The sequence below is a fragment of the Vigna angularis genome, chromosome 7 (genome assembly GCF_016808095.1).
Source record: "Vigna angularis cultivar LongXiaoDou No.4 chromosome 7, ASM1680809v1, whole genome shotgun sequence".
NCBI classification, from domain to species: domain Eukaryota; kingdom Viridiplantae; phylum Streptophyta; class Magnoliopsida; order Fabales; family Fabaceae; genus Vigna; species Vigna angularis.
This window is the reverse complement of record NC_068976.1, coordinates 25,973,192-26,034,139: the sequence shown is the minus strand read 5'-3', so window position 1 is coordinate 26,034,139 and position 60,948 is coordinate 25,973,192. Positions and strand designations below refer to the sequence as shown.

Below are 60,948 nucleotides of genomic sequence, written 5' to 3'. Positions count from 1 at the left end.
TACACATTCTTTTACCATTACTATTATGCATAATTAATTTTATTAGTGACAGTAATAAAAAAAAATATAATATTGCAAAAAATTATGAAACTATTAAAATACATGAAATATTTGTGATTCTGCAATTAATCATTAATGTTTATATAATCCATTTACAAATATAATATAAAATATAATGTATAGTGATATTTTCCATGTTTCATCTCATCTGAGTTCCCTCCCAGTGACTCTTAGTTACCAGGACAACTGAGGTTTTCTGTCCAGGACTTCAAGGGCAATGACAGTTGTTCATAGCACGCCCTACACACCTCCCAGTGCAAAACCCTAGCTTGTGATTATCACATTTTTTCTCCCTCCCTCCAATATCATCACTTTTCCTCTTGAATTTTGTCCTTGTTGATCTTTATTTGTGTCAATTTGGTGAATGTGAAGAAGAAGAACAATAACAGTCTTCTCTGAGCTTCTATTAATTCATCTGGTCTCCAATCAATCGGTATTTATTCAAATCCCGCATTTTTCATTTAGAATTCAGAAATGATCGCATGCGCTTGAAACCTTTCCTTTTTACTTTTATCTTCTTTTGTACCGCATGTTGTCAGCGGGAAGTTCATATCTGTGCAGTAAATTTTTTATCATTTTTATTTTTATGGTGTGATTGCTTCCTTTATGTTGTCTCCTTTGAAAAAATCATTATTTTAATATTTTTTGATAATTTATCTCTCGAAATTTGTTTTGGCTGTGTTTTGTTGTGTGATCATTTCTCTTTTATTTATTTGCTATCTGAATTGTGGAATGTCCCTTGAAGACCACTTTAAAGTTTAGACAATGAGACATAGTTTCTTGTTGTTTAGGTCATGATACCACTTTAAATGATTAAAAACTTCTCACTAGATATAAAAAAAAATGGAAAAGTAAAAGAAAAGAAGAGATTTCCTTCTGCTTCCATATTTGATGGTTGTTGAATTCATAATATGTATGCAGACTGTTAGAATGTTTATGTTATTATGTTTTTCTTTATCTCATTTTGACAGAACTTAGAAGCTGCTTAACTAGTGACTTAGGTTCTTAGATGCACTATATTTTTATAAAAAAAATGTATTTTAAGTTCTTGTATTTTCCATCAAACATGGTTATATCCCTATACTTTCTTAGGGTTAAATTTGGTCATCAAACTTTGTGAATTTAGTCTTTCCTTATCATTTTTGTGAACTCTGAGGATCAAAGATCAAAGTTATCAATAAGAAAATATGAAGATTTTGAACATGTTTTACTGAAATTATAATGATTAAAAGCGACATGAAAGTTTCTTTTTCCCTTTTGTAAATAATTTGATTTCATAATTAAAGACAAAATATAATTTGAGTAATCAATTACTTGCTTCAAATGTTTTAAACTACAGCCCTTGTTGTGGTTTTGTCATGCCCCTTGATATTACAGACAAATACAGACACATGCAGTCAGTATGGTCATAATTGAGATTTTATCATGGTGTGGTTGCCATCATCCCAAAACCTTGACAATACAGTCAAAATTGCAACAGCTGACAGTTTTGAAAACCTGTGTGCTAGTTCAAAACCACAAAACAACTGATAGCATTAACAATCTAACATAATTTTAATTTTTCAGCTGGCATAGTATTTAAGCCTTGGTGAAACCATAATGGTTCAATGCTCTAACAAGGATATTGACACAAGTGCATCTCAACTAAGTTGGTGGTATGTAGATATATCTTATCAAGAACTCAAGAAGGGAACATACAAAGTGAAAAACTCAGATGAAACTTTCATTTGTCCATACTGTCCTGAGAGGAAACAGGATTATAAGTACAGGGAACTCCTTAATCATGCTTCTGGGGTTGGTCGGAGTAGTTCAGAAAAGAGAACAGCAAAAGAGAAGGCAAATCATCTGGCTTTAGTGAAATATTTGGAAAAGGACCTAGCTTATCTGGATGGCACCTCAAAACCTGCAGACAAAGGTCTCCCTGTTAATGAAGTTACTGAATAAAATTTTCATTTTAAATATTTTCCTTGTTATCTAAGCCGAAACTTGCCAATTTACAATAATATTCAATGGCATAACGAAGATATTGAATAAAATAACATGACAACAGTCAGTACTAACATTATTTTTTTAACTTTCAGGTGTCAAATTATTCAGCACAGGAGAAACAGTAATGTCTCAGTGCTCTAACAAGGATACTGATACATCTCAAATAAGTTGGTGGTATGTAGATACATCTTACGAAGAACTCAAGAAGGGAAGTTACAATGTAAAAACCTCAGATGTGACTTTCATCTGTCCATACTGCCCTAGGAGAAAACAGGATTATTTGTACAGGGAACTCCTAGAACATGCATATATGGTGGGTCGAAGTAGTTCTGAAAAGAAAAGTGCAAGAGAGAGAGCCAATCATCTTGCATTAGTGAAATATTTGGAAAATGATCTTATTATTGTGGATTGCTTGTCAGAGCCTGTTGATAAAGGTGAGTCTCCAGTTGATGGAAATGACTGTAACAAATTTTTTGGTTCTATACTTTCTTTACTCCAAGTTACGGAATATACAGAAATGTGCCAATTCACAAATATAGTTAATGGAATAATGAAGATATATGTAAAGCAACATGACAGTAGCCAGTACTAACACTGTTTCTTTTGTTTCTCAGGTACCAACTTAGGACAACCTGAAATAGCTCAATGCTCTAACAAGGAGACTGGTGTGAGTGCATCTCCAGCATCTCCAGCATCTCCTACAATAAACTGGTGGTATGTGGATAAGTTTTACAAAGAACTCAAAAAGGGAAATCATATTGTGCAATCCTCAGATGAGACTTTTTCTTGTCCATACTGCCCTAAAAAGAGAAAACAGGATTATGTGTATAGGGAACTTCTTGACCACGCTTCTGGGGTGGGTCAGAGTATTTCACAAAAGAGAAATGTTCGAGAGAAGGCTACTCATCTGGCCTTGATGAAATATTTGAAAAATGATCTCATGCACATGAGTGATCCATCAAAATCTGCAAATGAAGGTAATCACCCAGTTACTAGAGTGGATCAGAGTAGTTTTCAAGAAAGAAGTGTCAAAGAAGATGCTACTCTTATGGCTTTAGCAAAAGACTTGAAAAAGGATGTCATGAATGTGAGTGGTTCATCATCAAAACCTGTAAATGAAGGTGATCCCCCTGTTGTTAATGAAGAGATCATATGGAGATTCTGTTCAAGTTTTTCTAGTTATTGATTATGGATTGACTAATTCAATTCACTATGGTGCATAATGGAAGTAGCATGTGAAGTGATAATTTTTATCAAAATTAAAAATCAATGTAGTTACTCGAGGAAGCCAGTACTAATACTGTTTTTTATCTTTCAGGAACCATAATAATAAGTCCAGGAGAAGCTCCAATTGGTTGCTGCTCTGACAAAGATAGCAATATGAGTTCATCTCAGATTGGGCGGTATGTAGATAAATTTTATGAAGAACTCAAAATGGGAAGACACTGTGTGAAAACCTCGGATGAGACTTTCACATGCCCATACTGCCCTAATAAAAAGATAAACCGGGATTATGTGTACAGGGAAATCCTTGAACATGCTTCTGGGGTGGGTCAGAGTAGATCACAAAAAAGAAGTTTCATTGAAAGGGCCAATCATCTGGCTTTAGAAAAATATTTGAAAAAGGATGTTATGAATGTGGGTGCTTCATTTCCATCAAAACCTATGGATCAAGGTGATCCCCTGTTAATGAAACAATTGTAACAATATTTATGTTTCTTCTCTGTTACTGATTATGTCATATTGGTAAATTCACAATACTCAGTTGAACTAATCTGTAAAGCAACATGACACGTTTGTTAGTTAAGCTACTTTTTGTCTTTCAGGCACAGTAACAGCAACCCCAGGAGAAACCATGATGGGTGACTACTCTCATAAAGATAATAATATAAAGGCAACTCAAATAAGTGGGTGGTATGTGCATAAATCCTATGAAGCACTCAAAAAGGGAAGTCACATTGTGAAAACCTCTGAAATGACTTTCTCATGTCCATACTGCCCTAATAAAAAGAGAAAGCGGGATTATGTGTATAGGGAAATCTTTGAACATGCTTCTGGGGTGGGTCAGAGTAGCTCACAAAAGAGAAGTGCCACTGAAAAGGCTAATCATTTGGCTTTAATGAAATATTTGGAAAAGGATCTTATGAATGTGGATGGTACACCAAAAACTGCAGATGAAGGCAATATCCATTTTGAGGAGCAGTTTGTGTGGCCATGGACTGGGATATTGGTTAATATTCCTACTGCACAGACAGAAGATGGACGTTGTGTTGGGGAAACTGGTTCCAAGTTGAGGGATGCTCACCGAATCAGGGGATTTAATCCTTGTAGAGTCCGGACTCTTTCGGATATCCGGGGTCACTCTGGAACTGCAGTTATGGAATTCAATAAAGATTGGACGGGTTTAGCTAATGCTTTGGCATTTGAAAGAGCATATGAATTAGATCATCGAGGGAAAAAGGACTGGTTTGCTAATACTGAGCAAAAGTCTGGTATTTATGCATGGATTGCTCGAGCTGATGACTACGAGATGAACAATATCATTGGGGAACAACTGCAGAAGATGGGGGATATCCAAACAATATCTGAGCTCGTGAAAGAAGAAGCTCGTATACATGCTAAACTTGTTTCCTGCTTGAACAATACTCTTCAGGTCAAGAAGAAGCGGTTATTGGAGATGGAAGTAAAATACAATGAGACTTCACGTCGCTTGGAAATTGTAATGGAGGAAATAGATAAGCTCACTCAAGACCACAATCAAGGTATATATATTAATCTAAGTTGCTTTTTTCTGTAATTTGGACCATGACTTGTTTGATGTTGTTGTTGTTATTGTTATTATTTTTTGTTTCCAATTTATTTTCAAGTCACAAAGGTCAAATTCTACAATGAAATTACTAATTGTGTACATTGACATAATTGCCGCTGTGTTAGATTATATATCATTGGATTGAATCTGGTTTTAACAATTTTTATTGGTAGAATCAAAGTCCAGACACTGCAAACTTCTGGTTGCATCACCATCGTGGTTACACTGTAGAATTTATTATCTATGTAATAATAATGGTTTCCAAATGTCCTACTGGATCTTCTACAATACACTTCTGACATTTGATTGTTTGTAAAGGATGCTGAACTATTTTAATGACATCTTATTATTATACCATGATTGATTGTATTCAGAGATGAAGAAAATACAATCAAGTGCAACTCAGCACTTCCAGAACATTTTTAGTGGTCATGAAAGGCTTAAGTTGCAGCTGGAATCTCAGAAAAGAGAGCTCGAGTTGCGGAGAATTGAACTGGAAAAACGTGAAGCACATAATGAAAGTGAAAGAACGAAGTTGGAAGAAGAGATTATGGAGGTGTAGTGTTATTATTATTATTGTTGTTGCATCTTTTCTATCATGATGAGGTTGAGATTCCTGTTAAATAGAAATTGAAGGAAAAAATCATTGTTTAAGGATACTTAATTAAGATGATCAATATTCATTTGTTTTAGTGATTTTAATGGAAGAGTTGGCAAACAAAGTTAATTACTTTTCCATTTTTACTTATCAAGTTTGATTATCACCTTATGATTTGAATACGTTTCCAGTTGATTTGTGTGAGAACTAGGCCCAAGGATATTGGGAATGTAATTTAATCGGTTTGTATTATAGTAGTATGCAATTGAAGGCAACACATTTTCTTCTATGAAAATTCTTTTTGTTTTTTTGTTCAGTCAAAAATGGACTACATGAGATTGTTTCTGTCAATGAATATTTAAATTTTTTTTAATGTAATGTATGCTAAAATGGATGTCAATAATAATGATAATAAGATGTACTCCATTTAGTTATTATTTGCTAAGGAGTTTATATGATGAAATTTAGGGAAAGGAGGGTTAAAATAAAAGCTAGCTGTTTAGAGTTTTATGTCGAAGAATGTCTCATTGGGAATTTTTCTTCTTCTATTTTTGACATTATTTTGTCCCTCCTGGTAAGAACATTGCTATGGAACCTATAAACAAAAGGTTTGGTATTATGTTTTATTTGTGTTTTTGAAATCCTTTAATAATGACGATGTGGTTAAGAATTTGCTAGAATGTTATGTACAATGCTGATGTCTATTATCTTTTTAGAATGCATTGAAAAATAGCTCTTTGGAAATGGCTGTTCTGGAGCAACAAAAAGCTGGTGAAAATATTTGGAAACTGGCTGCAGATCAAAAGGTTTGTGTATCCTATTTTTGAGCTTTTCTAATAACTGAGTGTCATTGTCCACATCAGAATAGCTGGTTGTTAATGCTACTTGACAATATATTTATCCAGCGGCAAAAAGAACATCTTCGTCATAAAATCGTCAGGCTTGAAAAACAACTGGAAGTGAAACAAAAACTAGAATTGGAGATTCAACAACTAAAAGGAAAATTAAATGTCATGCAATACATTGAGGAAGATGAAGACTCAGAAGTTCTGTATAAGGTGGATGCCTTACACACAGATTTAAGAGAGAAGGAACAATCACTACGAGACCTAGATGCTCTGAACCAGACACTAATTATTAAAGAGCGTCAGAGCAATGATGAGCTACAAGAAGCTCGAAAAGTATTGATTAATGTAAGTGTTTTTTAAAGTCTTCTATTTCCTTAGTTTTTTAATGTGTTTTTTTAATGTAAGTGGAACATCAATGACATTGGAATTCCAACTTACTGGGTTGAGAGTCTGTTGTACAAAAACCACTCTTATCTCCTACACCACCCAAGCCTCCAGACCTGAATTTGTAGGAAGTAGCCAGTGAGTTCCCTTCCTTTGATAAGACAGTATTGCAATGCTATCAGGAAGGGTAGATAACACGTTGATGAAGATGAGCCATGGGATCAAGCTTCCATTGTTCCAACTTGAAGGATGTTGGGAATAAAAGAAGTTAGTTGTTAGTAGAGAGTGGGTATAAATAATAACAGAATAGGTGGAGAGAGGATTATCATATATTTTACTTTTGGAATAGACTGGACATTTTCCAGTGGAGGAAGGGAGGCTTCCTTGGGACACTTACTGTAATTTTGTTTTTCCATACTTTACAGAATTAATGAAATACGTATACATTCATCTCTTTTCTACTGTTTGAGTGTTGTGAGAGAGGAGAGTCATCCGTTACAGTTCCCTGCATAAAGGAACCTAACAGATTTGGTCCGACCTACCGGATCAATATCGGGGGGAGAGAAGAGCTAGCGAGGAGAAACGGTAGTGAAGAAGAATGGAGGGAAAATTAAACGCGCTAGTAGGAACAGAAAGTTGTATATCTCATGGTCAATACTTGCACTAGTAGGGACTACACATATTCTGTTGTCGGGGTATGCTTTGTAGGTCAAGACATCACTTATGAGAAAATGGTTCAAGATAAATTCATCAAGTTGGGAGGTGATTACAAAGCAATCGTGCAGAGTCTCAGTCCATTGATTCCACCCATATTTTCTTCTGATGAGAGTGCCTGCTATTCTGAATGGAATGCAGCCATGGAAAGGCTAACTGGTTGGAAAAAAGATGAAGTCATAGGAAAATTGCTTCTTGGTGAAATATTTGGAAGTTTTTGTCGACTAAAAGGTCAAGATACCCTGACTAATTTTATGATTTTAATATACCGTGAATAAGTGGCCAAGATTCTGAGAAGTTACCATTTGGATTTTTTGATAGAAATGGAGAATTTGTTGAGAGTTCTATAACAACAAACAAGAGAATTGATGCTGGTGGGAATATACTTGGCTGTTTTTTCTTCTTGCAGGTTGTAACGCCAGATCTAAATCAGTCCTCTGAAGAACACAAGCCAATAGGCAGAGAAAACATTTCTGAATCCAAAGAGTTAGCTTATATACTACAAGAGATTACCATGACTCTGGCTTGGAGCTTGAGCCAAGCGGAATTTGTGGAGGGGGAGACAAAAGAGAGTGACTTAACTCCCAAAAAAGAGGGACCTCCAGAGGGGAGCGAGTTGCTGGAAGCATTGAAAGACATCAAAGATCATCTCCGGGCTTATAGTTTTGGAAAAGAGGTGACCAAAATGTGGGAAGTCAATAGAATGGAAGAAGAATGGAAGACATTGGAGGAGGATGTGCCACCACCCAAGCCTCCAGACCAGAATTTGGAGGGCGCTACCTGGAAAGAGGAGCATTACCTCAAATAACAGTTCCCTAACTTCAACCTTGAGGACAAGGTTGATTTTGAGGGGTAGAGTAATGTTAGGAATAAAAGAAGTTAGTTGTTAGTAGAAAGAGGGTATAAATAATAACATAATAGGTGGAGAGAGGATTATCAGATATTTTACTTTTGGAATAGACTGGACATTTTCCAGTGGAGGAAGGGAGGCTTCCTTGGGACACTTACTGTAATTCTGTTTTTCCATACTTCACAGAATTAATGAAATACGTATAAATTCATCTCTTTTCTACTGTTTGAGTGTTGTGAGAGAGGAGAGTCATATGTTACGGTTCCCTGCATAAAGGAACCTAACAAAGGACAAGGTTGATTTTTGGAGGAGTGTATTGTTAGGACACATGGAAAAGAGAAATTAGTTAAGATAGTTATAGTATTCATGAGTTAATTACTTGAGGTGTTAGATATAAATAGGAAAGAAGGAGTGGAGAGGAGGAAAGAGGTGAATTTTGTTGATTAAGCTTCAGCACTTTGTGAAGAGAAACCTTTGAAGGAGAGAGTGCTCTCCTGTTTTTTGTTCTTTTCAGTCTATTCAATAAAAAACCCTTCTTTTCTTTCTTTTTTAAATTCTTGGTTCCTAACACAAACATACTATTTCTTTGGTATTCCATTATTTCTAATATGGGACATAAGGTGTGCAACCATAGGGAGAAGGAACAAGGGAGGTAAAGCGATGGGGTTCTCTTTATTTTGTTCAATTCACAAGACAGAAAAGGAGTATCGGAGGAGAAAAAGCATTGAATCTTGTGAAAAGGAAGGAGAGACATTTGAAGTCCAAACACATTTGGAAGAGAAAAAAATTGCATTTGTGAAAAATAGTTGGGAAAGTGAATCTTTAAATTGAAAAATATGAGAACATAAAAGAGGAAAAAGTGATGTGTTTGTTTAAATTTAAACCCTACCCTACCTGCTCATATTCCTTAACTTTCGAATATACACGGATTATTTTAAATGCTATAGAAAAAAATATTATATTGATAGCACATTAACTGATAGTTCAGAAGTATTACAAACTCAAACAGTATATCAACTGTGTATATGATAGGAAATGGATAGTTTATGAAAGAAAGAGAAAAGGGAATAAAGCGGGGGAGATGTGTTAGGTAGTTATAACTGTATTAGTATTTGGGCGGGAAATAAAGCTCCTATAAAAGAGCTATTGTATTCTGATATTGGACACTTTTGAATTGTTTACTGCAAAGACAGGATCACGATTATCCATTGGAGGGAAGAGTATTTGGCTCTCTTGGAGGTTGTTGGGTGGGTAATTACGATACTGAATATAGAAATATACAATTTACAGAAATATACAATTTATACTTTCTTTTCTGGTTGTTTAGTGTGAGTGAGTGCAAATTAAATAGGTTTCCAATCCAGAAACCTATCAGTATACGTCTCCTCCCGCATACCGTTTTTGATGTAGTAACATACCTTGAATCACCTACACTACCATATTGAAGTGTATTGCAAACCAGTTAACAATGTTTAAACTATGACGCTGTTGGGGGTTTCAGTACTCATTTGGTACTTTTGTGTTTTGAATTTTTCCAACTTTTTCTAAACTTTCTTGAAATGTTATATGTTGCAGGGCATTAAAGAGATATCTTGCCGTGCTGGTGTTGGTGTGAAGAGAATGGGGGAACTTGATATTAGACCATTCCTTGAAGCTATGAAGAAAAAATACAACGATGAGGATGCAGAAGAAAGAGCTTCAGAACTGTGTTCATTGTGGGACGAGTATATAAAGGACCCAGGGTGGCATCCATTTAAAATTACCATAATTGAAGGGAAAGATCAGGTGTGCCTTACCTAAGCTTATAGATATATCACTATTTTAGTCTTAATCAAATCTTGCGTTTGCTGTTGTAAGCACCTTGAAGTCTACTTAATTAGAAACAATGGATATTTCCAATGTAGCTTTGATACCTAAATACTTGGTTAGAATATTAAGCCTCTGGAGCATGTGTTTCTTCGATCTTGTTTTCAAAGGGTTGATTTTACTTGCCTTCTTCCCCATAGATGAACTTTTCATGGTCACAAAATTAGAAGAAAAATAATGCTGGATGACATTGCTATATGAACTATTCTGATTAGTATGTAGGTAGTATAATGATGTCAGATGATTAATTTTAGAACTAACATGGTGCCTATATTCAGGAAAGTCAATCATGATGTTTTTCTAACTTGTCTGGTTTCATGATTTTTTCCATGGCAGGAAATCATAGACAATGAAGATGAAAAGTTGAAAGCACTGAAAAATGAGTTGGGTGAAGGAGTCTACAAAGCTGTGGTGACAGCTTTGACCGAGATCAATACATATAATCCGAGTGGGAGGTATACAACCTCCGAATTATGGAATTACGAAGAGGGAAAGAGAGCTACCTTGCAAGAAGGAGTAAAATTGTTATTGATGCAATATAAACTATCTAAACAGAAAAGAGGGACGGTGTAAAGGCTGGTATGTATGTATGTATGTAATTATAAAATAAGACAACTATAATTTTCAATTTTCTTTTGACCTACACATTTAGAAAGAAATTTTTCTTACTGATATGCAATCTGGTTGCGGACAAAGAAGTTAAGACTACCTGCAGACTGCATCTTTTCTTAGAATATTGTTAGATAATTTACAGTGTTCAGAAAATTGATTTTTCCTCCTATCTATTTGATTGCTGTTTCAAAAAAACCATGGAATATAATGCTGAAGAGTATGGATTGGTCACGGGAATATAAGCATGTTGCTTTACAACATTATATCTTAATCTGTTGTGTTCAGAAAATGGTTTTAGATTATACATAGTTTTATGCATATTGGTTAGCCAGACATGTTAGGCCATAGGATGGCCACTTTCTTAAAAAAAATAAATGAATTATCAACTCTGTTATTCTAAAGGTGTGTTATTATGAGTTTGTTCTAATTATCAAATAATAAATTACTTCACTTATTATGTGGCCCTCAGAATGAAATATTTAACCAGTTATGTATTTACTTAAAAGGAAGAAAGTACATGCCTCCTATGGAGAGAAACCCAATGAAGAAAATGTCAATTAGTGAATCATTGTAACAAAAACTTCCATGCTTTTTGTCTCTGTTCCTTGACCAAACAATTTGAACGTGGAACTGCAATTTGAAAACCTTATTAACTCAAGACAGATGATGAAAAGTGTGCGCGAGCCTCAGGCTTCAAAATCAGCACATACTTCTCATCATTTTCATACTCACTAATTTTAGCCCTCTCTTTACTACATATTTAGGAGTTATTCAAGGATAAAATTTATATTTAACAAATGTTCCTTAGTTCAGTAAATCTTTAAACACTAAAGAAATAAAATAATAGACTGCACTCAATGTTTTAATTTGTTGTTTATACTTAATATTATACATCTTTAATTTAAAAATAATGTTCATGTTGCTCTGCCTCTTTAAATCATAGTTGTTTCATTGGACGCGTAACAAGTTTCTTAAAAGCCAAACTCTACACTATTCCAACAATCTCTAAAGTCCACTGTTGGTAAAACAGAATAAAATTGCATTCTATAAAGAAAACATATTTTAACATACCGCGGGAACACAGTTTTTTAATCCATGCTACCTTTTTATTTTGGCATCGAAGTTAAGAGAAACAACACGGAAGGTATAGAATCTACTTTGCAAACAGTTTATGAAGAGACAAATACGGTGAATTAGCACTCATTTCCACAATTTTCTTTTTCTCCTTTTGCTTTTCAGCGCAGTTAAGCGTGCTCATCAGCTTTCGAACATCTCATGCATGAATCAAACACTTGTCAAATTTCAGTAAATCATAGTTGGAAAATTAAGGTTCAAGCAGTCATAAAACCCAGCTTAAAAAAGTTAAAAAGAAAGATTATAAAGATAAACACACTTGATCTTTTCATTAATATATATATAAATATGTCTAAGAAATATAGCTGCGGGCTCATACATTTGAAGCCACTTCAGCACCTTACAAGTTTCACATGATGTTTCCCTCCATTTTTTCAAATCCTATAACACTTCAAACCCGTATACCAAGACAACCCTAACTTCTTATCCCTCCACTTTCACGATCAAGACAAAGAAAGAAAAAAAAAAGTCAAAAAGTTCACTGATCACTACCACCACTTACTTTACTTCCCTCCATTTTTTTCACCCTATATCCACATCCCAAGGCAACTTCAAAACTACATAGAGGTAAAGCTTTTTCCTTTTTTTAATAAGAAAATAACCCAGAAAACACGATCAGACCCTGAAATTTTTGCCGGTGAAGGTTTGGCCAAATTGCCAATTGGCGGGTACGATGTTCCAGGAGGTGGAGGTGCGCCGGTCACTGGCTGTGACCCTGAAGGAGAGTGACTGACCAACAAGAACAGCGTTTGATTGCCAATTCTGACCCCAGTTACGGCTCATACTCATCCACCCAGTCTTAGACCCTTTCACGCTCGTCTTCACCACGTCCCCTGCACCCGCCACGTTGGAGATCAAAACCAGGTTGAAGTAACGGAAGCCGTTGATCGTGAACCTCATCCCTCCCTGTTTTCTACAAGGCACCCTGCACATTCACACACCCAATCACAATCGTCAGTGGCATCATTCGTAATAAAATGCATCCACGAGGTCAGACAAATAAAATTACATATTTACAATGAAACCATCTTATTTTTGGTTGGTTTCGAGAATCGCGCAATTACGCGGCAAAAGTGCACGTTTGTCAAAATCCTGAACCGGTTTCAGATAAACGGTTCAAGTTCTCTCCAGACAGGGACCCACCAAATAATAATCAACGCTTCTGATCAGTTTTCACTTTTACGAATTACGAATCACCTATTGTCGACTGTCTAGTCCCCTCCACTCAGTACACTCTGTCGGTTTAAACGACGTCGCACTTCTGATTGTGCGCTTTGCACCCTCAGAAGGCCAAAAGCCAAACAAGCGCGTTCAGTCTGTTTTTCTCTTATTCTCAGTTTATTATAAAATAATAAAACATCAAAACATCCCTTTCTTCATTATAAATTATTAATTTTTAGTTCATAGTGTCTGTACAACTGTCTGAAAAGAAAAACCACACCTTTACCAAATGCGGGAAATTCCGTCATATATTTTTTTTAACTTGTGTTTTAAATTACGAATTTAACTGAAATACATAAATACTATAACCGAAATTTGAAAAAGGAAAGTAAAAACAGTAACTTTTATACGAGGGTGTAGGTTAATAGTAAATAACAGAAAACATATTTAAAATAAACGTAAGAGAGAGTGTGTTATGTTATGAACATTTAATAAAAATGTAATGAAAAAGTAAAAAGCGAAAATGGGTGAAGGTAAGGTTACCTGCGGTAAGAGACAGGGACGATGCCGGCGCGGTACTCTGCGATTTTGAGGAACATGGGCATGGCGAGGTCGAAGTGTGGTCTGGGAGGGTTGCACCATCCTCCATTGTCGCTGGGTAGAGCGTAGTTCGGAGGGCAGAAGTTCGTGGCCGTCACCAAGATCGAGGGACTGCCAGCGTGGCACCAGCTCGGGTCGTTGGCGCACTTTATCTCGAAGCACGCTCCGCAGCTCAGCCCGCTGTTGAACAGCGCCGTGCTAAGCGCAGCAGTGTTGACGCCATAGCCCTGGCTGTACAGGTTTCCGTACCCGCACGCGCCGCCCATTGTGCCCGACGCGTCGCTTCCTCCATAGAACGTGGCGTGCGCGCTCTCCCACGCGCCGCCGCCGTACACGCCCGGGATTCGGGCCTCGGCGGAAGTTAGAAGAACCGTTATGAGGGAAACAATGGCAATGATTCTTTGGAGCGAAGCCATTGCGAGTGGGAAACACTGAGCAGGGTTTAGTTAGGAGTTATGAGAAGAGGAACGGTTTCAGAAACTAACTCTGTGTTGTGTTTGAGTTCTGAGGAGCAAAGTAGAAAGGTTCGTGGGTATTTATGGAGAAAACTGGGCCCCACTGCGATCCCTTTTGGACCGTTGATTTTCACTCTCCGTCACTGTTGCTTATTTTGTTTTCTTCTTTTCTTTTGCCGATTAAAGTGGTACGTTGATCCAATAAGTAAGAAAAGAAAAAATAATGAACAATAAGGTAAAAAATAAATGTTTTTTTTTACTTTTACTTTTTACCATACATCTATATTTACCAAATAGAAGCTAAACGAGAAAAGTGAGTGGGTTAGTATACCATGGTGGTGATGAGTGTAGGGGACAAAAGAAGTTAGGGACCTTAGGACCTGAAAATTGATATCAAATCACCTTGCTTCATTTGCAAGTTGTGCCATAAAACCAAACCATTTTTTCTATTTTGGAATTTGAGGTTGTTCTTTATGTTACTAACTTACTATGTTTGTGTTCCTTCTTTCCCTCAATGTTTCAACTCGAGTCAAAAAGTCAACAGGAACCAATACCGAAACATTTCACACTATGAATATAGTCCTATGGATGTGATTTGTTTTCCATATCAATATATATTGCTCGGGGATAACACTCTTTCATTAGTATTAATATACAATTATTTTCTTCCAAACATTATATGTATACATTTTTAGTGTTGATAAAATGACAATGACATTTAACATACCATATGATTATAATTAATACTGGTTTTAGTTTTTTATCAGAATTAAAAAACATAAAACATGTATTAAAAAAATGATTGTGATGGAATGCTAAAGGATATTTCTTTGAGTGGATATTAGAGTGGTGTTTAAGGAATATCCCGATCAAGTTTATGTTCATGCGATAATCATAATAGTAATAATAATAAAGTTGGTTCTGCATGAGTGCGTGTGATGGTAACAAAATCATATTAGTAAACGAAAAAAAGAAGCTAACATGAAAGGTTGTGAGTAAGTTTTTGTGATTTTTAATAAAAATTTGAAGTTACCATAAAAACAATGATAAACGGAAGTCAGAGTGAAGTCACCTTTCACGGCTACTGCGCCCGCCTGCATATTCAGATACTTTCCCTTTTTCTTAATCACTGAGATAAAATGGGAAAATATGCATTCGTTTTCGTTGATTTTTCAATATTTTGAGGTGCAGAGTCAGAGACGCTGTAGCGAAAACAGCAAAAGTCGGAGAAAAATGATAAAGTAAAACCTAATTTCATATTTTTATCAAAAAGAAGGAGTTGAAATTATGAATCTAAAAAAAAGTAAGTACTTATTTTACATAAAATATTGCGTTAATCATTTTATATTATAGAGTTGCTAAATTTGTTAGTCTTCTTCTTCACATGGCATTCCATGTCGGATTTGTCGAGTTCACACATTAAAGTAGTAACTAACTCGTACATGTTTCCTATTTCACTTTCAAATCTCGTTCATATTAATCTCTTTGTAACACACTTATTTAAGCATTCTTTTTAACAGATTAGAATTGCATTTTAATTAATATAGTTATAATTTTTAATCTAATAAATAACATTCAATCCAATAATTAATATCATAAAAAGAGTTGCATTCTGATTAATATAGTTATAATTTTTAATCTGGTGAATAACATTTCATCCAATAATTATTATCATAACATTGATTTAATAATACATCGGTTATATTTTCTTTTAATAAAATGAGGTATTAGGTTTCGAAAATCTGTTTAAAGCAAAATATTAAATTTATAGATTTTTTCCTATGTCTTAAAAATTGACATGAAAATATTTTAAAACTAATTAAAATAATTTTAAATTCATTTTTGTCAATTATTTTTTTTGGTTTATTTTATGAATAAAACAAGAAGTACGTGTGTTATTTTTTTAAGTAACATATGTAAATTATGTATATATGTCTATTTTAAAATTAGAAAACACATGGATGTCATTTAAAAAACCGTAAGAGAAGTGAATAGTTGAATGGTTTAATTTTTAATAAAAAATATTATCTTTTATACATTAAATCTTTTAGGTTTTATTTTCATAATATTTAGTTAAGTTTTAGTCAATTTGATCTTTTGAATTAGATGTGAATGTAATTTTAAAATTATTACGGACAGTGTCATCCAACAAACCTGAGTAAATGCAATTTTTTCTTTATTTTTCATACTATGACATTGGATAAGAATTTTTAGTGTCAACGCTATGATCGGATAATCTTTAGAAGGGTGTTCATTTTTTTTATAGAGAAATTAAAATGATTTTGTAATAATATGTGTTTCTTTTATAGGAAATTTTTTAAAATTATAAGAATCATTTAATGGTTTAAAATTTAAAAAAATTAATTTTTATTTAAAAAAACATAAGAATTTGAAAATACTTATACTTTTTCCGGCAACTCACAGGGACCATCGACTGCCCCCACAGATCACTACCAGTCTTTCCAGTGTGCTTTGTCCTCACTCGCACACCTTCTGAGAAAACTTCCCAGAAGGTCACCCATCCCAGAATTACTCCAGGCTAAGCACGCTTAACCATGGAGTTCTTATGAGTTAGGCTACCGAAAAGCAAAATGCATTTTGGTGATATGAGTAGTCAAATCAATTCCTTTAAGCTATCCTTCAACTGTATAGTCCCATACCTATACAGTCTCCAGATCCCTCTCATTCCGGTGTATGTTCGATTCGTCCATGTACCCCTTCCACCCGAAGCTGCCAGGAGCCGCTCCTTGTCTGTGCCCCCTGCACCATGCTTCTTGCACCGGCGTCACTCTCCGCCCTCGTCTCCGTGCCCGGGTGTCACACTTAGACTTTTACTTCTTATTTTAATTCACTCAACTTTAATCGCAACATTATTAGTCCATGCGATGTCTTTAACAAAAATAAGTATAAAATTAAAGCATTATTAAGATTATACAGTACATTCTACTCATGCAAATGCAATCCATTTCTTAAAAAAAAAAAACAAAACAAAACTCAGAAACGATAGCGAATGTGTTAAGTATGATACATGAAATTACATTGTGCTTTTACTTAAGATGGTAATTAATATTTATTTGCAACAAATCAAAACACATAAAGGTGTGCTCAAATTAACCAATGTTTGTAAATATATTTTTCAGTAAATGTGAGTTATTATTATTTTTAATTATTATTTATAATCTGAGGTAATAAAGTTTGTACTTAATATTTTTTTTATATTAACAGTAATAGAAATGCTCTATTAAGAAAAATAAAATTTAATAAATTTAAATTATTGCAAAACAAACATTTAAGAATTAAATAATTTAAGAATAAAGAATTTCAAATTCAACTTATCACTAAAAATTATTATATAATAATTATTTTTATAGACAAAAATAATTAGTTACAGTAAACTAGAAATTATTGATATTCAAAAATTATTATTAATTTATGAATTATATTTTAAATTGGTTTCTAACATTTTTGTTATGAAAGTTTTAGCTATTTTAAAATTAATAAAAACTATGTTAAACCATTATATTTCTTTTTTCGAATTGAATTAAAAAAGGAATATCTTAAAATAATAAATATTTTGAAATAATAATATATTTGTTATATATAATACTTTCTGATCTCATTAAAAATTAAGTACTTTTATAGTGTCATACTTTATTTATCAATAACTTATCTTTTCACCTTTCCTATAATACGAAAGTTGTATATTTAGCTTAATTTATCTTTAATAAATTTCTAAAAGTAAACAAATATAAACATGGTTACTCTTTCCTTTTTATATTTAAAAAGTAGTATTTTTCAATAACTCCATATACTTTTATCAAGTATTTTTATTTAATTATCATTTATTACTTTTTTTTCTTTCTCTTTATTCTTCAAATTGTTAGGAATGTGAAATTTTGTTATAAATTCTTAAAATTACATTGTATATTTTGTATAATTTTTAGGAGTGTTTCAATCCATTCAATAGTCTCATATCATTTAAAAATAAAAAATTAATAACACTTTAAATACTTCTTTCTTCTTCTATTATTTGATTTTAACAATATCATTCATCCTAATTATGTGGCTCAATAAACTTAGAATTAAAAAAGAAAGTAGAAATCAAATCAATTTTTAATTTAACGGTTCCTTTCTAACTATTAAGTAATTTTTTTTTCCTAAGAAATGAGGGAAAACAATTCATATTTGTGAAATATAAATGTTTTTATGCAAAATAAGAGAAAAATGATTAAATCCTTGTCTTTAAAAAATTGCTAATGTTTTTGGAACACAATAATATGCATGTTCGTAGGTTGAGTTAAATACCATTATCAAAACATTTAGTGAAAAATACTTAAATACCATTATCAAATCATTGTTGTAATTTTTGTTCTTATGAAAAGTGAAACAAAAGAAGAGTTTGAAAGTTTAGAAATTGGTAAGGTGTGCGAAGAAGGAAGGAGATGCAAAACGAGTGGAAGAAATTCAACGAATATAGATTAAGTATGTGGGTCCCACAGCTGCAATCTAAGCGTCCACCGCATTCAACGCTCCACGTATTACGCCGTGCATTTGACCGTACATTTGGGGACGGCGTTGAGTCTTCCCACATTCTAACGACTAACAACGTCGCACCCACGTACTTCTGAACGCAACGGAACGGATAATCATTCAATTACCAAAAAGTAACCATGTTTAGACTTTAGTTTAGATCCCACCAAATAATATAGTATAATACACATTTTTTATGATTTTCCTTTTAATATAGTAGTGAAATATTTTTATTGAAACAACAGTTGTAATTAAATTTTTATTTTCTTTTATATTTTGATTCAAAAACAAAACCAAATTGATTTTGCTTGAATTGTAAAATAAAGGTTGAATTTTTGTGATGATGGGAATATTGAAATGTGATGAGTCTTGTGACGAATGAGTATGGAGTGGTGAGTATGGTTCTTTTGAGAGCTTGAGAGCGTGATTTGGTTAAATTATTGGATGGTATTATCTACCAAATCAATGAGATCTGCCACGTAGTGTGCATAATTAAACCTTGTAGTTCAACAACTACGTACCATTTGCCTATGAAAAACGTTATCCAGTGTTATCAGTAATTGACTTCAACATAACAACATCTCAGATTCTAAATCATGTTAATTGGTTCCTTTCTTTCTTTTTCCTACTACTACCTACCAAAGTAACAACAACACATCTTAGTCACATTCGTTTTCTTCTCTGCCACGATGCTAACATTGTGCACCTGTGAAACTCTTTATTATTCCACCTAATATTATTAAAGTTATTTCATACTCAAACATTGTTTCCAATCATAACTCATGCACCACCACAACCTCTGTTACAACTGGTCTGAATTTTAATGTAGTATGATAAATGGTTTAGCGGTTCATGTATTGAAAAACATGATGATGCATATTATCTTTCCTTTAGTGAAAAGTCTCAATCATATGATGGTAGGTAATTCAGTTGGCACTGACAATTAACAGATGCCAAAGTAATCAATGATTAATTAAAAGCCATTCTCTGCTCAATTCAATACAGAGACCAGATCAGTTCCTTGAAAGTTAGATGTTGCCAATTGCATAAATTTTTGTAATTTTATTGGTGTTTGAATTGATTACATGTAATTTCTTGACATTCTGCAATGTGCTAGGTAATAAAGCAATGGATTGAAGTTTGGTTTCTAAGTCACCATGTAATATTTTATGGGCACAACCAAATAAGTTTACTTTGATCTCATCCAACTAAGTCAATTATTAGTGAAATATTTGCTTCCAACTCCTGATAATTAGATATCATTATACCATGTTGTGAAATGTGCAGTCTCTGCTGTTAAATCAATAGACTAATACCACTTGTGTTTATAATCATAAAGAGTAATTATAAATCTGCGTGGAAAGAATGGTTGTAGTTAACTCTTTGAAATAACAACAGAAACAATACGCTCGAGGTAGATTTGAGTATGAACAATTTGTAGAAAACAGGGATATTCTGTAGGATGTGCTAAGAAGTGTTATTTACAAGGTGAAAAATGCTTCACCCATGGAAATTCCTCTATTGTTAAGAGAGTATCACACTGTCATGTACTTGTATAGGAGAGAGAAGTTTTCAAATCTTGTTGGTAATAAAATGGACTATTGAAGAAGCAGTCTTACTGTTCCAGAAGTGTGTAATGATTCCACCATAAGCATTTAGTATTACATCATTAATCTAGAAAGGTATCATTGTAAAAACATGATCATGGCCACAGTGGAGAGACACTTGCTGAGGTGAAAATAAAGTAAGGAACTAATTAACATCCTATGACGACAAAAGCAACAATTAGGAGTAAAAAAATTGAATGACTAATAAAAAAAATGTCATGGTAACAACTATTTAGTATGATATAATGCATCCCATTTGCTGATATATGCATGGTGTAATTGAAAACGTGCCCAATCTTTGTGGGACAATGGTGGACCATTAGGCCCATTTGGAATGGCATGTCTGTTCTTTAAGTGAAATCCGTTGCTAAAAATCAGCAGGCTCTATTGAGCTTTACGCAATCCCCATAAAAAAAACCCTAGTTTCCCCTATAAGCAAGCAAGTAACTGCGAATCATATCTTCAACTTTTGTACTTGTTCTTCTCCCATGCATTCCACTCCCACAGCACAACCACTAACTTTTTCTTTCTCTGTGTTCTTTTTGAACTCAAGCTTCCTTTTAATCATTCATGGGTCCCAACCTAGCCCTCCCACACTCACCTAAGTAAGTCACCAAAGCTTGATCAAGACAAACTACCTGTTTAACTACCCATGCAGCACACATAATGGCCCAAGCATTTTTCACAAAATCAACTACCTATTTTGCTTTTCTTGTTTAACATTTTTAAGAACCTTTAGAAGTTGGACCCATAAGATCTTGATTTGATTTGGAGTTGGTGTTCACGAACATATACAAACCCATGCTTAATCTCTAATTTAGTTTTTACTTAAAAATATTACTTTATTATAAATAGTTAATTTGTTTCAAAATATAATTTGTTTTCCTTATTTATAGTTACGTATGAACCAATTATGATTAACGTTAAGATAGTGTTTGGATTGAGGGATGATTTGAGAGAGAGTCAATTGAAAGGTGATAAGGAATTGTAATATTTTTTGGATTAAAAGATTTGAATGGATGAATGAAGGGATTTTTGAAAGTAAAATTTATAAAACTCGCATATGATGCGATGAATATGATAGATTAATTTAAAAAAAAAAAGATTAGATCATTATCATTTTATCCTAAAAGATAAATGTAATATAAAGTTAAATATAAATAGTAAAAATTATATTAAAATAAAATTAACATTTTTATTTAAAATTATAAAAATATTATTCTTATAATTATTATTATGTATAATAAAAAATAAAAAATAATTATATATATATATATATGAAAAAAAATCACTTTTATTATTATTAGTAATATTTTATTATTGTTATTATTATTATATTAATAATAATATTATTATAACAATTTTAATAATGTGATTATGAAGAAAAGAAGAATCGATTATTCTTCCCCGCATATATATACAACTAGTTAAGTAGAAACGATTCTACAATCGATATAATCAATTTCAGACTATTATAAACACATACATAATCAATTCCATAATCAATTCCAGTACTATCATAATCGATTATATTACCTAAAAAATACATCTAGAATTGATTCTATTGCCTAAAAGACACATTCAAGAATCAATTCCAATTTCTTTTATTTGCCCAAAATTGATTTTAGTGACACATAATTGATTTCAGTTTTTGAAAATACATTCAAAATCGATTCTAATCTTTTTTAATTATTTAGAATCGATTATCCTCACCTCCAAAATTTGTTTCTTCTCTTTCTCTCTTCTTTTTCAATAGCCATTTTTGTCTTTTTTTCCTTTAATCAATAGTATATTCTTTCGTATATAAACACTCATGTGCGAATGATATTTACCTTCCTCCAACAAATTTGTTCCTTCAAATCAGGGAAACCAAATGTTAAACATACTCATATATCTTGTTAGTTGTTAGCACTGCTAGATATTTGTGAGAAAGCAGCAGTGATAAGAGAGTGTAGTAGAAAATGTAATACAGAAAGAGAGAAAAACGAGTGTTATTCTCATTAAACAAAAGTAAGGTATATAGTATACCAGATACAAGAATGGCTGACTGTCATTTAACAGTTAAAGTCGTTAGACGGTTTAGTTTTTACATTTAACACTCAGGGATTTAACTCCAAGAGAATCCCTCAGCTTCTCAAACCTGTTTTGTCTTAAACCCTTGGTGAAGATGTCCGCAGTCTGTTCTTCTGTGGTATAGTACTTCTTCTGTGGTATAGTACACCAAATCCAACTTCCCTTTACTAACTTGATCTCTTAGATAGTGAAATTTGATCTCTATATGCTTGCTTCTGCTATGAGAGACTGGGTTTCTGGATAAAATGATAGCTCATCTGTTATCCACCATTAATTGTATTGGCTTACTGTGTTCAATCTTCAATTCTCGTAGAATAGTTTCTAGCCATGCGCATTGGTAGGCAGTCTCTGCAGAGGATATGTACTCCGCTTCACAGGAAGAAAGTGCAACAACATTTTGCTTCTTTAAGCACCAAGAGATTGAAGCTCCCACACACTTAAACAAGTACCCATAGGTGCTCTTCCTATTCATCTGATCACCACTCCAATTTGAGTCACACCATGCCTCCAAAAATCCACTCGTACTACCAAGCTTCTTGGGGAAAAGAAGATCGTAATCTGTTGTTCCCTTCAAGTAGCGCAGGATGTGCTTGGCTGCAGCGAGATGAGAGTGTCTTGGATCATGCATGAATCTGTAGACTAACCCAACTCCAAAACTGATGTTAGGTATGCTATTACACATATATCTAAGAGATCCTACTATTTGCTTGAACAAGGTTGCATCCACCTTGCTCTCTTTCTCCTGACTCGAAAGTTTCAAGTTCGCCATGATTGAAATTGACGTGCAATTGTAGTCTTTCATATTAAGTCTCTTCAGAATCTCATTGACATACTTTCTTTGATGAAGGAAAACTCCATCTACTGTCTGCACAAACTCTAGCCCAAGAAAGTAGCTCAAGCTCCCGATATCTGTCATTTCAAATTCGTTTTTCATTTTCAACTTAAATCCTTCAATTTTGTCTGCAGAGTTCCCAGTAACAAGCAAATCATCAACGTACAAGCACACAAGTAAAATACCCTGTTGCTTAGCAAATTTCATATAGACTCCAAATTCAACAGTGCATTTTTGAAAGCCAAGTCTAATGAGCAGCACGTCAATGTGTTTATTCCAGGCTCGAGGTGCCTAACGAAGGCCATATAAAGCCTTCTTCAATTTGTACACCTTCAACTCTTGACCTTACTTTACAAATCCAAGTGGTTGTCTAACGAAAACTTCTTCTTCAAGAGGGCCATTCAGAAACGCAGATTTGACATCCATCTGGAAAATGTTCCAACTATTGAAATTCGCCATAGCAACAACAAGTCTTATCGTTTCAAGTCTTGCAACAGGTGCAAAAACATCGATGAAGTCTATTCCAGGTTTCTGCAAAAAGCCTTTTGCTACCAGCCTAGCCTTCAATTTTGTAATGCTTCCATCTGGTTTATACTTTGTTTTGAACACCCATTTAACCCCAATAGCTTGTTTATGCTAAGGAAGCTCTACCATCTCCCACGTTCTATTCTTTTCAATTGCTTTCAGCTCCTCCAACATAGCCTCCTTCCATTCTTTAATATCAACAGCTTGTTTTAATGAAAGTGTTTCAGCATCGACAAGAAAAGCATAATGAACAATGTCACCTGAATCTGCAATTTCATTGTTTGTGAACACCTCATGACCTGCAAGCCTTGTTGAGGGGAACCAAGCTCTTTGTTATCTTCTATTGTTAACTTCTTCATTAGCAACTATTTGTTCAGCCTCTTCAGGCCTTTTCTCATCCAACTAGCTAGATACGACAGTAGATGGATTTAAATCACCTTTTGCTTCCAGCCAATTGAATATAGCAAACTCGTCTATCAGTACATCTCTGCTAATCAACCATGATGAAAACCTCACTCTTATCTCCTAACTTTTTCCTCCTCTCATCTGGAACGTGTTTGTAACACACAGATCCAAATATCCTCAGGTGATCTGCTAATGGCTTGATTTCAGACCACGCCTCTTCTGGATTGTAGTTTGCCAATGCTTTTTTTGAACTTCTGTTCAACAAATAGACTATTGTTGAGACAACCTCTCCCCATAAGCTGTGTGGCAGATTCTTCCCTTTAATCAAGCATATGGTCATTTCAAGTAGCGTTCTATTCCTCCTCTTGGCCAAGCCATTGTTCTGAGGTGTGTATGGAGCAACAACCTCGTATACAATTCCCTTCTCATCATAGAATTTGCTCATCTCCCCATAATTAAACTCTTCACCTCCATTGGTTATGAAAATCTTCATTTGTAGGGCTGATTGCCTCTCCACCATGTCACAAAATTTAACAAACCATGAGAAAACTTCTTTCTTTTCTTTCAACAGAAAAACCCATATCTTCCTAGTCCATTCATCTACAAAAATTAGAAAATATCTATTACCTCCAAGTGTTGGTACTTCGAAGGGGCCCACACATCTGAATGGACTACACCGAGTGGTTGTTTAGCTCTTTTAGGCGCAAACTTCTTGAGTTTTCTTCTGGCTTGTTTTCCCATAGCACAACCTTCACAAATCTTCTTTGGAGTGTTTATCAAAGGCACAACTTTTATCAACTCTTTGCTGTTTAGCAAACTCAGGCTTTTGAAATTCAAGTGCTCGAATCTATAATGCCATACCCAACTTTCCTCTTCAACATTCAACGAGGATAGACACTGTATTGCTGCTGCGTTCAGATTTACCTTGAACGTCCTGTTCTTGGCTAGTGGAGCTTTGATCACAAGACGTTGTCTTTTGTCAAACACTTCGATGAGGTTCTGATGCATTGACATGGTATAGCCTTTCTCCAGGAGCTGTCCAAGGCTTAACAAGTTGTTTTTCATTACACGTCATCCATATATGTGACTCCACCATTCTTGCACGCGATCAAAACTCTACCAACTCCTTCCGCTGTCACCGTGCTATCATCAGCGAACCTCACATTGCTTTTTATTCTTGAATCAAGATTTACTAACCACTCTCTTCTTCCTGTCATGTGGTTAGAACATCCAGTATCTAAGTACCAGCATGAATCGTCTTCAGCACGATGATAATGCTAATTCTTACCATTATCTAAGCATCATTTTAGTAGCAAAATCAACTCTTCTTTAGCTTATTACTTGCTTAAATCCTCTCTTTTATTTAGTTTTAGTATTTATCTATATTTTGGGCTACATTACGTAAATAATACTCTAATCCCTTGTTTTTTGATCTATTTCGATGTTAGGAAGATCCTGCATTACATTGAAGAGCCTCGGTGATCCAGGAAGTCATTGCTGAAAAAGTCATTTTCGCTTAAGCGAGAATAATTTAGCTTAAGCGAGAATGACTATCTTCTCCAACAAGTTCATTTTCGCTTAAGCGAGAATAATTTAGCTTAAGCGAGAATTCGGGCAGTATATATATTCACGAGGCAGAAAGAAAACGGGTCGTTGGTTCTTTGGAGGTGCGATTTCACGTCTGGAGCTCATGGAGGGCGCGAGGAGCTTGTGGGAACATCTCCTCCTCTTCCTTTGGGTCTCCTTCTTCTTCCATCTTCCATGTTTGTAAGCTTTAGGGTTCTCCATGGAAATGGAGAACCAGATTCATCTTGTTAGGGTTAGATGTAGCCTATGAACTCTTGTGTAATGAATGATTGTTTCGTATTTATAAATGCCTTTTCTATCTATTACTAGTATTCTTGTTTCCGATCTTAAAGCTTGCGTGTAATGGGAACGTTCATGACTTGATTTTGGGGTTTCATTGAGCCAGGGATGGGATATGAAATCTTGAACTGAAACAAGAGTCCTTGTGGGTCATTGAGCCAGGGATGGGATATGATTCACATGTTGTCTTAGATCCTAGTTCTTAATGCGGGTTTGCTTGTTAGATTGTCCAAGGGATTGGAGTTTGATAAGGAAAATCTAGGCTTTTTCACCTAAGGGATTAGGGCTAGAGTGTTTTAGTGGATTGACTTTAGTAAATTGATAGAGAGGAGATGAAATTGGTTATACACAAGAGTGCATTGGTGAAAACTAACCTTAGCAATGTCATTTCATACCATTTCTAGTCCTTTTCCATTTCCAAGTGCCTTCAATACCAAAGTCCAACCTTGTAATTACTTGTGAATTTATCTTTTTGCACATATTCTTAAATGATGAGTTGTTCTTGAGTCTAGATGAGTTGTTAATCGCACAATTTTCTAGTATTACGAGTCTCTTGGGAAAACGATACCTGGTCTTACCACGGTTTATTACTTGAACGATTTGGTGCACTTGCCAAAGAGTTTAACACACGATCGTGTTCGCTCGACAGCAACACACTTTTAATTTCTTTAACATTCGCTACATGACTCACCTCCTCCAAGTGCGACATGTGGTTAATGTCAGTGTAACAACGACACGCACCCGCAACATGACGTGTTGTTTTTGGCTACAACACATTCTCTCCCACATAGTCACACCTGTCCCGCACTATTTCTCTACACTGCTCCTCTTCTACTCGTTCTAGAGTGGTCATAAGAACAACACGATCAGACTCTGAATCACAATCATCCTGAGCAAGATTTCTGCTTCATCATTCTTGGACTTCTTCACAGCTTCATTGTGTCAGCACTCTGCAGAGTAGTGCCCGAATTTGTTACAGGTGTAGCATTGAACACTTCTTTTGTCATACCCTTTTCTTCCTCTGCCTCTAAATTGTTTGCCTCCTCTATTGTTTCTCTCCTTCTACTCACCTCCATTGTCTTCATTGATTTGATCAGAGGGTTTCGTGCTTCTACCGCCATTGCGTCCACCACGTGACCTCTCTCTGCCTCTCCCACGACCTTTGAAACTTTGATTATTCCTGGCCTGCAAGCTTGATTTGTGCCCTGCGTCACACCCTTTTCTGCATTCTTTCTCTCAGTCAATCTCTGTTCACGCGCTTCAAGGAAATTCTACAGCTTTTCAAGCTTCACCGTCTCAAGATCCTTGCATTCCTCTATGGCAACCACGATGTGATCGTACTGTGGTGTTAAGGTTCAAAGTATTTTCTCGACAATCTTCTTGTCCTTCACAACCTTATCGCATGCTCTCATAGCATTCACCACGATTTGAATTCTGCCAATGTACTCCACCACCTTTTCCTGCTCCCCCATGCATAAAAGCTCATATTGCCTCTGTAGGGACTCCAAACGAACCTTCTTTACCTTACAAGAATTTCCATAACCATCTTGCAGAATGTCCCAGACTTCTTTGGCCGTGGTAGCTTTCGATACCTTTTGAAAGATTGAGGCAGAAATGCATTGATGCAATAACATCCTTGCCTTGCAGTCAAGCCTTATGTTTTCTTTATACAACCTTTTCACTTCTTCTGAGTCACCTTTCAAAGGTTCTTGGAGTCCTTTCTTCACTATTTCATCGACTTCTTGAAACCCAAGAATAGCTTCCATTTTCACGCACCAATCATCATAACATTTACCGTCAAATATCAGTAGGTTGAGGTGAATTAATCCGGTCATCACTCCTTTCTTCTTGAATCGTGTTCTTGGACGTCGCAGAATTTCACCAGATTTCGCAACCTTTAGCTCTGGATACCATTGTTAGCTTCTAGCACTGCTAGATGTTTGTGAGAAAGCAACAGTGATAAGAGAGTTTGGCAAAGAATGTAATACAGAAAGAGAGAAAAATGAGTGTTATTCTCATTAAACAAAAGTAAGGTATATATGTATACCAGATACAAGAGTGACTAACTGTCATTTGACAGTTAAAGTCATTAGACGGTTTAGTTTTTACATTTAACATATTTGTTCTCACAATTTGAATTATATATTATTATTATATATTATTATTATTATTATATATTATTATTATCATTATTGTTAATAATAATATTATTATTTTTATATTATTATTATTATTTTGTTATATATTATGTTTTAATCTCATAATAATAATAATAATAATAATTCATATTTATATTATTATTATCATTATAATAACTATAATCTATTACTATTATTAGTATTGATATTATTAGTTGTATTTTCTATACTCTATCACTTTAGTTATCATAGTATCAAAGTCTACATCAATTTCATGTTAAATTTATTTGTGTACAGGTTTGCACAATCTGTATATATCCGTATATATGGTTATCAAATTTGTGAGTTAATTCAGTCAAGTTTATGTGCTAACTTAGTGTTTATGAGTTAATTTGGAAACAAACTCGGATTTGGTGTAGAATCGATAGACTTGGTAATAAAATCAATAGACTTAACTAAAATTGTGAGTTTGCTTTCGATTTGATGAGTTTGTGAAGATTTAGAGCTTACCAGATTAGAGTTTTCTGATTAAGGTTAGTGACAAAGCTTTTTATTAGTCTTTTACGATTCACTCAACAATGTGCTTCGTCGTTGTCGCTTACGTTTCGTCTTCACTCGCGTTTTGCCTTTATTCGCGATCACCGTTAGCCACGACTAGGGATGACAAAAAAATCTGTACCCATGGGTATTCGCGGGTAAAATTCGCTTCGGATATTTAATACCCGCGGGTAAGAGGTACCCGCGGGTAGCGGGTATTTTAATACCCGCTTGTTAACGGGTCGGGTTCGGGTATCACACTATCCATACCTGCGGGTACCCGTTACCTGTTTGAAAAATAAAATTACAATTTTGTCTCGATTTTCTTACTTATTCTCTCTCTGCCGTCAAAGAAAAAACAAACCCTAAATTTCACTATTTTTCTCATTCACTCCCTCTGCTGTCACAGAACTAGGGTTTTCTCATTCACATCTCATACACACACACACACACACTCACATACTTAAACTTTGAAAAAAAGAAGAGAAGATAGAAGAGACATCTGATCTGCACACCCCAACACTTTGACGTAGAGATCCGAAACGAACCATCAACAACAAAATGCCTTTTCCACTTCCCAAAAAACCACCCTCGCTGTCATCTTCTCGCTCCTCAAAGAAGAAAACTCCCGAAACTCCTCCCAACCTGGTTCTCTCCGATGCCTCTCTCGACATCGAGGACTAGCCGAAGAACCAACTTTGTCGGCTTGACGATCTAGAACAGCTGGTGAATTGGGAGATGCAAGTCGCTCTTGTAAGAATCGAAGTCGAGGTTAGGGTTTTGCTTGTTGAGACAATCAAATGATTTGCAGATGTAGTGGTCCCAAGCGTTGTCGGGGAGGGAGGAGGGGAGGGGGTTTTGGGAGAATGGGTTTCTGTGGCGCAAATTTTTCCAAAAAATTCTCCTGCTCCGGATAAAATTAGGAACAAAAAAATGGAAAAAAAAAAGGTGCAATCAGTAAGCAGCAACCAATCCTCAAACAATTGAATCGCTGTTTTCTTGGAACGAAAGAATGAGGGAGCGAGAAGGGTGTTTGGTGGGAAGGAAAAGATTAAGAGAAAAAAACAAAAGAGGAAAAAGAAAGAGGGAATTTATTATTTTTTCAAAAACCCTAGATATTTTAATTGGGGTTTTTGGGATTTGTTTTATCTGGGTTATCTGATTTTTTTTGTGTGGGGGAAATTGTGGCTGATTGATCTCAGAGAGAAATAAAGAGAGAAATAAAGAGAGAAAGAAAGAGAGAAAGAAAGAAAAGTTGTAAATCATAAAAAAAAAAGTTTAAATATTTCGGGATTGAAAACGAGTATCCAACGGGTATCCGCGGGTTTGAAAAAAATCCGTGAATTTTTTTTATGCGGATACCCAGCGAATAACGAAACGAGTAACAAATACGTTTTTTGCACATGGATCGGGTTCAAATATCACACCATCTGTGTCCGATCCGACCCGATCTGTTGTCATCCCTAGCCACGACCTTGCCATCGGCGATGGTCACATCTTGCTTCCTTCGGTGGTAACACTATTTCGCCTCTAATCGTGCGGCTAATATAAATGAAGTATTTTCTTTTTCTTAAAAGTACAAACACTTCGTGTCTTTTATTTTTTCACTCAACTGCTACACTTTTTTTTTTCTTTATGTTTTTTTATGATGATATCATTAAAGGATTACATAATTAAAAATAGAAATTTGATATTTTTTTATAATACTTTTATGAATAATATTTCTATAATTTTGTTTGTTTAAAACTATATAATTTTGTAAACTTATTTAAATTTTTGATGTTATCTATATAATTTTGTTTAAAACTAATTGAGTTTACTTGAGTCTTAATCTTTTATATAAACTTTCGAGTTTAATAAATTATACATACACATTTCATTTTAGTATAATATACAATTCAAAAAATTAATTATTCATTTTAATCATACCGAATACTACATTCAAATATATAATAACTATTAAATATAAAAAACATATAAAATCTAATTAGAACAAATATGTATCTAACCATTTATTTAAACCTCACAAAAAAAATATAATCATATAGCTTTTATGAATACATCAATTTAATTATTATCATAAATTTTAGTATGCACAAGTTTATTTATAATTAAATTTTTTAATATATGTTACAATAGAATTGATTGATTATTTTTTTATATTATAAAATTTTTATTTGAATATTATATTTATAACTATATAAAATTATAATATTTAAACATAATTTTATAAATAAATTATTTCTTTAAATATAATAATAATTTTATTAATTTTTAATACAAGTTTTTTTTTAAATAACCACAACCCTTGCGTACGCATGGGTCTCAAAATAGTATACATTATATAAAAATTAACATAATTTATGGGTATAATTACTCTACACAATTTCATAATGAAAAAAATTTAACTCCAAGCAATACCTTTAACAACACATGTCAACAAACTAAATAGATTTAAAATAGACTAATAATGAAATCAGATGTATCTTTATACAAAGTAATACGTCGAAAATTATTTTAAAAATTGTAATACCAAAATTTATGCAACTTTAATATACTCTTTAGTGTTTGGATAAATTTAATTTTACATCATATTCATATCGTACAAATAGTCAAGATGGGCAATTTCCTAATCATAATCCCATACATCCATTGTGATCTTCGTCTCCTAAAACCTAAGTTAAATAATATTGAATTGATATATCTTTAGAAGCATTTGTACTTAATTCATAAGCTTAAATTTGTTTAATAGAAAACCTGTAACTAAAAGAAATTAAAGCATAGTACTTGATTTCTATAATTATTTCTTAAAAAAAACACGTTTGTTTGTAACTATCCATATTTCTCCTTTACTATCATCCAAACAAAGATAGAGCTTAATGATGTAGAAAATTGCTAAATAACCTATAAACCATTTTGCTAATTGGTAATTCATCAGTTTATTTGGCTATCGAAAATCTAATTCTATTTTTCATTCTAACTTTCCACGTGACATTAGTTTCAAATCAATTATTTTGATCACTTGATAACATTAGTATCAAAATAATTTGAGTTTGTTTTGGTTATATCACATTAGGGAGATATGTCATAATGAGATTTAAATCACTTGAATATTTTTCTCTTCTTATATAAAAAATTTACATATGATTTTATATATATATAAAAAAAACATCTTTCAAATTGTAATATCTCTTAGAAATTAGTTGTAAGTTTGACTTATTTCTAGTGGACGTGAGATCTCTAACAAACCTTCTCACTATAAGAAATATACATCTTGAATATAAGACTATATATTAAGGAGTGATCTAATAGACGGTTATATAATAGGCCAACAAATAACAAATGTTATTAAGATAAGTTTTAGATAACTTTGATATCATCTTAAGAAGTGAATTTTATGTCTAACTCAATAGTACAAAATCAGTTTGTAAGATGATGTTTACACCAACTTATATATTATAAATTCATCTTATCTCTAGTTCATGTGATATTTCCAACACACTCATGCTGAAATATATACATTTAGAGTGAGACTAAACGTTACTAAATGATCTGATAGTCGCCTAATAATGATGGTATAATAGGTTTATGAAACAACAAATCTCACTAGAATATGCTTCATATATAGCTATGATATCATCCATCTCTATTTATAATACTCAATTACTTAATTTATAAAAATTAAAACAATGATCAATTTTGCTTATAATAAAAAATTTATTTATAAGGTTTATTTCTTTAAAATTACTTATTTCTCTTCTAACTAATTTCATTACAACACCTTATTTTTAATCATTCTAGTCTAAATTGTAATTTGAGTCTTATAAAAAAAAATTCTAAGTAATAAATTTGTAAATGTCACATATTTAATTTAATTTAATTTAAATTCTAAGTAATATTAACATTAATTTAATTTAAAATGTCACATATTTTATTTTACAAAAAACTTAATTAAATCAATTTAAAAAAAAATAAAAATTAAATTAACTAAAAAAATATAAAAATTAAAGCCGTCGAAAAGTAAAAATATAGAAATCAAATTATTAATTAAACATAAAATTTATGTTTTATACCAAAGTATTTTGAAGAGTATATTATTACCATTTTTCTGATTAATGTCTCTGCACATAAGTTAATTATTCAAAAAGTAATTTAATTGAGTAAATTATGTGAATTAAACTTTAAAGAGTTAATTGAATAATTTAGAAGCATTGGGGAGATGGCTGTGGGTGGAACTGCGGATTTTTTCTACAAGGAGGCTCAACGGCTAGGCTTCGTGGCTCGCTCCGCCTTCAAACTTCTTCAGATTCAGAAGCAACACAACATAATCAACCGTGGCGCCACCGTTCTCGACCTCGGTTGCGCTCCCGGAGGGTGGCTCCAGGTGGCTTGTCAGAGCTTGGGACCCTTCCACGGCGGAGGCTCCGTCCTCGGCGTCGACACCAAAAAAGTCAAGGTTCCCCCTCTTCACTGCGATTCTAGGGTTCAGACCATCTCTGCTGACGTCACCACCCTCTCTCACCACCGGCTCAGAGCCCTTTCTCCCAAGGATAAAGGGTTTTCGGTGGTACTCTCCGATATGTGTCCCTTAATCTCCGGAATCACTACCAAAGACGCGGCCTTGTCGTTTGAGCTTGGGATGCGTGCCTTGGATTTGGCTCTCGGCAACAAAATTCACCTGGAGCCAATTGACGATGACCCTTCTTGTTCAGACGACGGTAAAGGAGTGTTGAAGATTGGTGGGCATCTTGTTATCAAGCTTCTCGAGAGTGAAGATGCCAAAGGTGCTTCCTTGCTTACTTCTCTGAATAATGTCATTGATATGTGCCCTACAATTTGGTTTGTTCAGTTTAAAAAGTTTGACATTTCAGTTTAATCCCTTAAAGTTTAATTGATAGACTTAATTGGTGACTGTATTAATCGATCACACTAATTTCTTCAACTTATTTGTATCAAAATCTGAGAAAGATGAATTTGGTTTATTCGAAAGTGAAACTTTTCAAATCTAACGGATAGGACTGAAACTTAAAATGTAGATAACTCGAAACTCTGTTGTAGTGTAGTGTTCGATTCGATTGCTTTGATTGTATTTCTTATGTGTTGTTGATTTCTTTGAATGGTTATTCGCTGCAGAAATTAACCAGCTTTCTAAACCGTTCTTTAAGAAGACATCATGGCTGAGACCTAAAGCTACAAGGCCTTCGTCAAGAGAGATTTATTTGATATGTCAGGGTTTAAAGCCAGATGCTAAGATATAGATTAGATTAGATGTTAAGTATGTCAAGAGAGTTTTGCTTCCGTTTGATGATGACAACTGTTGTGTTTGTGAAATTCATTATTTTGCTGGCTGGCTTTTGATGGTCATTATTAGTATCTGAATATTGATTCCTGATATGTAAGGAAGGTGGTGAATTCAATGAGGGATGATCACTCATTTTCTAAGGCATAATACTGACCTTATTTCACTTCATCCTGACAATTCAAGCTGTCTTTGTAGACCTCTTATTCTGGCTTCTACTAGGAACTTTTTCTTCAAATGGAATATGGCTTTGTTAAACTGTAACGAAGCGCACTTAGCTGCTACAAGCTTATAAATAAAGCTAATACGACCTATTGTTTTAGTAACTACATTGCTAGAAATGGGAATGTGAAACCCAGGCAACTACGGAATTCAAAGGACCTCAAAAAGCTGTGTTCTTCAACATATGAAAAGGATGCACCACTGAACAGAACGTCATTAGGCCTTTATGTGAGACCTTGATTCAGCAATAGTACTTCTACCAACTTTACAAGGTTTCAAAACTTTGTTTAGCCACCAGTAATCCTGTGCGCACCTCCATTTAACGATTGATTAGTAATTGCACGAATGTTCGAAGGAGCGACCGCAAATCTGTAATCAATAAGGATGGCAACGGGATGAATTTTATTATTCTATATTAATTCTCAAACAAAATATTTATTCTATCTCTATATTCATATTTAATAGACATAAAATTTGTTTCATTTCTATCTCTATCAAATAATTATACTTCTATTTATGTCCAAATGTTTTTACTGTTTTAATATTAATTAAGTAATTTTTATAAAAAAACTAAAAAATCGTATTAAAAGAAACCTAATATTATTGAATATTTAATATTAAAACGAAATATTCTCAATTCTTTAATATTAAATATATAGAAAGAAATTATAATTATACATATTTTAAATTAGACAACTTAATTTATGACAATCAAAATATTTATTAATTTTACAATGAAAGTTGTACGAGCCGATAGGTTTAAAGAAATTTTGACTTTGGAGCAGACAGGTGTAGGTAAAGGATGAGATCGAACGGTTTATATTAAAATAAAAGTGATATATAAATTAAAGTTTCAAAAGTTTCGTCCCATTTTTTTGAATACAACTTTCTCTCTCCAAAAACTTCTACTCTCTTCTTTTCTCCTCCTTCTCTCTAGATTTCCTCAATCTCACTTCATCTGGTTAACAATCAGACCGTGCCTAAGCAATCATGGTGTCAAGAGCTTTCCATTCCACCGATCGATTTAGTGTTTAGAGTTGGTAAGTTTCGTTGCTTTAATTCTTGTAAATTTCTGGAATTTCTGGCACAAGCAAGTAAGCCTTGCTGTTTGCATGTGTTCATCAGCCTTCTCTTCCCCTTTCTAACTTCATTTTTGGTACTTTGGTTGGTCTCTTCTCACAAATCGGTGAGTTATAGGTGTTCAGGATTTTATGGAGGTGTGAGCAAATTTCTGGAAGGGTAGAAGTTGTCGGTTCAGTTAAGAGGTAAGGGAAACTAGTTAATTTAATTGATGAGTCTATGGTGTATGTGAATGTTGTTTGATGGTTTTGCATGTGTATGAAATTGAATTTTTGTGTGATCAGTATTGTCTATATGAACTGTCAAAATTCTGTGATCATGTTGATTTCACTGCAAAGTTCTTTGTTACTGTGCCGAGTGAATTGTGAGGAAGTAGAGTAATGAAATGGGAATTTGGGATCAGATGTTAAATTGGTCGGTTGGGAGAGCTTAGAGGAGTTATTTAAGATTTGTTAGAGTCCCCAAGTCATTCAAAATGTGCTAAAACCAGTAGAATCGAATTTGAGTTATTGCTTATGCAAAAAGTTGGGCACGCGCTGTTGACCGCTCGATCATATTCAAGTGCTCGGTCATTAACTAAGTTTGGTCTCTTTAGAGTCTTCCCAGTTCATGACCGTTCGGTCTTAGTAGTGCTCGGTTTTGTCCTAGCGTTCGGTCTTAGTAGTGCTCGGTTTTGTACTAGCGTTCGGTCTTAGTAGTGCTCGGTTTTGTAATAGCGTTCGGTCTTAGTAGTGCTTGGTCTTAGTAGAGCTCAGTTTTGTACTAGCGTTCAGTCTTAGTAGTGTTACGTCTTGTACTAGTATTCGATTTAATATAGCGTTCGGTCTAGTTATAACTTTCGGTCTTGACCTAACATTCGGTCTAGATAAAGTATCCGGTATAGTCTAGGTTCTCGGTCTTACACTAGTACTCTGTTTGTATTGGTGTTCGGTCTTAACTATGTTCGGTTTCTTATGGGCCTTACCTGTTAATGACCGTTCGGTCATGCTTTAGTGATCAGTTCTACTTGAGCATCCGGTCTAAGTCATAAGTGTTCCATCTAAGTTATTAGTTTTCGGTCTAAGTTAAGAGTATTTTATTTACTATAGTATTCGGTCGAGCTAGTGTTCGGCCTCATACTGTATTCGGCTCACGTTTGAGTCTTGCTCTTTATATGACCGTTCGGTCATGTTTACATGTTATGAGTGTTTTTTGTTCGGTCATGTTCAGGGGTGGTGGTGGTTTTTACCGTTTGGTTTGATTTTACTATGAAGCATTCGGTTTTTCAAAGGGTTGTGGTTATGTTGTACTCTGAGTGTTTACTTCAGTTGTTTAAACGTATTATGTATGAGAAATAATGTTGATATTAAAGTATGATATTAGATTTGTACTGCGGATATGAAAGAGAATTCCAAGGAGGAATATCTCAGTGGTTAATTATCAAAGTGGTAAAGTATGAATTTGGACAGCGAAATCCACGACGTTCATCTTGAGATTCTAATGATTACCAATTCTCAAGTAAAGATGGGTAAGTCATGTCGTGAGAATAGTAGGAGGTCCTAGCCTAAAGGTATTTAGGTGAGTTATAACGGATTAACCCCGGGCGGCAGTTGAGGGTATTCCAGTTACTACACCCCCGGACGCATGAACGACCTCAAGCTACATATTCATACTAGTCCGTACGGTCAAGTTAAAGCGGTCGGTCAATATGTGTTTATATGTTTTATACATGTGTATGAGTATCTTATCTGTTTGTTTGAATTGTATGCTCACATGACTATTAAATTCCACTAGCTTACCCTTCTTTTTTGTATTGTCATGTTTATCCGCTCAGTTTATCCTTTGCAATAATCATCCGATGGGTGTGAGCAAAGGGAGAAGATGTCTCTCTAGAGCAAGCACTGGAAGGAGAGGATCCCCTGTTTAGTATAAGACCAATCGATCTTATATATAGTTTTGCATCAGTTTAGGCCTTTGTATAAAGTTTTTAATTTTATGGTTATTTTTAGATAACTGTACTGTTAACACTTTATTACATAGTAGATGACTGTTCTATTTTATCATCTTATGTGATGACTCTGCTATATAGTTTATACTATATTTTGGGATGTTACAAAAACAAATTTATAAAATAAAAAATATATATATTTTGAAAAACTTATAAAAAAATATTAAAGTTTACAAGTATTTTAAATATATTTTTACTTCTTTTCTTTAAAATTTTAATGAAATATTTTATTTTTAAATTGATAAAAATTATAATACACCGCTTAAATTTGATACCCAAAAATAACAATTAAACTAATAATAATTAAAATTTAGCATAAATTTTCAACTTATCCGATAATAAATAAGATTCATCACAATTATATTAAATTATTATATTACAATAAATTAAACATTTTCATATAATTACAGTAACAAACTTATATGATAATGAGTTAAAAAATAAAAATAATTATATAAAAGTAATAAAAAATCATATTCGTACATATAAAAATAAACAAAAAAGAATATTAAAAGAAAGTAAAAATGGTTAATTATGTGTCTTAAAACAATTTGATACATTATCTAATAAGAGAAAAAAGAAAATAAATTTTTAAATTGCTTAATGAAAAAATTTATGCGATTAAATATTTAAAATTAAGAATCAAACATTCTTATGACAAAAATAAACAATAAACAAAAATATTAGAAAAATAAAAATATTTAAATTTCAATGTAATTAATAATATATATATATATATATATATATATATATATATATATATATATATATATATATATATATATATATATATATATATATATATATATATATATATATATATATATTGCTGATCGAAGTTTAATTCTAATTCCGTATGAAAAAAGCCTTTTTAAAAATAGTACTTAATTTAATGAATTCCAATCTTTAAATGAAAAATCTCCAAGGGCCATTAGGAAAATATCATTGGTACAAAATAGCAAAAACTGCGTATATGTTTGTAAAATAATTGAGAAGGTTACTTCTGCAACTTCCATCGGTGGTAGTGAAAGAAAAAATTACTTATCATTTCCAGAAGTTGAGTATTTAATTGAAGATTAAAAAGTTAAGTCGATCTGTCTTCTTCAATATTAACATCTTTCTTAAACAAGAAATAAAAAGGTGATGGCTATGCGGAGATTTGAGTTATATGAAGCATATTCCAACGTAAAAGAGCAAACAGCAATGAATATGCTATTCACTGGATTAAAAATATTAGCTATTGCTGTGTAACACTGTGCTTTTGTTGATGTTCTGATTCAACAAGAAGCAAGACAACATATCATACTACATGAGAATACTTTCTAAACAATGGTCGAAAATTGTACACAATGTACAGTCCTATAATGTGACCAATTACAATGTATACCGCAGTTGATACCTGCGAAGCCAATCTTCACCCTTTTCATAATAATCCTGTCTATTGAAAGTTTGCATATGGAACTGTGAGTCTGAGGCGAAGGTAGCAGCCCCACGCCATGCATCCATGACTGGATCCAATGCTCTTACTATTTTTATAGGTGAGCCACGTGGTCTAATCATCCGAATTCCAGCTTCCAGACGTTCAACTATACCAGGGAAAAGAGAACTTCCACCAGTAACAAGTATGGAACTAGTCAGCCTCTGTTCCAAGGTTTCATCCTTGTATGGTAACCTCCTTATTGAGACCCCAGCCATCTCGTCTAATCCTACCTGATCAACCCCAATCCAGTTTGGATTAAATAGTATTTCAGGACATCTAAATCTTTCGACCCCAAGAACAATTTGGAAATCTTCTTTGGTCAGAGGACGCATACGTGGCACCTCAGCAGGTTGACTGGTACCGGCTTCTAGCTTGGGTATAAATGTTGGATCCAGGTCCTATCAAATTAACAGTGTAGAAACTTTAGTGAATTGTAAATCGAGACCCATATAAACAAGTGAACTTGTACAATCATAAACTAATTTTATGGGATTTTATCCTACAAGGTGATCTAACCTGTAGCCTAGAAGAGATGCGGGCCAGCTCTGTTTCATCTTCATCAGGTTCTTCATCATCATCGTTACCATAATCTTTGCTCATCAATTTGTAAAGCTGCCAATCTTCATCTCTAGCACCAAATGTATCTTCACCCTTACCACGGTCAAAAGCTGCAGTTGTCAGGAGACGCATTCTTTCCCTCTGAGCAGCATTCAGTCTTTCACCACGGCCAATACCACCGGACAGATTATTTGCATTTGAATGGCCTCCGTTTGTCTTAAGTCGTTTTTGTTGGTCAACTCTTTCTGAAAGGTCTTTGTATTTAGCATGCAATTGCTCCAAATAAAGGTCCGGGTTCTCTCTACATTAAGCAGACAAAAAAAGTTTATATTAATCATTTAAAAGCCTAGTCAAGATTACAATCATGCCATGGACAAAAGTTGTATCCTGGGCTTAAGTAAATGCGGATAGTAAACTCTCCACTTATCTCTCCTGTTATCACTGTCCTTCAAAATCTGTATCAGATTCAAGATAGTGACCTAAATTTAGATTGAATACTCGTTCTTTTCTATCACCTGTTTTCTCCCATTTTACTTAGTTAAATATGAGGGGAAAATCTTACATAATCAAGCCACAGAGTATATTTTTAAACTTCATAAAGAAACTAAACCATCAAACGTACAGGCGTTTCTCCTCCTCCAGCTGTTGTTTTCTCTCTCGTTCCAATTCCTCTTCATAGCGCTTCTGTTTTAATCGCTGCCTCCCATCAGCCATAGATTTGAGTGACAACTGTTTCTTCTTTTCATTGAGCTGTCAAATATCAATATCGAAAATGCAATTAATATTTGTTAAACTCAGCACAAAGAACATCACGCAAAGATGATATTTGAAAAATATAATCATATTAAGATTGTAAGAAAATGTGGCTCGGAAAAAATATGTAAGCACACGTTTGGGAAACCTTATTTCCCTAAATTAAAAAAAAAAAAAAACTCTGAATAAAACAAAAGAAAAAAAAAACGCTTCTTTCTCCAAAATAAGCAGAAAATGAGAATACACCATTCAGCTTATTTATAATTTAAGTGATCAGCAGTCTAATGCAAAAAGAGACCTGTTCTTCAGTCAACATGTCATCAGGAATATTTATAAGAGAATACTTCTCGCTAGTGCCAAGATCGTCCTTTTCAGCTTCAGCTTGTTCATTCTTTGGTTCACCTTTAGCTTTCCGTAATGATTGCATAACTTTATTTCGTGCAGACTCTATCTCCTGCCTATTGACATAGCCAGTTTCTGACAGGAATGATAGAACCTCACTCTCATCCACTTGTTCAAGCTGATGCAAAAGAAACTCTAAACCATGCAATTCATTTTCCAGTTCATTAATTTTAGAAGACCTCTTCGCCTCAGCCATTTCTCGAAGCCTTTGACCTTGTTTCTCTTTAATTGCTGCCTTTCTTGCGATTTCTTCCTCAGAAGGAGGCTCATCAGTAGGCGGTGGAACCCAAGGAAGTTGCCAACATCTGTTTTTTGCTTCGGCTTGCTCAGGTTCTTTCTATTAGTAAGATCATTCAAGGTGTTTTAGAAGCAATAAAGGAACTTAGTCGAACAGGAAAAAAAATCCATACATATACCTGAAACAACCTAGCTTCCGAGGCATAATTTGATGCAATGTAACAATGTTCCATCTTCAGGTCTTCAACCTTTTCCCATGTAAATCTAGTCCTGCATAGATCATTCAATAAATTCTAAAACATTGCCCAAATTTAACATTCATTTAGATAGTAGCAGAACCCGAATGATTTGATACGCACAAATGATATGGATATTTAAGTGAAAGGAGTTGCTTCAAATGATTAGTCACATGGAATCCACCAACATTAGTACGACAGCATCCTTCATACACAGGCTCCCCGTCTACAAACTGAAATATGCAAAACAAATAATATCAACAATAGGCAGAATCTTTCAATCACATGCCCAGTGGATTTCTTATTTATTACAATATTTGAAAGAAATTAAATTTGAGAATATATTTTTATGCTATTTATAAATTTTAATAATTTTTTTTCTTCTCCCTACAAGGGCAAATTGATGAGTGCACTAATCAGGAAGAAGAAAAGGAGCGAGAAAGTTCTAAAAGAATTACACAAAGCATGACCAAGAACCTTTGTTCTCATAGAAATGTCTTTATTCATGGATTCCAAAAGCTTAGGACCTGTTGTTTTACTTTGATTATAATTGTATAATAGGATTTTTAATTGTGTTGTACGTTGAATATATAGATAATTTGTTGGACCTTAATCTACCAATATCAATTGAAGGCTCTATCCAAGGACACATCGCAAACGCAAGGAAGAAATGCTAAAGAAACTCTTGGAACTCTAGGTTTGGAGTGTGCCACAAAGGAGCATGGCGTGGAAAGCATGCTCCAAGGAGTGAAGATAAGTGCGTCAAGGAGAGCACTGAAAGCACCAAGTCAAGGAGGATCTAGAACTTATCCAAACGCATAACAAAGCAAGGAAAACAAGATCCAAGATGTGAAGCTAAGTGCACCAGTTAAGAGAATATTTTAGGACTTTTAGGCATCAAGGTAGCACATGAGAAGAGTAGGAATATTCTAGATCTTGTAATAGGCAAGTGCGATGCCTATCCAATCCAAGGCACCTGTTTGTCATTGATTACAACTTAGAATGAATCGAAATTTCTTTGAGAAATTGAGACTTGTGTTGTGAGTCTTCTTGAGGGTCTGAGTTCTCCCTTCTGAAGTCCTATCTTCAATTTCTAGGAATTAAGTGGTGACTCACTTCACTTATCTTCAATCTACTCAAGTGGCAGGATTCTTCACTTAACTTATCTTGAGTCTACTAAAATGGCATGATTCTTCATCCCTTCCTTACTCCATCTTACTTTTAAAGTGCCTTTCATTTGTTGAGTTCTTTGAATCTGAGTCAAGCTTGAATGAAAATGGTTTCATACCCATTCTTGAACCATGCTCATGAACACCAAGCTAAGAGGAGATTCATATTCCATGGTGATGTTCTTACAATGATTTGATTCCTTTAATTCATAAATATAATTACTTTGGATTTAATTGATTACAAGAGAAGTGCTACTTAGTGGGAGATCCCTCTTCCATTCCCATATTTGAGGTTCCATCCCATATCCTCTATAAAACTGGTTTTCAATGTTACAATATTCTGCAACAGAAATGACAAACTCATTTCATTGACATATAAGATCCTTTAATTCGGTAAATAAGATAAAAACAATACCGGAATCACATGGGTTGTGTTGAATCCAGGACACAAAGCAAGACCGTCTTTAGCACAAACTCCTTGTTGTTGATTGTATTTGTAGCTGAATGCCACGTCAACACCAAAAGCTGCCAGAACACAGAAACCCAACTAACTTTTGGAAGCAAATTACACACAACATCTAGCAAAAAATTCCAGACATACATCCCTAATGAGAAAAACCAGTAACAATCATGTGAAAAAAACAGGGTACTTCAGAATTTTGTATCGAATCAGTTTTCTGCTGAAAATCGCTACTTAAATATGAAGTTTTTCTTTTGTCTGCAGGTTGCTAAGTATCAGTACCAATTGATGGAACTCCGTAAGTCTCAAAAAGAAGTTCTGCCATTTTACTACGAGATTGAACTGGGTTGCATACACATTCGGTGATCAGGACAGGATGATCAATCTGCTCCAGAGATAGACATTAATTAGAAAGATTAAGTTAAATTAACCAAATGCAGGAAAAAGAAGAACGTATACTTATTAAACCAAAGAGCTACTATGTACCAACTCATTATGTTCAGTAACTAGCACACTGGATTTAGTAGTATCAACAACACTAAATACACCAAGGAACAAAAGACAAAACTAACAGCTTGAAGGAACATAAAAAAAATGAAACACTACTTCACCTATTTCCATACCTCAGTAGTTGCACCCATCCGATCAAATCCAAAATCAAGAATCTATGTGTGAAAAAAAATGTCAGTATGCTATCTCAACAGGTTTTTCTAAAATAATGAAGCGCACAAGTTAAACATGAGACAAGAGAAAATTTACGTATTCCATCGTTTCAAACTGGTACACAACATTATTGTCAAATGCAGAACGTGGCCCAGAGCGAGTGCAGTCAAAGTATTTCAGTAAGGCAGGATCATGGTCACCCACAATGGTGACTGTCTCCCCTGTGTGAAATAACAAGTATTCACCACACCAAATAATAGTAGGCAAGCAAAAAGAACCAATGTTGGGACAGAACTTGTTAGATATAATATAGATAATAATGCAGAAAAAAAAAACACATATGGGACCTAACTTTTTTGACAAATTAAAGATTATCCAAGCAAACAATGCACAATACAAAAGCAAAAAATTACATAAATAAATATTAAAGCCAAAACGCTAGTCCAATGCCCTATGAAAACAAAAACATGAAAAAAAAAAAACTCTTTATTGTATTGAAAGCAAAATTGATCTAGGAAAACGTTAATATCAAAATTAATTCTAAGCCGCTAAATAAAAAGTTATTTTTAGAAACCACAGATATCCTCCACGGAAAAACAGCTATGTCTGAACCAGCTAAAACCGCTCAAAGGGCGAAATCTCCCGCTGAGCATTTAAAGCAAGAACTCAAGTCATCTTATGCAAGAACGAAAAAGGTGATAAAGCAGTACCGGTTACTTTATGGCGTGGCCTTTGCACAATGTTGCGAAAAATAACACGAGGTTCAGGCTCTCCGGCCCAACTGAAAATTCACGAAAAAAAGAACGAGTCTTAGCTAGTTAGATGAATTCGATTGGGAAATTAAACCAGAGAAACAGAAAGTTAGGGTTATAATACCCTATGCGGAAATAAGAGGCGCCATTGTCTATGACAATGGGAGTGTTGGAATCGAAGAGGTTGAAATCGGTTTGACGCTGAATGCTGGAAATAAAAGGCATGATGCACTCGTTTCTCGAGCTGGATTTCGGTTCTTGTGTGCGCGCGCAACTAGTGAAGAGCACCGAACCGGTTGGTTAAACCGAACCGGTTTGGTTCGATGGACGGAGAAGCGAATCGGCGTGGAGGAAGAGCAGCAGTGGATGAACACTATCACACCATTGTATTGACTGTTTTGCTTCAGCGTCTTAGGAGGTTAGAAAGGGGAAGAATTCAGGAAAACCTGAAATTATGAAAAATGCACATTTAAGTGTTCTCTTATCAAAACTCTATAAGAATCTATTCAAAAAATATTTAAAGAAAGTTATTAGTTCTCTTATTTTATATAATAAATGTATGTATAAAGTAAGAGAATAATTTCATGTCTATTAAAACGACATTTATATATTGTAATAAGAAATACAAAACAAAAAGCCATAAGCAATGACGACAACTAAATTATTTTTTTTTAAAAGTACACAATGTTATAAAATTGTAATCTAATATAACTAAAATTTTCAATACTTACAATCACGTATTATCTATCATTAATAATTGAGTTGTAGCTGAGGTTTAGATCATGATGATATATTTACTAGTATTGAAATTAATATAACTTAACTTAGGTATAATATATGCACTTTATTTCACTATGCTATCCTCCACCTTTTATCCAACATTCTGGCCAAATTTGAAAACATTCTCTTATAAAAGCAACTATCAAATGTTTAGAAGAAAAAAAAGTTCAAGATCTGCTTAGTATACGATGAATTAGATATTGTGAGATAAAGTTGTACTTACATGATTTATTTAACATGAATAATTATTGATAATTCTAAATTAAAAAAAGTTTAAGATTAAATTTATATTTTCTAATATTAATGTATACTTTTATACAATTTTTATTTTCTTCTTTTTCAATGGTACTTTATACTTTACCTACATATACAGTGTGTTGTGTAATATATTTTGAATTTATACTTATAATAATTAAATTGAAATTTTTGTTACAATTATAAAATTTTAATCAAATAAAAATGTGAAGGTTAAAATGCGAGTAATTTTCCGTTTTTTTATGTCAAGTTTATTATGTTTTAAAGTATGTTTTCAAAAAAGTTTTTAAAAACTTTAATTCGAAAGTGATTATTTTTTAGTCGATATTTTTCTTATTCTTTGAGTATTAGAAGAAGATATTGTCGGTGTTTACACTTTTATAAGATCATATTTTTCATAAAAATAATCATTATATTAATAAATTAATTAATTTAGCTTTAATTAATAAAAAACCATATAAATACTTTAGTCTTGATATTTATTTACATTTTTTACAAAAATTCTTTTGATCTTTTAATTTTTATAAAAAAATTAACTAGATCTTTAATTTTTATTTAATTCAATTTACTTCTTTAATTTTAAAAAATATTGAATTAGTTAATTTTTAGTATATTAACCTTAACTTTTTGTTGCTAATTATACATCAAATCATTAATAATTAAGCTTTTACATCCTTTAAAAATGGTGTAGTAGCATTAGGCTTTTACATCCTTTACCCCCACAATGTTTTTCGTAGATTTCCAAATAATCAATTTTCACTTTAATAATGATTTTCGGATTACATGTTGTCAAAATTTTCATGTTAGAAGTAGACTTTAAGCTTAATTCAACTCCACAAAACTAATTTGTAGGTGAGGTTTGCACCCATTTATAAACTATGAATTTCCTTTATCTCTAATCGATGTGGGACTTCGAACACAGAACACATTAAATGTATTTTAAAACAAGTTTCTTGAACAGAGTTTTCAAAACAAACTTTTTGAAATAAGATTCATGAATCAGACTTTCCCAAACACAATACTTTTTGAAATAAGTTTTGAGTTATTCTTGTATGAAATGTGCACTAAAAAAAACTTTTCAAAACATAAAATAAACTCCAAATATAATTTTTCTAAAATAAATTCTTTCTGTATTTTTTTCTTTTCTTTTTCTTCAGTAGTCGTTCACAGTCTCTTCTTCTTACTTTACGGCAAATGACGATGGAACAGCACCAGTTGCGAAAGGTGTTATAGCATCTTTCTATTATTGAAAAAGTGCAGTTAAAAATTGTAAAAGCACAAGAAACAATAGCCTAGCGTTAGGGAGTTACTCTCTCCACCACCACACATTGCTCCCTGCACCTCCTAATTCCACTTTTGCCCTTCAGTGTAATATTTAAACGTATATAAATATAAGTTGAATTGTTAAACGATTGACATTAAATATTCGTTGAAGGAAAAACGTTGTCCACATCCGTTTCATTGTAAAATGAAACTAAAACCTATCTCTCTCTGCCCAACAACTATTAAGGTCCCACCTTTCTCCCTCTTACTTTTCATGCCGAAACTTCTCCTTGCAACTCACCGACCAATCAAACTCCTACATACATTCTCATGATATAACACACCAACACTCCTGAAACCTCATTTGTGTAGTTACTTCATGGTTTAAATTCTCCATCTCCCTCTATATTTCTTCTCTTCTTCCATTGAAACCTCTCCTTCCAATGCAATTCTTTCTTTCTTTCTCACGTACCCCTCTCTCTTTCTATTACTTATTCTTCATATAAATGCTAAACCTCAAACTCGTCTTATCTTCAAAAGTTCACATATCTTCCAATTAAATACTCAATTTCTCACTTTCCATTATAAAGAACCTACCTTCATGCAAAAACCTATTACTCACTGTTTCTCCCTCTCTCATAAGATCCTCCACATACACATATATATTATTTCACAAACTCTCACTCTCGTCAATCTCACGCTTAACCCACACTAAACTTCCCCTTTCTTCTCTATAACCAAACAAACCCACCCACGTGCTATTCCAACTTAAAACAAATACTTTATCTTTGGAAATCCTTGACGTGAGACCCACACCCTCATTTTCATTCCAAAATAACGATGTCACGTTTCTCCCTCTTGGCTCTCTCGAGGTGAAATCATTTTCCATGCAACATCTCTACATAATACTTTCTGTTTCAGTATGGATGTGAAACCGAGATACGAACCTAGCAAATCTCAACTGCTCCTTCCTGCGACACCGCTAATGTGATCTCTCTCTCTGTGCTATGTTCTCCGAGGGGAAAATGGGTTGGGTACCTGCAAAGGCACTCCGACGCTCAAGTTAGAAAAAGGATTTCCTGAATGTTTTCAGTTCAAAGTGATCAAGAAGAAGAAGAATAATTTCTCTCTCTTAATTTCTCTAAGGGGAAAAACATACCTTTTTTCTCATGTGCTTTGTGTATTTAAAACAGTAAAATAAACCATTTACCTGAAAGTTCGGTCAGTTACCGAAGTTGACTACCTGGGAGTTGTAACTGTTTAGATCGTGTTTGATACTGGGTCAGTTATTCCCGTGATTCGTGGTATCTGACTAATATTCGAAACTGTCCGTTAGTATATGCTAAACTGCTTTGTTGTCGTGCGAGCGCTATATGTCGCGACATCACTGGTTGTCGATTGCCAGATGATCGACATCATCCTGTGAATGTCACTGACTGTCGATCACCAGGTGCTCGACATCAACATGCGAATGTCACTGACTGTCGATCACCAGGTGCTCGACATCAACATGCGAATGTCACTGACTGTCGATTACCAGGTGCTCGACATCAACCCGTAAACACTTATGATGTTAAAGGTCGACCGCTGGTGAATTCAGGTATCCTATGGTACATGCCCCCCGAGTCCAAGTAAACGAGCGCAGAGTTGTGCCTGTGAGTTTACTAAAGGACGCTGAGTGGGTTGTGATGAGGGAAATAATACGCACCGTTTTGGGGTTTAGAATTTTAGGGTTTTCCCGCTTTTTTGGAGAAACGAAGAGACATGAAAAGGCAACCGTTGGATTAAGAAGGATCCTACAGCGCTGACGCTTAACCTTCCAGCCTTCTTCAACACGCTTCAAAAAGGAAGTAATCACTTTTGCGGAAAAACAGAAGTTAGCATTGTGTGCTGCAAGCGAAAAATTCTTTGCAAGACCTCCGATTACGCTGAATCAAGAATTTACCAGGTAACCTTTTCCTTCGTCTTATCGTATTTACTGCCGATAATGGAAGAAAAGGGGCATAACACCGGTGACCACATGCCGGGGCCGTCATCAACGGCGGAATGCCCTGATATCACCACTGTACCCTGTGGTGCGGCGACGGAATGCCCTGAAATCACCACTGTACCTTGTGGTGATGGTGCCTTTGTGTATGGGAGCGTGTGTGATGAGGGTCCAGAGGGACGTGTAATGTCTCCGGTTAGCGGGGATGAGTATGCTTGGGCGGCGCGTGAAGTGAAGGAACTGGTGAGTCAGTTCAGGAGTAGGGCAGTTTTAGTAAACTGGATCGAGAATAGCTGCATTCTGAGAACCCTAGGGTACCAAACATGTGTAAGGTTGGTAGCTTGCCGGGAGGATGAGAGGGTATGTTACGGTAGGGAGAATGCTCCAAGTGAGTTTTTTTATTGTTATGCTTCGCCATTTTATGACTTGTATCTGAGATTGCCTTTCACAACCTTCCAAATGGATGTGTTGCGTACCCTGAATGTCGCGCCTAGTCAATTGCATCCCAACAGTTGGGGGTATGTGCAGGCGTTCGCCGTGTTATGTCGGGCATTAGGAATTAGGCCGACTGTAGGATTGTTTCTATATTTTTTTAGATGTCGACCGGTCGCGAAGAAGGGATGGGTTTCGTTGATTTCGGAGCCGGGTAATGCGCTACTAGAGCTTTATCTGCAGTCGTATAGGGGTTTCAAAGAAAAATTCTTTAAAGTGTCGATCACCGATGCCGGGCGGAGGTACTTTTTCGGTGGTGAGGGGAACCCCAAATTCCCATTGTATTGGACGCAGGATCCGCTGAGGTTCACCTCTTGGTCTGAAGATAAGATGACGATTGAAGAGTTAGAGGCTCTGAGTGTGTTGACCTCGTTGCCCCGCCCCTTTTCTTCCCGTCAGCTTATAAACTGCCTTGAGTTCGATGACGCGGATGCGAGGGTGTTTGGTATGTGTCTTTGCTTGTTATTTTTGTAAATTGCTTTGTTGCTGCTGACTGTTGTGGGTGGACTTTTGTGTTGCAGAGATAATGGGGAGAAAGGGAAGTGGCAAGAATTGGTTCTAGACTATTGGCAATGAGAGAGTTGAAATTAGCCGCCCCGGGTCGTCCTCTGGTCGCGCAGTTGGTCAACAACGTATACCAGTGCAAGCAACTGGGCCAGTCGTACTAACGGTGTCGACTGATGAAACGTTGGCCGTTGAAGAGCAACTGGTGCGAAAAAGGAAAGTGAAGGCGGTCGACACTAGCGGCGCTGCGTCTAAGAAGCAGAAGGAGGTAGCTGATGAGCCAGAGCGTCCTCTCCCACTCGGCGTGTGGGATTCTTCCTTTACGTTGGGCCATAAGGTGGAGCTCAACCTGGATAACTCAGAGAAGAAGATCATAGAGAATATGAGCGAGCAACAAATTGCCGATGCCATGCTAGAGATGACGACCCAGGCTCAAATGTTAGCTTGGCATATGGCCTATGCTTCTGATAGAGGTACGCTTCGGGTTGAGTTGGAGAAGGCGCGAGCTGAATGCAAAGAACTTATTGAGGCTCGTGCTGTATGTGAATCAAAGCAGAAGCGGTCAGAGCAACTCCTGAAAGAGGCTGAAGTGTTGCTGAAGGACGCTCGGGATGCTGGCCGAACCTTGAAAAAGGAGCGTGATCAAATGTCGTCTGAGTTGGAACAGGCCAAGAAGGAAATGGCGGCGCTGATCAGGGAGAGGGACGACTTGCGGGCGACAACCGTGGAGGATAAAGAGCTGATAGAAGAACTAAAAGACGCAGTGGTGATTGAACATACCAGGGGTTTTCGGAAGGCTCTCAGGCAGGTCGGACACTTGGTTGAGGTGTCGATCGAGGGAATAGAATTTGACATTCAGAAGGACGTGCATGAGGGTCAACTGAAACCTCTGAACGAAATCCCTGAAGATGCCTTCTTGGGAGAGGGTGAAGAGGCGGTCGCCAATGATGAGCCATCCTTGGAGACTGTTGGAGATGCTGTTGACGACACGCCTAATATTGTAATAGATTAGGATCTTACATGGGGATGTAAATGTAAACATAGATGTTTGTCTGACTGTTGAACTTAATTTGATTGAAATTTTGACGACTGTGAAGGGTGAATTTTGAAATGTGTTTAAGCATTCTTGGATGTTGAACTTTCTCCGTAATGACTTATGCGTTGAATATTTGTCTGAATAAATAAATGTCGAATACGATGGTCGACTAAGAAGATGACATCTTAAGTGTTGATGTCGAGTATGTAAATAGCGTCGTGTGTGACCGGTGCGGGTCGAGTAGGGGAATAGTGGGTGTTCAAGGGTGAACAGTTACCCGTGGGAGTGTATCCCGATTGGACTGGGTGTTCAAGGGTGAACAGTTACCACTTGGAGTATCTCTAAGTCGTGCGGAAATGGGCGATGACCCTGGGACTCGACACGCGAGAACTTATATATGAATTGAAATGATAATAATAATGAAGTATACTTCTTATTTGAAACTGCAATGAGTAATGTGCCAGCAAAAAATGAATGTTAACTGAAATAATATTTAAGATGAGTAGCATTCCACGTGTTGGGAATGGGCTGTCCGTCGAGGAGTTGGAGGCGGTATGCACCATTCGCCATGTCCTCGATGATGCGGAATGGGCCTTCCCAGTTGGCAGCCAGTTTGCCGTGCGCTCGATTTTTCCTAGCCTCTCCTCGTTTTCGCCAAACCAGATCGCCGCTTTTGAATGCTCTGGGTTTGACTTTGGTGTTGTAACGGCGAGATAGCATTCGCTTCTGTGCTTCTGCGTGGATGGTAGCAACCTCTCGACGCTCAGGAAGAATGTCGAGATTCGCCCGTATCTGTTCGTCATTCAGCGTTATATCAGTGATATGTCGTCTTAACGAGGGTTCGCCGACCTCGACCGGGAGCATGGCATCAGTGCCATAAGTCAGGTTGAATGGTGTGTCCCCTGTAGATCCGTGTGGAGTGCACCGATATGCCCACAAGACCTCTGGTAGCTCTTCTACCCACAAACCTTTGGCTTCGCCGAGTCGCTTTTTTAACTCAGTAAGTATGGCTTTGTTTGCGGCCTCGGCTTGGTCGTTCGTTTGAGGGTGCTCGACCGAGGAGGTGACATGTTTGATGCCCAAACTGCTGAGGAATGCCTCTAGTTTGCGCTCGACGAACTGGCGACCGTTGTCGGTAATGATCTTCTGCGGTAGACCGAATCGACAGATCAGGTGCCAGATGAACTTCTGCACTCGCTGAGCACTGATGACGGACAACGGCTCAGCCTCTATCCATTTTTTGGAATAGTCGACCGCCACGAGGAGGAACTTGTTCTGTGCTTTGGCAAGGGGTAAAGGTCCGACTATGTCGAGACCCCATTGAGCAAAGGGCCAGGGAGACATGATACCATGTAAGTCTTCGGGAGGTGCGTGGATGTCGTGACCGTGGGCCTGACAGGAGATACACTTCTTAACGAACGTCTCACAATCCTGGTCGAGCGTGGGCCAGTAATATCCTGCGCGGAGTATGCGTGCTCTGAGCGTGCACTTACCCGAATGAAATCCGCATATGCCGGTGTGCAGTTCGCGCAAGACGTAGTCGGCTTCTTCCTCTGATATGCACTTCAATAGAGGAGTACTGTGGCCGCGGCGGTATAAGTCGTCGCCTATGCACAAGAAACGTGCAATTCGCTTTGAATCAGCCAAACTAATGCTCTCTCCCTGTTCCTGTCGCACCATTAGATCCTTGATCTTCTGTCGCCAGTCTGTTGCAGGAGTCGACACATCGGTGACGAAAGCTTCCATGACAGGATGGTCGAGCGTCATCTTGATGATTGATGACAGTTGTGCTCTCTCCTTAGAGTGAGTTAACTTGGACAGGAGATCTGCTCTCGTGTTTTTCTCCTTGGGTACATGGACGATGTTGACCTCGGCGAAATTTTGAAGTAGAGTCTGAGTTTTGTGGAAATAACGCAGTAACTGATTATCTTTAACCTGATAAGTTCCGTTCACGTGGCCGACCACCAACTTTGAATCCATCCGACATTCTAGACGAGTGACCGCGAACTCTTTGGCTAAGGATAGACCGGCAATCAAGGCTTCGTACTCGGCCTGGTTGTTGCTAGCAGAAAATTTGAATGTGATGGCTTGCTCTACGACTAACCCATCTGGTCCCTCTAGGACAACCCCGACTCCTCCCCCCCCTTTTGTCGGAGGATCCATCTACGCTGAGGAGCCACTTAGGTGTCGAGTCATCGGGTGCGGGTATTAATTCAGCTGCAAAATCCGCTAAATGCTGACCCTTGACGGACCCCCGCGGCTTATAACGTAAACCGAACTCGGAAAGCTCTACTGACCAAGAAACCATCCTTCCTGCTAAGTCGGGCTTGCGGAGGATCTTGGCGATCGGGTGATCGGTACGGACTACTACTTGGTGGCTCTGAAAATAGGGTCGGAGTCGACGCGAAGCTGTGAGTAGAGCCAGCGCGATTTTCTCAATGCGAGAATATCTTTCTTCCGCCCCCTGCAGCGTACGGCTGATGAAGTATATTAACTTGAGGGACGGTGCTTCTTGGATTAGGGCAGCACTGACGGCGTGGTGGGATGCTGCGATATACAGTTGTAAGTCAGACCCAGTGTCCGGTCTAGCCATAATTGGAGGAATAGTGAGAATGTGCTTGACAGTGTTGAATGTTGTTTCACAGTCATCATCCCAGTGTCGTGTGGTGCCCTTCTTCATGTTCTTCAGGATGGGTTTGATGTGTTCGGCTAGCTTCGGAATGAAGCGAGAGAGGGCCGTGAGTCTACCAACCAGCCGTTGTACCTCCCTGATAGTTGTTGGGGATGTCATGTCGAGTACAACTTTGCATTTATCTGGGTTGGCTTCGATGCCTCGACGAGTAAGCATGAAACCCAAAAACTTACCCGCCGGGACTCCGAAGGTACACTTAGAAGGGTTGAGGCGCATGCTGTACCTTCTGATTTGGCCAAACACCTCTTCTAAATCTTGTAAATGTTGCTCCATAGAATGGCTCCGAATGACCATGTCGTCGACGTAAACATCCATGCATCGACCTATCTGATGATGGAAAACTTTATCCATGAGGCGTTGGTATGTCGCCCCGACATTCTTCAAACCGAACGACATTACTTCATAACAATAATTGGCCCGCTCGGTAATGAAAGCTGTCTTGCTTTGATCAGGTGCGTACATGGGGATTTGGTTGTAGCCCGAGTATGCGTCGAGGAAGCTGAGCACGACATGGCCGGAAGCCCCATCTACCAACCGATCAATGCTAGGTAAGGGATACGAATCTTTAGGGCATGCTTTGTTGAGGTCGGTGAAGTCGACACACATTCTCCACTGGCCGTTCGACTTCTTGACCATGACTACGTCCGACAACCACGTAGTGTAATTTAACTCTCTGATGAACTGGGCGTTCATCAACTTCTCGACCTCGACCTGAATGGCCTTGCGCTTCTCTTCTCCGAACCTTCGCTTCTTTTGCGCGACAGGGCGTGCCTCTCTGAAGATTGACAACTTATGGGCCATGACTCCGGGGTGGATTCCTGGCATATCAGAGGCCGCCCACGCGAACAAATCCGCGTTGGCTCGGAGCATATGTCCCAGATCCTGCTCATCCTTCAAAGCGAGGTCCGCGCCAATGTTTGTGTTTTTGGAGGCGTCCTCTGACAATGAAAGGAATTTGACATCACCTTGTGGATGGAGACGCTCATCTATGTTAGTTCGGGGGTCCAAGTCGATCGCCGCTGTTTCAGCTCCTCTCGCCCTTTTGGTTGGGACAAAAGGGGTGACCTTAAGCCCGGCCATATAACACTGTCGAGTCGTCCGCTGATCCGCTCTTACGGTGCAAATGGTGCCACGTCCCGTGGGAAACTTCATGGCCAGATGAGGGGTAGACACTATGGCTCCAAATGCATTCAAACAGGGTCGCCCTAACAAGGCGTTGTACGATGTGTTGGCCTCGACCAACAGAAAGCGGATTCTAAGTTCCGGTGCTTCCCGACCAGTTCCAAGTCGCGTTCGTAGGTCGAGGTATCCCCGGGTGTCAACTCTTTTCCCTGCAAAGCCGACAATTTGCTCGTTGAAAGGAGCAATAAGGTCCTCGGAGAGATCCATCTTTTTGAAGGTGGACCAGTATAAGATGTTGACCGAACTCCCCTGATCGACGAGTACCTTGCTGACGTCGTATCGAGCTATTTCAGCCGTGATGACCATGGGATCATCGTGATCGGGGTCGGGCGCATGGAAATCTGCATTAGTGAATGTAATATCCGGAATCGACCGAGGCTGTCGATCCACCATGTGTACCGACTTCAACTGTTTGAGATGTCATTTTCTGGCGGAGGACGACACTCCCCCCCCCCGGCGAAACCACCCGATATGGTATCAATTCGACCTCGGACTGAACGTTCTCTCTCCGTTCGTCGGGGTGGGCTGCGCGATCGCCTGCGGCGTCGGTCATCCCTGGGAGGCGATCGCTCAGGGCTCCGTTTGGAGGGATCCTTACGGTGAGGAGTTGTGGCTCGGGTAGAGATTCTGTCCTTAACGTAGTTCTGGAGGTAGCCTGCTCGGATGAGTCGCTCCAGCTCGTCCTTCACCAAGTAGCATTCTTCTGTGTCATGCCCCCGATTCATGTGGAGGCGGCAGGCCTTGCTGCTGTCCGCGTTCTTGGGAGTAGCTCGTCGCCGCACAGTTAGGAGTTCGGCGTGCAAAGCCTCCTCGAGCACCTTTGCTCTGGGTGCGTTGAGGGTCGCGTAGCGATCGTACTTAGGCGTCCACCCTGACTCTTTTCGGGGCGGTCGGTCTGATTTATAGTCGCTGGTCGATCGCTTTGCGGTTTTCTTTACATCATGACTGGAGGTATCCTGTTGCTGCTTCTTTCGAGAATTCCGGAGGTCCTCGATGCGGATGAACTTTGCAATTGTGGATTGCAGTTCTTCCATAGATGCTGGAGGGTCAGCATATAATTGTTCCGCAAAATGTCCTGGCCTTAAACACGAAGGTAGATTGCTGATGATAAAGGTGTGATTGATATCTTTCACACGCCGGGCCGTCTCGTTGTACCGTTGCATGAACGCTCTTAGTGTTTCATCCTTTTCCTGCTTGGTATTCACAAGCTCAGCAGCAGTCATCTCCGGTTTTCTGTTGGTCGTGTACTGTTTTCTGAACAGAGTTTCAATTGTCGCAAAACAATCTACCGAATTCCGTGGAAGAGTGTGGAACCACTCCAAGGCCTCATCCTTGAGGGATAAGGAGAAAGCTCTGCAGATGACTGGGTCATTATCCGTGTAGAACGCCATGGCGTCTACAAAATTGCGCAAGTGATTATCGGGATCGGCGGAGCCATCATAACGTTCTAACGCTGGGGGAGGTTTATCCGGCATGTGCGCTTGCATGATGGCCTCCGTGAATGGGAGCAGGTTAGTGAGGCGCATGGAAGTAGGCCCCTTCCTTCCTCCGCCAAAGGGGTCAGATGGTCCTCCATGGTGACTCGCCTCATTATTATCCTGCCGATTAGAGGCAGATACTTCTGGCGGTGGGCGTTGCGCCCTCAGTGCCGCCAGCTCCTCCGCCTGCTTGCGTTGGAGTTCCTGCTGCTCCCGTATAGTTTGTGCTTGTGCCTCGATCTGGGCCTGAAGTTGCTGGATCAAATCGCGAGTGTTGAAGTCTTCCATAGCTCCGGTGGTCGTCGTTGGGATGTCAAATCTCGGTCCCACGGTGGGCGCCAAAATGTTTCAGTATGGATGTGAAACCGAGATACGAACCTAGCAAATCTCAACTGCTCCTTCCTGTGACACCGCTAATGTGATCTCTCTCTCTGTGCTATGTTCTCCGAGGGGAAAATGGGCTGGGTACCTGCAAAGGCACTCCGACGCTCAAGTCAGAAAAGAGATTTCCTGAATGTTTACAGTTCAAAGTGATCAAGAAGAAGAAGAATAATTTCTCTCTCTTAATTTCTCTAAGGGGAAAAACGTACCTTTTTTCTCATGTGCTTTGTGTATTTAAAACAGTAAAATAAACCGTTTACCTCAAAGTTCGGTCAGTTACCGAAGTTGACTACCTGGGAGTTGTAACTGTTTAGATCGTGTTTGATACTGGGTCAGTTATTCCCGTGATTCGTGGTATCTGACTAATATTCGAAACTGTCCGTTAGTATATGCTAAACTGCTTTGTTGTCGTGCGAGCGCTATGTGTCGCGACATCACTGGTTGTCGATTGCCAGATGATCGACATCATCCTGCGAATGTCACTGACTGTCGATCACCAGGTGCTCGACATCAACATGCGAATGTCACTGACTGTCGATCACCAGGTGCTCGACATCAACATGCGAATGTCACTGACTGTCGATTACCAGGTGCTCGACATCAACCCGTAAACACTTATGATGTTAAAGGTCGATCGCTGGTGAATTCAGGTATCCTATGGTACACTTTCTCTGCCTTTCTTCACTTTCTCTACCTTCATACACATACTCGTCCCTATACTCGTAACTCCACCCAAAACTACACATGGCTACCTCTACCTCTTCCTCTTTTCCTTCGGATCTAACTACATCCTAAGGCTAGGAAAGATCTCTTCCTCTACTCTTATTCCTTTCTCTCTCCTTCCAACCACCTACAGAACTCTTCCAAGCTTTATCTCGTCTTCTTTTCACTCAGCCCAAAACTCCCACTCACTCCTTATGTTCTATTCAATAAAAACCTCCACCCATAATATCTTCCAAACACTACAACCCAAGCAACCAAACCTTCCTCTCACTCATCTTTAACTCACCATTTCCAAAACCCACAACCCCTAGTTCTCTTTCTTCTATCACACCATGCATACATAAAACGATCCACCCTCACTAACTTTCTAACATTCTGTAACACCATCATACCTTCATTCACACTCCTTATCTCTTCTAGTTCTTCAACTCCTCTTTCTTTGATTCCAATATTTTAACCAAACTCTAACCAAGTAAACTCTCCCACATACACATTCACTCAACAACATAGAAAGCCCATGCAGAAAACTCCACCAAGAGAAACAACCCAAAGGCAACCTCTCTCTTCTTACCCTTTACGTAAATCCTCTCCCTTATTTTACTCATATATTTCCACTTATGACATCCTCATCTTAAATTAATCATAGAATATTTAACTCTCATGCAAAGTTACTCTCCCACTTTAACATCCCGAAAGGATCTTCTAACTCTCCTTTCTCACTATCTTAACTCCACCACACCAACCCGAGGCATTTCTTCACACGTAACCTACCAAGCTTTCCTACCACTTCCCAGAGCCTACCTTCTTATCTTTCTCCTCACAACACACTCACGGCTTTCCCAAACCTATCACTATTATCAATTCTTTTCCAGTCAGAACCGAGAGCACAATATACTCTCCTAACCACTCTAAACTGTGACCACACTCGTTCCTCTCTTCACAAACTCACGCCAAAAGCTTTCTTCCACTCTACCAGACAAAACTAAAACACATACACCCACTCCGTCGTGACCCTTCTCTTTTCCTTTCCTCACATATACTACTCACTACCCGCATGCAAACAGAATCACCATGGTTCTCATGATTTGCAAGAGTTTTGTTTTTCTCTTTCCTTAAACGGATTTCAAAATCAGTTTTTGCAAAATTTCTTAACGGATTTCGACATCCGTTCCGTTGAAGGATTTTTAAAAACTTCATCGAATTTCGACATTTGTTGAAGGCTTAAAAAATCCTTGTCAAAATCCGTTTAAAAATTTTTCTTCAACGAATGTCAACATCCGTTGAAGAAAAGAAGTGGGAGTGTAGGATTTTTTAAAACATAAAGGATAATTTTGAAATTTTAAAAATATGATGATGCAAGTAGCAATGTGAGGTGGTGTAGGGAGTAACTTTCCTAGCGTTATTAACAAATCCATCGTGGCCCACATTACAGGCCTACTGAACATATGGCCCATTAAGGATGTCCAGAAATACTTCTCCCGCACCGACAATTCCAAGCTACTTTCAAATTTTTAACAATAAAAAATCATTAATATTTTTTTAATATTAATTGCATTAGTTACTTTATTTAAATGAAAATAATTAAATTGAAATGGGTTGTAAACTAGATGTCGCACTGTTATTGGTACAGAAATTCTGCACATAGACCATAAGTTACTTTTTTTTTTCCTGAGTGGAGTCGTGAGCGTTATCCCAACATTAAATAACACACAGTTGAAACAAACAAAAGGCATTGCCACGTAACGATTTCAAAAGGACGTTTAACTTAACGGAGGAACGCCAACATTGACGGTTTAGGTTAGCTTGGCGGTGGCATTCATCAGAAAACGTTACGAAGGTCATTGCGCACGCGCACATTAACTACGTGGCCCATTAACCACCGACCCAAATTTTCCCGCCAAAACAGAACCTGTGGACTTAATTCAAAGGCCCAAAACGTATTGGAACCAGAATCCTATGCCCCTCATCGAGGGCCCCATGTGCCAGAAACCCGCCCTTTTTGCCACGTGGACTCCCTCAAGATTCCACCACACGCTTGCGCGACCCAAAGCACGTAACCTACTCTGTCTCCTTGCGGAGCAAGTAACTTGAGTCACCCCAACCCACTTGTTCCTCGGTGTACCTATAAATAACAACGTTCGCGCGCTCCCAAACACAAACATTCTCAAAAGTTGAAAAACATGGTCAAGAACGTTGACGAAGGTTGCCGCACGCCCAAACGCACCCCTCGTCGGATACCGGCGGCGATGGTGTGTCCGCCTGCTCCCAAAAAGAAGTCGCCGCCTCACACGGCGCGGCAGAGGCTGCCACCGAAGAACGGCTACTTTGTGCCACCGGACCTTGAGCTCATTTTCAGAGTTTCCTCCAGCAGCGAAGCTGTTGCTTAGTTCACCCAATTCTTTACATAATTTCATAGATTTAACATCTTAACGTGGGTAGCTTAATTTGATTTCTCTCAAGTACAAGTAGAACAAGTTTCAAGTACGCGTTAACTTCTTTGGATTTTTTTTTTCCTTTTCTTTTTGTATTAACAGGAGAAAAAATGTGGTACATATTCTGATGGTGGAATTTTTGTTGTATACTTGGGTATTCCTTTTAGTGGATGAGTTATCTTTGAGATTTCATCATAAATCTGAATTTTCTTATAGTTTTTTCTGCCATTTTTTGTGTTTGTTTGCTTGAACGGTGGTTCTTAATGGCGTAACAATGCGATGCAACAAAAATAGGAAAGACGAGTAGTTTATCAATTTTTGGTTACGCGATGTTCGAAGAATTCAACTCTGAAAACGAGTGTTTTGAAAATGTACGTACTTGACGCGTTTTCGTTAAGTAAAAAGATAAATAGGAATAAAATAAATTAAAAATTGTAATTTTATTGGGTGTTATGACATGAATAAAATATGAAGTTGTCCCATGCTCTTGAGTTTTGACTTCAAAACCAAAGCGTGGGACATAATTTTGTTAATTCGATTTTACGGTCAACTCTTCTGCTTTTGTGATTCGATTGTTGTCGGTTGAAAGTAGTTTGCCCGACCTTGCATAATAATGAGCTCAGTGTGACAACTATAGGGCTGTTTTTAGGATTTAAGATAGATAAATACTGCAACTTAATTTAGCACAAAAAAATGTCATTTTAAATATTAAAAAGATGCATATTAATTTAGCTAATTGTCATTTAATTCAATGGGATTCATGGAATAAAATGGTCTTTGCTTAATTATATTTTAAAATTTAAATTCATTAACCTAATTTTATATTTAACTATATATTTTCAATTTATATTTTATTTTTCTAAATTTAAATAAGATAGTGTGTATCCATAATTATGGAGTGATTAATGTGATGCTAATCTAGATCACGAAATTTTTCATAAGCTGTTAATTATTGTTCACTGTGGGTACAAGTGACAAATGAGGGATGGATTTTTTAACTGGAATTCAAATTAAAAAATTGAAGGATAAATTAAAATTTGAATCTAAACTCACTTAGTGAGCACATTATTATCATATTTATGAGTGTACTTTCTAACTCACATTTCCTAATACTTAAAAATAGTATAAGTAAATAAATATATTTTTTACATTTAAGAAATAAGAGAATTAATAAAGAATACGATATAATGATTTAATTGATATAAATTTATGAGCCCTATCTATGGAGCCGACACAAAATTGATGATTCTGAGTTTTGATGAAAAATAAAATAAAGTGTGTGAGATGGTAGAAAGGATGAAGGTGGGTAAGGTGGTGGAAGATGGTACTACCATGTATTGATGAAATTGGGCCAACATGAGCCGGGCCATGCCCTCCCATCATAGCATAGGCCCACACTATACTGTTTGCTTCATTTATTTACATCACTGTTCATATGGTTGCTTAAAACACTGTCCCGCTATTAGTAATTAATTAAAAATATTTCTATCACATCTAATAATTCCATATTATACATTTTCTAATATACTTTTTAAGATAAAATTATAATAAATTTCATACTCTAAAGTAGATAATTATCTGAAATATATAATAATAAATTCTAATAATGTCATTCTTAACAATATATCTCCAAATACTCCTTCCTTTCACAATACTACTCCTTCCTCTCAATATTTCAAACAACTTAGAATCGAAACAAAAGGTTTTAAAACATTCATAGTGGTCCCTAATATGTTATGAATAAAGTTATTATGAAGCACATTAATGGATAACTAAAATAAGAGAATATTCTTACACTGCAGAAGTCTCATCATATGGAAAGACCCCTGTCTAAATCTCACCAATAATAGTA

At 36.3% G+C, this 60,948-nt stretch overlaps 6 protein-coding genes across 8 annotated transcripts; 2 read left to right on the top strand and 4 right to left on the bottom strand.

Annotated features, from left to right (window-relative positions):
- Positions 1-208: 208 nt before the first annotated feature.
- LOC108337967 (protein INVOLVED IN DE NOVO 2) lies at positions 209-10,746 on the top strand. 3 transcript variants are annotated; one of them, XM_017574559.2, is made up of 12 exons: positions 209-493; positions 1,627-1,975; positions 2,142-2,483; positions 2,664-3,170; positions 3,368-3,452; positions 3,573-3,724; positions 3,876-4,811; positions 5,233-5,414; positions 6,173-6,262; positions 6,362-6,649; positions 9,828-10,037; positions 10,455-10,746. In XM_017574559.2, the coding sequence occupies exons 2-12, from the start codon at positions 1,660-1,662 to the stop codon at positions 10,689-10,691; spliced, it is 3,345 nt and encodes a 1,114-aa protein (XP_017430048.1). In that variant the 5' UTR covers positions 209-493; positions 1,627-1,659; the 3' UTR covers positions 10,692-10,746. The 3 variants fall into 3 exon arrangements, with proteins under 3 accessions (XP_017430048.1, XP_017430046.1, XP_017430049.1); XM_017574557.2 differs by having other exon boundaries at positions 3,368-3,724; XM_017574560.2 differs by lacking the exon at positions 1,627-1,975 and having other exon boundaries at positions 3,368-3,724.
- A 1,359-nt stretch (positions 10,747-12,105) lies between these two features.
- On the bottom strand, positions 12,106-14,141 carry LOC108337969 (expansin-A4). The gene is made up of 2 exons (XM_017574561.2): positions 13,569-14,141; positions 12,106-12,789 (listed from the first exon to the last, which is right to left on the bottom strand). The coding sequence occupies exons 1-2, from the start codon at positions 14,039-14,041 to the stop codon at positions 12,480-12,482; spliced, it is 783 nt and encodes a 260-aa protein (XP_017430050.1). The 5' UTR covers positions 14,042-14,141; the 3' UTR covers positions 12,106-12,479.
- Positions 14,142-26,844: 12,703 nt separating this feature from the next.
- Positions 26,845-27,684, bottom strand: LOC108336599 (uncharacterized). Its single transcript, XM_017573071.1, has 2 exons — positions 27,313-27,684; positions 26,845-27,165 (listed from the first exon to the last, which is right to left on the bottom strand). Exons 1-2 carry the CDS (start codon positions 27,682-27,684, stop codon positions 26,845-26,847), a joined length of 693 nt encoding a protein of 230 aa, XP_017428560.1.
- Positions 27,685-32,801: 5,117 nt separating this feature from the next.
- LOC108337577 (uncharacterized) lies at positions 32,802-34,039 on the top strand. The gene is made up of 2 exons (XM_017574133.2): positions 32,802-33,377; positions 33,727-34,039. Exons 1-2 carry the CDS (start codon positions 32,813-32,815, stop codon positions 33,849-33,851), a joined length of 690 nt encoding a protein of 229 aa, XP_017429622.1. The 5' UTR covers positions 32,802-32,812; the 3' UTR covers positions 33,852-34,039.
- A 4,320-nt stretch (positions 34,040-38,359) lies between these two features.
- Positions 38,360-44,381, bottom strand: LOC108338512 (actin-related protein 5). Its single transcript, XM_017575429.2, has 12 exons — positions 44,016-44,381; positions 43,850-43,920; positions 43,236-43,360; positions 43,100-43,141; positions 42,759-42,861; positions 42,432-42,541; positions 40,971-41,080; positions 40,791-40,881; positions 40,271-40,711; positions 39,842-39,969; positions 39,178-39,520; positions 38,360-39,059 (listed from the first exon to the last, which is right to left on the bottom strand). Exons 1-12 carry the CDS (start codon positions 44,114-44,116, stop codon positions 38,556-38,558), a joined length of 2,169 nt encoding a protein of 722 aa, XP_017430918.1. The 5' UTR covers positions 44,117-44,381; the 3' UTR covers positions 38,360-38,555.
- A 10,105-nt stretch (positions 44,382-54,486) lies between these two features.
- Positions 54,487-55,848, bottom strand: LOC108336598 (uncharacterized). Its single transcript, XM_017573069.2, has one exon. The coding sequence runs from the start codon at positions 55,846-55,848 to the stop codon at positions 54,487-54,489; it is 1,362 nt and encodes a 453-aa protein (XP_017428558.2).
- Positions 55,849-60,948: the final 5,100 nt, after the last annotated feature.

Excerpts from the sequence above, each read along its gene's own strand:
- LOC108337967 (XM_017574557.2), top strand. The coding sequence starts at position 1,660 with ATGGTTCAATGCTCTAACAAGGATATTGACACAAGTGCATCTCAACTA. Across the intron at positions 3,171-3,367 it reads ATCAAAACCTGTAAATGAAG|GAACCATAATAATAAGTCCA; the intron begins GTGATCCCCCTG and ends TTTATCTTTCAG. Across the intron at positions 6,263-6,361 it reads AACTGGCTGCAGATCAAAAG|CGGCAAAAAGAACATCTTCG; the intron begins GTTTGTGTATCC and ends ATATTTATCCAG.
- LOC108337969 (XM_017574561.2), bottom strand. The coding sequence starts at position 14,041 with ATGGCTTCGCTCCAAAGAATCATTGCCATTGTTTCCCTCATAACGGTT. Across the intron at positions 12,790-13,568 it reads GTCCCTGTCTCTTACCGCAG|GGTGCCTTGTAGAAAACAGG; the intron begins GTAACCTTACCT and ends GTGAATGTGCAG.
- LOC108336599 (XM_017573071.1), bottom strand. The coding sequence starts at position 27,684 with ATGGAAGCTATTCTTGGGTTTCAAGAAGTCGATGAAATAGTGAAGAAA. Across the intron at positions 27,166-27,312 it reads CTATGAGAGCATGCGATAAG|AGATTGACTGAGAGAAAGAA; the intron begins GTTGTGAAGGAC and ends GCGCGTGAACAG.
- LOC108337577 (XM_017574133.2), top strand. The coding sequence starts at position 32,813 with ATGGCTGTGGGTGGAACTGCGGATTTTTTCTACAAGGAGGCTCAACGG. Across the intron at positions 33,378-33,726 it reads CGAGAGTGAAGATGCCAAAG|AAATTAACCAGCTTTCTAAA; the intron begins GTGCTTCCTTGC and ends TATTCGCTGCAG.
- LOC108338512 (XM_017575429.2), bottom strand. The coding sequence starts at position 44,116 with ATGCCTTTTATTTCCAGCATTCAGCGTCAAACCGATTTCAACCTCTTC. Across the intron at positions 40,712-40,790 it reads CGGAAGCTAGGTTGTTTCAG|AAAGAACCTGAGCAAGCCGA; the intron begins GTATATGTATGG and ends TCTTACTAATAG. Across the intron at positions 39,970-40,270 it reads ACATGTTGACTGAAGAACAG|CTCAATGAAAAGAAGAAACA; the intron begins GTCTCTTTTTGC and ends GATATTTGACAG.
- LOC108336598 (XM_017573069.2), bottom strand. The coding sequence starts at position 55,848 with ATGGAAGACTTCAACACTCGCGATTTGATCCAGCAACTTCAGGCCCAG.